General features: G+C 37.3%; 1 protein-coding gene across 1 annotated transcript; it reads left to right on the top strand.

The window, feature by feature from the left end:
- The first annotated feature begins 21102 nt into the window (after positions 1-21102).
- Positions 21103-69363, top strand: LOC131045797 (uncharacterized). Its single transcript, XM_057979447.2, has 4 exons — positions 21103-21505; positions 23805-23977; positions 25370-25433; positions 69001-69363. Exons 1-4 carry the CDS (start codon positions 21265-21267, stop codon positions 69207-69209), a joined length of 687 nt encoding a protein of 228 aa, XP_057835430.2. The 5' UTR covers positions 21103-21264; the 3' UTR covers positions 69210-69363.
- Positions 69364-72089: the final 2726 nt, after the last annotated feature.

Here is a 72089-nt window from a genome sequence, read left to right as displayed (position 1 = left end):
TCCAAGACGGTTATTTGACACCACATTTTAAGGAGCGAAAAAGACAGACATGTACAATGATTTGTGTCCTCTTTGTAACGTAAATTTTGTATGTTCAAATGAGGATAAAGGGCTTCACCAAGAACCAATACAACAAGTTTAAATATTTTTAAAACCATTCAAGTAATATAAATGCATCAATGGGACAAGGCAAGTAGAATTAAATAACTTATTTTAACAAAAGCATCACAATTGGAGGATTATACGCATAAGATTTAAAAAGAAAGTTTTATATATTTTTATTTAATGTTTATTATGTTATTTTATTTTTAATTTATATGAATTTTATATAATAATTATACATATTAATATATTAATAATTATTTTATTACACAATTAAATTATTTTTCAACAATGTTTGTAATGAGAAATTTAAAAAGAAAGCTTTTAATTTTTTTCATATATTTTTATTTAATATTTATTATGTTATTTTATTTTTAATTTCTATAGATTTTATATAATAATTATACTTATGAATATATTAATAGTTATTTGATTATACAATTAAATTATTTTTCAACAATGTTTGTAATGATGTATTTAAACTTGGTCATTTCAAGCCTAACGACCCTATTTAATCCCTTTTAAATATTGAATTATAATTATAATATTTTAAATTGAAAAAAATTACAATTACAATTACTTTCATTGTTTAAATAAAATATGTTTAATTATAATTACAACATTTTAATTTATAGTGTAAGAATAGCAATTAAAAAAATGACTTAAATTACTTTTATTATTTAAATTACATATATTTAATTATAATTTCAATATTTAAATTTATAATGTAAGAAAAGCAATAAAAAAAGGACTTTGTACTGGGTAGTTAAAATAACAATTTTTCAATTAGTAGGAAATGGTTTAGTAAGCCGTCACTTTAAATGAATTAAAAATAATAAAAAATAAGTAACTCTATTGATCAATTTAAGTTATATATAATATTTAATAAAATTTAAATTTATTTTTTAAAATAATATTATTAATTTTTTTTTAAAATAAGTATAAAAAGGTATAATTAGTATATAATATTATTTTTATAATACAAATTGAATTATATAAGATACTTATATTTATTATTGTGTAAAATATTTAATATAGTATAAATTATATCATTATTATTTTTTATATAATGTAAATTATTAAATTTATTTTTAAAATAATTTTGCAATCATAATAATTACTAAATGTATAGATTATAGGATATAGTAAACATACAATTAATCATTAGTAATATTTTATATTTAATGTAAAAACAAATTAATAGTACTATAATTATATTTAGTTTATTTATAATATTTTATGATATGGAGTGCAATAGTTATCATATTATATTTAGTTTGCATATTAATTTTATATTTATTAAATTATGATATTATTTTAAATTAATCTATTCAAATTTAGAAGAATTGATTAGAGAGAGATATTCATATGACAAATAATATAATTATAGTATGATTAATATATAAAATAGACACATAACTAAATATTTCACACACACACACACACACACACACACACACACACACACACATTAAATGTTCACCTTAATTCACTTTGTAGCACACTCATGCTTTATCTTGTCCATACGACATTATTAACTAATGATAGAAACTACAAGGACACATCGATGATTTGATTCAAAGAAAAAAATCTAAATAACTAATATGAGAAGATAAAATAGTTTCAGTTGCTTTCTATCTCTCCCCTCATCTCTATCTCCTTACCTAACCCTACATCTCTCTCTTACCCTTTCTATCTTTCCCACTATATCTCTATCTATCTCTCCCCTCATCTCTATCTCCTTACCTAACCCTACATCTCTCTCTTACCCTTTCTATCTTTCCCACTATATCTCTATCTATCTCTCCCTCTTTCTATCACTATCTCTTTCTATATCTCTCTACTTCTCCTTTGCCTTCTCTTTATTTCTCTTCGCCCCTTTTTATCTTTATCTCCATATCTCTCTCACTCTCACACACATTCCATGTTTCTCCCTCCATATCTCACTCACTCACTCACACTTTGTATTTTTGCCTTCCTATCTCTATCTCTATTTCTATCTTTATCTTTCACTCAAATGCACCCTCTCTCTCTCTCTCTCTCTCTCTCTCTCTCTCTCTCTCTCTCTCTCTCTCTCTCTCTCTCTCTCTCTCACACACACACACACACACACACACACACACACACCTTGCTTCTCCCTCCTTATCTCTATCTCTATGTCTTTCCCCCTCTCTCCCTCTCTATAATACTCTCTTGGCGACTTACCTATGTCACCTTTCCCTCTCACTCTTGCCTACTCTATCTCTACCTCCCTATCCCTATCCATGTCCCTCTCCATCTCCATATCTATCTCTATCTTCCTCTCTTTCTCTCTATCTCCTTACCCCTCTCTCTCCCACCCTGTAACTCTCCCTATTACAAACATAACATGATCCTATTTGTAAAGGAGCTCGATTATCTTCTTGATTCAAAGGTTTTATTTTAATTAAATATTTGGATCCCTTTAAGTGGATGCACAATTGATTTGAAGCTATCACTTGTGCATGGTGACCTTTGTTTCACATATTACATCATCTGCTAGATAGTCCACAATTTGACCTCATGCACTACCAGTATGCAAAAAATAGAACAATTTTTTTTTCAAATTGACCTTCCACACCTTTTCGGCGTATCCATTGCACACCAAGGTGCAATAGCTAGTACTAAGATCATTTGTACTTGTTGTCTTCCTAACAGTCGCAACAAGAAAATCATCTTACAAGGTCACTCCTAACAGGGTGCAATCAAATCCTAACAGTTCTGATCGTTAAATCCTCTAACCAGGTGACACATTAGCTTGTGTTTGCAAATCCCAGTTACTTAGGTAGCTCCTAATATGGCTGGTCCTCACAGACCTTTTTTTAATGTTCTTAACCGGGCTTTGAGACTTCTAACAGGGTGTGCCCTTAACCGTGTGGTAGACCTTAACCGGTCAGATCTGTATACAGTAGTTAGTGGATCTTGTGGGTACTAACTCCCACCGTGGTTTTTCCTATTTGGGTTTTCTACGTATAAATCTTGTGTCATGTGGTTTGTGCTTTATGTAGTGATTGCATACTTGGTGTTATTTCTTAAATGTCTATTGATTTTTAAGTTGGTGAAATTGATATTCAAATTTGTATTGTTTTTACTATCACTAATTCTACTCCCCCTTTGACAACAATGCCAAATAGAATAGTAAAATACATACATTACATCAAAATTGTCATAAAAAACAACCTAGGGCAAGCTTATTGTGAAATCTTGAGTTGAACCCTTGGATGATGTACTGTAAGTTAAATATGCAGTTTTTGACAATAATTTTGATGTAATGTATGTATTTTACTTTTCTATTTGGCATTGTTGTCAAAGGGGGAGTAGAATTAGTTTAAGAGTCAAAATTTTGTATGTACTATTAAGGGGGAGTAATGATTTCATTTTTGTAATGGCATGCAATTGCTAAGGGGGAGTGTATGTCATGAAGTCAATTTTTGTGTTGCACACTTAGTTGATAAATTTTTTCCTAAGTGTTTCCATCAATGCCAAAGGGGGAGATTGTTGGCATTTTATCATTTGGTCAATTGATAATGTAATGTAATGTTAGATGCAACTGATACTTGTTTGTAGATGAAAAGAGGTTAAATTGATGTATGATGACTATTATGTATGTTGTCATTGATGACAACTATATTTTCTTGTCATCTATACTATATAGTGCAATCGGTAAAGGTTAACCGATAAACAAAGGTAATTCCATCAGAACTGGTAAAATGATTGACAAAGTCTCACACCGACAACTGGTACATGAAATTCGTGAAGGATGAAGGAATCCAATTTTGCAACAACATTGAAGATTATCAGATGAGGATATGTTCTTGACTGCACGAGTAGATTTGATCAACAAGGCAGAGATCAAGAAACACAGTTAACCGGTAGTGATGAAAATCACTCAGATCGGTAATACAACACAAAATTGGATTTGTTATGTCGGTGGTCGACATAACTAAAGCGTACAATGCAAGATTGTCCAGATGCATTGAACCTAGGGAATTGTAATAAGGTTCAAGCCGACCTTATGATAATTTTAATTGTGTGATGAGGTATGAAAGGAGATATATACATGAGCTTGGTAGTGTGATAGATGATGAGTGAATTTTGTATTTTTGATAATGCGAAGATCAGAGGAGTTGAGAGATGAAGTCTCTGTGATGTTGTAATGTTTTGAAGTGGATCTTATCAGACACAAAAGGTGTTATACTGAGATCATTTTTACTTGTTGTCTTCCTAACAGTTGCAACAAGAAAATCCTCTTACAAGGTCACTCCTAATAGGGTGCAGTTAGATCCTAACAGTTCTGATCGTTAAATCCTTTAACCAGGTGACACATTAGCTTGTGTTTGCAAATCCCAGTTACTTGGGTAGCTCCTAACAGGGATGGTCCTCACAGTCCTTTTTGTAATGCTCTTAACTGGGCTTAGACACTTCTAACAGGGTGTGATCCTAACCAGGTGTTGTAGACCTTAATAGGTCAGATCTATATACTGCAGCTAGTGGATCTTGTGGGTACTGTAGACACCTAAAAATGTCATGTCTAATTAAATAAATATTTTATTTATTTAATTATCTAAGCTTAATTCTTCTATTAATTAAATAAATCATTATTTATTTAATTAATTCATTTATCCTCTTCTAGCCTTATTTCTCATTTAAATAAATACATTTATTTATTTAAATTATCCTTTTCCTAAATTAAATAAATATTTTATTTATTTAATTGATCCCATTTCTTCTATTAATTAAATAAATCATTATTTATTTAATTAATTCATTATCCTTTTCTACACATGACACATGTCATTCATCTCTTAATTCATACACTACCTACCTCTCTTATTATTTTATTATTTCTTCTACCTACCCTCTAATCATAGCCGACCTCCTTTTTCACCTCTCAATCTTATCCCTCCATTTCATATAGTGTCTTCTATATAAGGAGATGTTTCCTTCATTATCAAACCCTAATCATTCTATGCATTCTAATCAATCATCCTAATCAATCATTCTAATCAATCATTCTAATCATTCATGCTAATCATCTTTTATGCAATTGACTACACTACGATCCTACTTGCAACCACATTCCGTTCTTTGTTGAGCTCTTGTGCATATAAAATCTGAGGGCAAATATATCAAGCAAGATCAATGCAGATAGGAAGAATGGAGATCAAAACCCTGTTGGACATGTAATGGTATAATCTTTGTGATTTCATTTGATTTGCATTGTCTTAGGTAATCTTCACATGTTATGGTGGATCTTTGTTGATTGTTAGGCTAGGGTTTGGTGGTTGAATTCATTTAGCCTTTCAATATTGTTATTATTGTTATCCATTTTCACCATATACATTTTGGCACGCCCCGTGGGACATGGATTTTTCCTAGATCTATGTTTTTTGCAGATTTTTCTAACCCTATATTGCTATTTTGTAAAACAATTTGGAGAATAACTTTGTGCAGCTAGGGTTTTGGACACAAAATCAAGATCTTGGAGAGATTCGATCATATATCACAAACGGCTAGGAAATTTTGTACCAAATTTTTTTTGCAGGTTGAAGAAAGTATCAGGAGCTCTCAAGCCAAAATTCAGAATTTTTGGAGAACATTTTCATTTTCTATGAATTTTTTATGATTTTTCATAAAAAATTAATTTTGAGAGAAAATGAGAGAATTTTTTGGATTTTCTTACATTTTTGGAAATCTCTCATAGTTATACATAGGATCTGTTCTTTGTGATTTTAATTTTGATGCAAAATATTTCCCTAAAAATCGGATCTTTAAAAATTAGGGTTTTTCCTTATTTTGATCAGATCTCACAAACCGATTCGAATTTTGACATAAAATTTTTTTTGCAGGTCAGGAAAAGTATCAAAAAGATTCAATAAAAATTTCAGATTTTTTGGATCTATTTTACATTTTGTATGAATTTTTTATGATTTTTCATAAAAAATTAATTTTGAGAGAAAATTAGCGAATTTTTTAGATTTTCTTACATTTTTGGAAATCTCTCAGAATTATACACAGGATCTGTTCTTTGTGATTTTAAATTTGATGCAAAATCATTCCTCAAAAATCAGATCTTTGAAAATTAGGGTTTTGCATTATTTTACTCATATCTCACAAAATGCTTGGATTTGTTGCAGAAAATTTTTTGTGCAAGTTTGGAAGACCATCAAGACTCTCCAGTAAAAATTTCAGATTTTTTGGATCGATTTTGCATTTTATATGAATTTTTTATGATTTTTCATAAAAAATTAATTTTTGGAGCAAATTAGCAAATTTTTTGGATTTTCTTACATTTCTGGAAATCTCTTGAAATTTTATAGGTGGTCTTTTTTTATGATGAATCAGATCTTTGAATTGGTCAACAAAACTCATTATTGAAGGCCCCTATTTCACAAAGTCTTTTGGATCTAAAATTTACCTAACTTGTGTGCTTGCAGGAAGGGGTGATTATTTCAAACAATCCAAACTACTAATAAATCTTTGTTGCAGATCCTTGGCAAGGGTTTTTGGATTTTTATTGTGTGCCTTGTTTTCATAGACTAGCAAACACTTCAATTGGTGCACTAAAATTGAATCATTGTCTTTTGTGTCTTGAGCAATAGGCTCTTTTTGTTTAATCTTTATAGGGCCTGTCTTCCCGTGTGGTCATTAGGACTACTAGTGAGAAGAGAACAACCCAAGTGGTAGCGAGGAAAACCCACCTCATCCGAACCACTATAATCAAATGTATTCATGGTGAAAACTATGAATAACGTGTGCTGATTAGTTCATACCGACACTATGTCTCCCTATAAACCCGTTTGATCAAATTTATTTGATCATTTGTAGGGCGTAACCCCTACCGGTTGGGAGCCTTCTGTATTTACAAACCTGAAAGTGCCGCATGTATGGCCACACGAGCGGATGCCCTTACTAGTACCTTTTTGTTTTAGAAGCCCAAATCCTTCTAGTTGTTGGGGCAGGAGGTCGGACCTCTGGTAGCGGCCCACACACATACGGTTCTTAGTAGAGATACAAAGTTCACCACGGGGAGTTTTCGTGGGGACTGATGCTTGGCTGACCCGAGAAGTGAGTGCCAAGGGTGGAGCCAGTGAGGTCAAGCATCTAAGTATCCGCTCTGAATAGCGTAGCCTCAGGGGTAAAACCTCATGTGGGATCAACAACTATTGTCTTGGCCAGCCATAAGAATTGTGCTTGACTTATTCTAAACATTCAAAACATTCAAAACCAAACATCAAAACATTGTGTCTTTTGTGTTTTCAAGTGTATGCAAAACATTTTTACATCAAACAACACACTTTTCTTAGAGTCATTGTCAGTCTAAACACTTGCAAACATTGAGTCCTCATCAACATTGTGTCCTCTTGTCACGAAAAATAGTCAAACATTCAGATTTGGTCACAACTTCACAAATTGGAAAAATTTTACAGTCCAGCAAACAAGAGTAATCAGTTTCGGAATTCTTGAGCTTCCTAGGTTGTTTCTCCAGGTTTTCATCTAGCATTCAACTTGTCTTTGGGTCTCACAAAATCCATCATTGCTTCGCACCTTACATTACATTCACATTTGTCTAAACTTGAGTCAAAAGGTCACTTGCTTGTCCTCATCATACTTTGTCAACACACTACATACAACAACACTTTGCTAAGTGGTCCCTCATCAAGGTTTCTTACCTTTGGGTATCATTTGGTTTTACTTAGAGTCAAGGTCAACTTACCTCATCAAGAGAAACTATCCTCTCTTTGGAAGTCACACCTACTCTACTACATACATACTTGGTCTTACACTTTGGACATTGCAAGTATACTTCAGACTCATTTACATTCCATTCAACTCTTGGTCTTCCATACTCTTTCCATTTTTCATCTAGTCTCTCACATCTTGGTCAATACCTAGTTCATGGTTGAAACCCGTCTTCAAAAATCTAGGAGAGAAACTAAAGAGGCTCAAGAGTCCGCAAACATGAGTTCTTATGAGTATGACAATGAGATCTTTTTCAATTCTGATCATACTACATTACCTGACATGGATGCCTATAGAAACAATCCAAATGTTGAGAACATGGACACTATAAACAACAATGCTACACAAAATGACAATGTGGACAACTTTTCAGTACATTCAGCAGATGTGGAAGAATCCATTATGAATCCCCATTTCAATCGATTGGTTGAGGAAATAATGAGGAGAGATAGACAATACTTCTTACACATGATGGCACAAAGTGGAGCCAAGATACCTCATGATTTTGACATGTCTCGAATAATGGAACATAGACCTTTGCAACAACCTCACTCCAATATGGATCAAAGGAGACCTAATAGTGGAGGAAATAGAGGACCACGCATGGTACCTGAATCACCATCAGCTTTGCTTCAAAAACCAGAGGTCCCACATACACATGGTCAAACATATGATACTCACCTTCGCAGACCATTATGGAAGTCTTATGGAGAAAAATATGCTCAATCACATATCAAGGCTAAGGATCAACCACCAAAGCAATGGGATATTCCAAGGCATGCTCAAAATTTGGACACAAGGAAACCTCATGTTTAATTTGGGGGCAATACAATAGAACATGACATGCCCGTAGAGTATGGTATACATGCACAAAATAGATATGGTGTTCCTCAACATGAATCTATACCAAGTGGTCCATATATGCAACATCATTACAAACCTCCTCCATATGAACATGTGTATGATCAATATCATCCATATATGCAACATGCACCTCCTCCAGTTGGTGCCTCAAGCATGGGGTATGGTCCAAGAAGTCGATCTCCACCTAAGAGCAATTTGGAGCAACAAATCAAGGACTTACAAAAGAAAATGGAGGACATAAATACACCGAAGCCAACATACACAATGAGAGACATATGTCCTTATCCATTTGACAAGAGCATTCCAATGCCTCTTTTTCCTACACATTTTGTGACACCTAAATTTGACAAGTATAGAGGAAAAGGGGATCCTAAGGCACACATAAGACAATTTTTCACAGCTTGCATTGAGGTAGCAGCAAAAGAGACATATTTGATGAGATTATTCCCACAAAGCTTAGGTGATCAAGCTATGGAATGGTTCTCCCAACTTCCACCTGGTATTAAGTCATGGGGTGACCTAGCAGAAGCATTTATTCAACATTTCTCCTACAATATAGAGACAGACATATCAGTCACTACTTTGTGCAACACCAAGCAAAAAGAGGGAGAATCTTTTGCATCATTTTTACAAAGATGGAGAAATCTAGCCAGCAGATGCTCTTGTGAAATTCCACAAAAACAAATGGTAGAGATGTTCACCCAAAATGTTAACAAAGAGATTGGTTATGACTTAAGGAAAGCTTGTTTGTCTACCTTCAAGGACGTTATTGAAAAAGGCTTAGCAATAGAAAAGGTCCTAATTGAACAAGGAGTCATTAAGATATTTAAGGAAAACAAAGATGACTTTAAAGGAAAAGACAAGCCAAGATTTTGGAATAAAAACAAGAATACAGTCAATGATGGTGTTGTTGATGCCAACACAGTGCGACCCAAATTCATCTTTTCAAGATCAAGTTCTACAAACAATCAAGTAAATACTCAAACAACTTCCAGATCACGAAGGAAGTACACCCCATTGGGAGAACCACTTGAGTCAGTTTTCAAGAAGCTTGTGGCAAACAAGGTAATCACAGTTCCAGATTTTCCTCCATATGAACCAAAGGTCAAACCAAATTGGTGGAATGATGATGAGTATTGTGAATTTCATAAGAGCAAGGGTCATAAGACAGGAAATTGTCATCGACTGAAGAACATCATACAAGATCTCATTGATAGAGGTGACATTGAGATTGAGGGACATTCGTCTAATCAAGAACATGAGATGTTTAAGGAACCATTCCCAAAACATGACAAGGGAAAAGCTAAAGCCACAGAGGATCAAACCAACTATACTAGAGCACCTTACAACTATGATTCAACTATCAATAATATCTTGATGGACAATTACGTCTCTACTATTATCATCAAGGACAAAGCATCTGAGAATTCTACTCAGAGACCCTGGATTGTCCTAAAAGGTGTTGGATCGTCTTCCGAACCTACCTCTGAATGTCACGTTACAACCCATCGAGGTAAAATTACTTTGCAAGGTGCTCCAGCTAAAAACATCGCCTTTTCATCAACCAAACTTGAGTATGACCTTGTAGAACAGTTAGGGAAGACACCCGCGCTCATTTCAATCCTTGAACTATTACGCATATCTCCCGCACATAAAGCCATTCTTGATAAAATCTTGAGAGAAACTGTTGTTCCTATTGATCTGAACGTGGACCAGTTTCAAGCCATGGTGGGATACCTTTCCATTCCACACTCCCTTACATTCACAGAAGCCAATGATGCCTCCATAAGTCAGCCACATAATGCACCATTACACATTGAAGCCTTCATACACAAACATCGAATAAAACGAGTCCTGATAGATGGAGGAGCAGGTCTGAACATTTGTACATTGAGCACTATTAAACAATTGGGATATTCTGACAAAGCTATGAATTCTACAAACAAAATCACCATCAAGGCATATGACGATGAAGAGTGTTCATCCAAGGGCACAGTCACTTTACCTCTCAGAGTTGGGCCAGTTACAAAGGATGTGGTTTGTCAAGTACTTGATCTGGATCTCACATACAACATATTGCTAGGACGTCTTTGGATTCATGAAATGAGGGCGGTCCCGTCTACATATCACCAATGCATTAAGTTTCCTCACAATGGAGTTGAAATAACAGTTAATGCTGACCCAAATCCATTCATATATTGCAATAATCTGCAACCTCGGTCAGAAATAACAATCCCAGTCAATCAAGAAGCTATTCCTTCATCAACATATGTGGATCCAGAATCCTTGAAAGCTTTTACATCAAAACAAGCAGAGATCAAAGAAAATTTCAAGTTTAAAGACATGGGATGTGGTGAGTATATATTTCATGTTGAGCAACTCCCACTATCTCCTCACACATTCAGTCAACATGAACAATCTACAAACAATTTGCAATATCAAGGAATTGGGTGTGAACCACCTAGTGTTGTGGCTACTAGGTCTGAATGCAAATCTCCTCTAGTGGTGCAAGTAACTCTTGATATCAATAGTCCTAAGAGTGGTTCTAACAAAGAATCTATTGAGCGTATCGCCAGCCCTCTTGAAAACTCACATAGCTTTACCATATCATCCACTCATTCCATTTCCACTCCACTTCCAGACTTGGATCAACAAGAATTACAAAAGCCCTTATTCATTGGGGATCAAAAATCAAGCTTTGAAAAGAAAATTTTAAAAGTAAAAAATAAAGGAAAGTCCTTTAGTCCAAATCAAAATCAAAAGCTATTGGACTCTGCAAAAATCAAAGTCAAGGATAAAAATCCAATGAAAGAAAAAGAACAAGAGTTGATCTCCCCTAATATCAAAATAATTGGGGGCAAAAATTCTACAATTGCAAGTCAAAAAGATTACTTGTTGATCCTAAGTCTCCATCATGCTATCCTACTTTCACTTCTTTTCACAGTCATAAGCCTTCATAACTCATCCACTTGTTCCACACATTCATTCCCTTCTGGTGATACATCATGGACCTTTAATGGAGCTTCCTCGCAGGACTTTGTTATCAGGGATGCCCAAACTTCTTCAGGTGACACGCATATGGGCATGTGTAGTCCATACACTAGTAATCCTATCTTAGTTCCTTTATCAAGGAAGACATAGACTCAAGCTACACATCATTCAGTCAAGAAACAATGCAACTACAATCACAAAGTCAAGCCTCGTACATTTGAGGTAGGTGACTTGGTTCTCTGAGAAAACCCCAAGAATCAGCAAGACAGAGAGAAGAAGGGCAAGTTTGAACCAAACTGGCTTGGTCCTTACATTATTACAGTAGCATATGGCTCTGGGGCATATCAGCTCTCAACTACAGAAGGTGAACCTTTGGAGGATCCTATCAACAGCATGCACCTTCGCAGGTTTTACACATAGCTCTTCAGAGTTTCCTAATTCAAAAACACAAAAAAATCAAAAATTTCAAAAATACAAAAAAATTTATAAAACAAAAAAAAAATCGTTACTTGGTGAAAACCTGGCAAACAGGCGCCTTGTGACACAAAAAACATTGAAAAATAAAAAAAGTAAAGAGAAATAATTTTGTCCAACGGTGAAAACCACTTTGGTGGCGCCCTGGGCAAGTACCATGGTGAAAATTGGGTCACCAGCGCCATGCGTAGAGACATTGCTCCTCCCTCCTTCAGGATTCTCTTTCATCATTTCACTTTGCATACACTCACAACCTATTCGTTCATAATAAACTTACCCATTCCCATCATGGTTTGTTATTGATCTACCCAAGATTGGTTAGCCATTCATAATAAACATTCCTTTTCACCTCCCTTTCCATCCATAATAAATCAGATCCTATCTGTGGCTAAGGCAAAATCCTACGTCTAGTAATGGGTGTGGAACTGAGAACATCACATGTTTTGAGGAGTATAGTTTCTTCTAGCTTTCTTCAATTTATCTGCGCACAATCCACAATAAAGCAACATTTGCATCATAGATCCGCAATAAAGTTTCATCTTCTCCACAATAAAGTATCAGTTTCATGGATTTAGTCAGTTTTAGATGAGACACAGCAGCAACAATGGGCTTCAACAAATCAAATCTTTCAACAGACTCAGACAACATTATGGTTCAGTGCTATCTATCCTTTCTGTGAAAGTAAACATTGTGACCACAATCAAATAAGACTTATACAAGTGACAAGAGACACTAAACTTGAGGACTACAGTGGATGTTGGTGTCGAGTCTTGGTTTTCTTTTGATTTCATCTTTTTTGGTGACATGTCTTTTAGCTTTTCCAGGATGTCTTTGACTAGAGATTCTATCTCCAGGATGTCTTTGACTAGAAAGGCGAGGATGGGGTATCGTCACCTATTTGTATTTGCTGTCTGTGGATTGTCTCTTAGTAATGCTATGACTTGTCCAAGGATATGAGGACACTGTGAGTCTAGTGTGAACTGGGGCATTCCTTGTTTGTGACTGTCTTATCTCCATGCAAATAGGTACAATGACTTTCTGGGTCGAACATATGCCTTGATTGTCATAACCTACTTGCCATAATAAAGCTCAATGATGATAACGCACAAGAAGCTCTTTCACTTTCATATCTTCTGTCGTCCATCCCCCTTTCTTGATTGACTTCCATCGTCCTTCTCAAGTTTGTGTAGCCTGCTATCACATGACTGAGTATAATGACACACCAAAAACATTTGCATTTCATGTAGCTGCACCTACATTACCACATATAAGCATTTCATACATACATATAGATATCACAATTGCATCGCATCTTGCACACAACACATGTTAGCACATTTTACATTTTCATCACGTAAATAGTCATTTGCATTGTCATATTCATCTGCATTACTTACATTCACATTTGCATCATGCATACACATATAAAACATAAACGAACAAAAAATAAAATAAAAATATTGCATTGCATCATATACATATTTGCATCCATATCATAAGCATCACATAAGAACATCTCATCACATAGGTACACATGCATATAGCTGCCACAAAGATGAATCATCTCATATATATATATATATATATATATAAAGTGTCATGATACAATGATGTCAAAATCATATGGCTACAATCACCCGCAGGTGTCTACATCATTATACAAAATGGTACAAAACTGATACAGAGGAACTCACTGATCACTCCTGCCAACACTATTGGTAGTGCTAATCCTATCCATGTCATGGTATCCCATGCCACGTGTCCCACCCTCATCTCCAGTCTTGGATCCTAGAACACTCGTCTAAGGGCATCCCTGTCTCCGTCTCGATCGTACGGAATCAGCTCCCCATCAATCGATTTCCGCATAATCCTATATACATCCTCCAGGGTGACTGTCATCTCACCCATCGGCAGATGAAATGTGCACGTCTCAGAGTGCCATCTCTCAGCCAGCGCAGTCAGCAAACCCATGTTTGCCCAAAACTCAGGCATGTACAGCACATGTCTCAAACCCATCTCCTCGATGGCAGCTCTGTCCTCGAGCGACAACTCAGGTCGCAACCTCTGCCTCGACGGGAATCTCTCTTGTGACTCTAGCATCGGCAAATACTCCTGCAGTCAAACAACTCAATCATGTCAGTTATAGTGGCATTCACTGTTTATCACAAAATGCTACTCGCTATCTAAATGCATATGGCTATCTACCCTAGTGACACTCACTATTCATCACAAAGTGTTGCTATATATCCTAGTGGTACTCACTGTTCATCACAAAGTACTACGTGTGTGACACTCCCTGTTCATCACAAAGTGTTACTCACATTTGCACTCCCTGTTCATCACAAAGTGTTGCTCATATTTCAGTACTCCCTGTTCATCACAAAGTACTCTATCTTGGTACTCACTGTTTATCACAAAGTGCCTTGATCTATCCTAGTCTTCCTAGAGGACCTGCTTGAGTGTATCCTCTCAGCAGCTTATCCAATTGACAACATATGTTTATCACAGAACTGCTGATTTGACCTAGAAGACCAAACTTGCATTTTTCAACGCAAACGCGCTTACATGACATAAACGCGCTCAAAGACTGCATAGACGCGCCTGAAAAACACAGATGCGCCTTCTTGACATAGACGTGCCTATGCTCTGCACAGACGCGCCTGGACATTTTTTGACACTTTTTGGACCCTAGTCTAAGCGCATTTATTACCCTATTCGACATGCATTAATGACAATAAATGCATCAAAGTACAAGGAGGTTTGGTGGTACTCATCGGCTCTCCTGCCTCTGCTGGCCTCTGAAATCGGCGAACGCGGTCGAATCTGTGAGTGAAAGCCATCGCTGCTGACTGCTCCTGCTCTATTTTCGCTTTGCAATATGCTCTTGTGGATGCATGGATGACAATGAGGATGTATTTTCCCCCGTGGCCTATCTTATAGCCTACCCTAGCCTTCGCCTTCATTTCCTGAGTCAGTCTTCATTATCCCGTGACTTTGTCACTTTATCTGGTCAATCCCGTCTTTCTTATCGAGAGATTGTCTGCAATCTTTTCAGACATTTTCATCCAATCTCTCGAGGGGGCATATCATTCCCATCTTGGGGCAACTCTGTATCAGTTCATATTATCTTCTTTGAAACAACGCGACAAGCCGCATTGTCTCAAAGAGGGGCAAAATGTAGACACCTAAAAATGTCATGTCTAATTATCTAAGCTTAATTCTTCTATTAATTAAATAAATCATTATTTATTTAATTAATTCATTTATCCTCTTCTAGCCTTATTTCTCATTTAAATAAATACATTTATTTATTTAAATTATCCTTTTCCTAAATTAAATAAATATTTTATTTATGTAATTGATCCCATTTCTTCTATTAATTAAATAAATCATTATTTATTTAATTAATTCATTATCCTTTTCTACACATGACACATGTCATTCATCTCTTAATTCCTACACTACCTACCTCTCTTATTATTTTATTATTTCTTCTACCTACCCTCTAATCATAGCCGACCTCCTTTTTCACCTCTCAATCTTATCCCTCCATTTCATATAGTGTCTTCTATATAAGGAGATGCTTCCTTCATTATCAAACCCTAATCATTCTATGCATTCTAATCAATCATCCTAATCAATCATTCTAATCATTCATGCTAATCATCTTTTATGCAATTGACTACACTATGATCCTACTTGCAACCACATTCCGTTCTTTGTTGAGCTCTTGTGCATATAAAATCTGAGGGCAAAATATATCAAGCAAGATCAATGGAGATAGGAAGAATGGAGATCAAAACCCTATTGGACATGTAATGGTATAATCTTTGTGATTTCATTTGATTTGCATTGTCTTAGGTAATCTTCATATGTTATGGTGGATCTTTGTTGATTGTTAGGCTAGGGTTTGGTGGTTGAATTCATTTAGCCTTTCAATATTGTTATTATTGTTATCCATTTTCACCATATACAGGTACTAACTCCCACCGTGGTTTTTCCCATTTGGGTTTTCCATGTATAAACTCTTTTGTCATGTGGTTTGTGCTTTATGTGGTGATTGCATACTTGGTGTTGTTTCTTAAATGTCTATTGAGTTTTAAGTTGGTGAAATTGATATTTAGATTTGTATTATTTTTACTATCATTGATTCACCCCTCCTCTCAGTGCCTTATAAGTTCATCACAATCATTCCTTCCTTTTGTCCTAGGACTACAACAATAACACAATAAAAAATATCAATGTGAATATGAAATGGGAGGTTCCAATTTGATCTTCTAAGAATAGGTGCTTTGGTTGAAGAGTACTTTAGTGTTTGGAAGGCCTCGTGGCATGCAACAATGCATTCAAACTTTGCATCCTTTGTTAACAAAACAAACCGTGGGGTTGAAAATTTTCTAAAATCCTTAATGAATTGCCTGTAGCAACCTACATGTCCTAAGAATCTTCTAACCTATATTTTCTTAAACTGTACTAGTAGATTTTTTATTACTTCAATTTTGGTAGGATCTACCTAAATATCCTATTTAGAAACATAGTTCCCCAAAATTACTCCTTCTTCCATCATCATGTAGCTCTTATCATTACTAAGTGATAGATTTTGGTCTTGGCATGTTTGCAACACTTTCTCCAAATTTTCCAATTCTTCTTCATAGGTATTATCATATGTGGTGAAGTAATCCATATATACTTCCATACAATCATGGGTGAGATACGAGAAAATACTGAGCACTACTATATGGAATGTAGTAGGAGCATTGCATGGACTAAAAGGTAGGATTGCATAGGCATAGGTGCCCCAAGGACAAGTAAATGTTTTCTTGTTATGATATCCAAGTGTAATCTTCATTGTATCCATTGAACCCATCCAAAAAGGAGAACTAATTCTTGTCTACTAAAGAGTCCAACACTCAATCTATAAAAGGAAGAGGAAACTGATATTTCCTAGTTGCTTAATTTATCTCTATAGTCCACATAGACTCTCCACTTCCCTCCCTTCTTGGGAATAATATCTAGATGGGAGACTCATTGGCTATCAAATATTGGATAGATAAAACCAACATCAAGTAGCTTTTGTAGTTTAGTGTTGACTATTTCCCTAACAATAGGGTTCATTATCCTTTGAAGTTGTATCAATGGTTTGCAATTCTCCTTAATGTATATCCTATGTGTGTAGAGGTTATAATCTAGACCCTTTATGTTATTGTAATCCCATTGAAAATATGTCTTACAATTTTGGAGCATTAAAATCAACTTTATCTATTGCTTCTTATTCAACTAGTTGTTTATATTAAGATGTCTACTTGGTGTAATTTCAACTTGAGTAGTTAGAAGAGTCATAGTGGTAGTGTTAATGCATGGGTTATTAATATAACAAGTATGAGGTAGAATCCTATGAAAGAGGTGTGTAGTAGATAGATAATTTATAAATGATGCTATAAGAAGCATAACATGTAATTGACAAGAAGAGTAGGCTAAGAAAGATTCTTGTTCTTAGCCCTTGTCATAATCATTTTGAATGATATGGAAAAATATTGTGTACTCATCTTGAAATTGAACCATAGGGATTCTACAAATGGTCATTAGGGATTGCAAGGTGATTTTGTCATTATCTCGAAGATTTGGTGAAATTGACTATTCAACCTTGATGTGAGGCTAAGCAAGTTGGTATAGGACTAAATTCTTAGTGACATTTCCATTGGAAATTATCATATTACTATATCTGCATCTTATAAAGGCATCTACAGTACCCAGTCGAGGCTGACCTAAAATAAGTGGATACCCTCCTAAATTTTCCTTAGGTTGAAGAATCATGAAGTTTGCAAAATATTCCCATGAATCCAATGTAATGGCCAAGTATTCTATAATGCCTTTAGGTTTGATGGTAGATGTATCTACTCACTAGATGACATGATAGTAGGTCTTAAAATAGATAGTTGTAAATTTTACATAGTTTCCTCGGTCATTATAATAATGACTAGTAGTAAGTCAGTCAATGTATTGGGTATCAAGATGCTTTTGATGGTTACATCTACTATAGGATTGATATGATTAGTATACTTGGAAACAATGACTTTCCCTAACATTATATTTGCTAGCTAACCTACAACATAGATAGTTGAAGGACCCTTTCTCTTTCTCCCAAATTTATTCAAGCATAGATCTTGAATGTTTTAGCTATAGATAGGCATATCTTTGATGGCTTGGAACAAAGAAATCTTAACACTCAAATTATTTAATTGATACAAAAAATCAAATGTTGGTCGAAGCTCATATTTGTGGGTATTCAACCTCTCTAAAAAATGGAGGGGCTTGAGTAGCAATGTATGCTCTTTCTCAGGTTGATAAATGTGGGTAGTTAATGGAGGGTTCTTCTGAAGGAATCTCCATAATAAGTGGTGAAGTAGGAGTAGGCAAGGTTTTTCCTGAGAGGAGTTACACATTATTAATATCAATAGCATATGCCAGGTTCAATCAAGGTTCAATTAGGATTAGGGTTAGGTTTAAGGTTTAATTATGGTTAGGGTTAGAGTTTAATTAGGGTTAATGCTTAAGTAGGGTCAGGGTTAGAGTTCTTTTAGGGAAAGGGTTCAATTAGTGTTGTAATTTAATAAGGGTTAAGAGTTAGTGTTGTGGTTCAATCAGGCTTAGGGTTTAATCAGGGTTATGGTTGGGAATAGAGTTCAATTAGAATACATGTTTACTTAGTGTTATGTTTAAGTTTGTGGTACACATAGAACTAAGGTTAGGATTTGATAAGGGTTATGGTTACAATTCAATATGCATTATAACATTAACACTATTTCTAACCCTAAAATCTATCTCTAATCCTAACCCTAATTTAAAGCTAATACTAATTCTATTACTATCCCTAACCCTAATCATATTTCTATCCCTAACCCTATTGATCTATCCCTAATCCTAATTTTATTTCTATCCATAACCTCAAATCTAAAGTAAACCTATTTGTAACTCTAACCCTTACCCTAACCCCAACCCTAACTTGAATCCTAAAATTAACACTTATTTTAACTCTAATTCTAACCTTAACTCTAATTCTTAAACTTATACTAATTGTAATCCTAATCCTATTACTATTTATAACCCTAACCCTAACCCTAAATCTAAACCAAACTCTTACACTAAACACAACTCTAACGATAACCTTGACCCTAACCCCAAACTTCAAACTAACACTAATTTTACATCTAACCCCAACCTTCATTCTAACCACAACCTTAACCTTGGCACTAACATTATTTCTAACCCCAACCTTGACTCTTAATGTATCTCTAACCTTAACCCTAATACTAAAACTAAAACTAATTCTAACCTTAACTTGAAACCTAAAATAAACCTAAATTATAACTTTAACCCTAACTCTAACCCTTATTATAAAACTAACACTAAATATAACTCTAACACTAATCCTAACCCTAACTCTGATTCTATCTCTAACCCTAATCCTAACCCTAATTTTATCTCTTACATTAACCCTAACCCATGTTCTATCTCTAACCCTAATCCTAATCCATATTCTATCTCTAATCCTAACCCTAATCCTAACCCCAACCTTAAATCTTGTATTAATTCTAACTTTAACCCTAACCCTAACTTTGGTATTAACACTATTTCTAACCCTAACCCTAACCCTAACTCTAAATCTATCTCTAATCCTTACCCTATATGTATCATTAACCTTAATTGGTCACTTCTAGCCCTATTTCTATATCTAACCCCAACCCTATTCTTAATCCTAACCCTAACCCTAACCCTAACCACAATTTAACCTTGATCCTAATACTAACTATAAACCAAACCTTAACTCTAACCCAAACCCAAACCCTAACCTTAACAATAACCGTACTGGTAACCCTAATTATATATCTAACCTTAGCCCTAGCCCTAGCCCTAACCCAAGCCCTAACCCTAATCTTGATCCTTACCATAACCATGACCTTAACCCTATTCCCAACCCTAAACCTAAATTTAATTCATTTAATGTCTCACTTGTTGCATCGTGAGTCCTAAGTTACCAAATATGCATTTACCAATATATCAAAAACGCTAAGAGATATCCTACTTGAGGTGCCTTTAAAAAATATCAATTTCTCACATAAAAGTGCAATAAGTGCCTTGAGAAGGATATCTCTCAAAGTTTATATATAACAAAAATGCACTAGTAATTAGTGGCATTTAACTAGGCTTATGGTCCATAGGCACCATCTATATGACGGAGCATCCTCAATGTTGGATAAACGATGCCGAGAAAATGCCTAGAGCCTTACATTATAGGTTTGCCTGTACATTTATCTCCACTGTATTGTATATAATGTTGGTGTTTGCACTTTTGGGTATCACCATTGTTGTAGCATCTTTTAGGGATGAATTGATGCACCCTAAAATTATGACTTTTTTTTAATAAAATTAATTAACACATAAGTAGAAAGTGGCAACAACTTTAATGATAAAACTGTTACAAGTAGATTAAAACACTTCGTAACTATAAAGCACAAAATTAAATATCATAAAATCAACAAATTAAAGGAAATATCTACTCAAACCTAGTTGAATGAGTCCAACATTTTGTGTATACATAAAATCTCCCGATCCCTACAACACTAACAATAATTTTAGTACTTCATGCTTTCTTTTAACATTAAAATTAACTTTGAATCATATGAAATTTTAAGATTTAGTATGGTGGGAAAAAAATTTAAATAAATTTAATCATTACTTTTCGATATTAAATTAATTATCATTACTATATTATAAAATATCTCCAATCTATTAACATATTACTTTCCCATCTTTTAACATAAAAAAAACAAAACAAAAAAAAAACACATTTCTTATTAAACCAGAAATAAGAAGTAAAATAATTTTCATTACAATATATATGCTTCAGGCAGGTATAACAAATGAATCACTCTAAAATTGCACAATGTTAAAACCAAAAATGCCCCGAGGACACACACCATCTGCCCACAATAAATCAGAGCTATAAAATGTAGCTTCCCTTATCCATCATCTTCAACGCCTTTAGTTGTGTCGGCTCTCTTCTTCTAAATCATGGCTTCATCATTCTCCTTTGTGAAATCGTCACACTCTTCTCCACTCCATTTGCATTCTTCTACAAGACTATTCTCATGCCCTTTACACACAGCTCTCTCATCATCTTCTTCTTTCAAAACGTATCAGACTTCTCAACTGGTTTTCCAACCGCTGTCAACAACATGGTCTCGAAGACAAAAAATATTCAAAATCACAGCCATGGCTGCTCCTCTAAAACAACCTGGAAAGGCGAAAAAAGGTAATCTTGGAACGTCTTTTAATTTATTGGGTATCAAAAATCATTTTTAATTCATGTTTTGAGTCGTACTTGTGCGGGTTTATCCATAGAGTAGGAGTTCCAGTATCAAGGTAATCTTAGAATGGGTGTATGGTTTTTAATTTCTATTACCAATTTCAGTTCATGCTATCATTCATACTTGTTGTGGGTATGTCAATTGAGGACCGGTTTGATTGATTAGGCAATTCTATACCGCTCTTTGAGTTTTTTTAAATTGCATTTTTTATTTCATGTTTTCAGTTGCATGTGCTATGGCGTTGCCAATACAGTACTAAATTTTAGTTGTTTCTTTGTAATTGCATTTGATGTTCGTGGCAATGAAAACTTTCTTTAGTAATAATTTTGAAATGTGTGTTTTGAACATGTCAAATGATTATCAGTTTCTGTTTTTTATAAGATTAAAAGACAATGTATTTTGGTATTCGACGAGGCACCAGTTTCAGTGGTTTACATATGATTTTTTTGATTCTTTTACAACAATTGCACTATTTTAAATTGTGTGCTCAATTCAATATGTTTCAATATGTTGTGGGTATGCCAAAGGAGAATCAGTTTCTATTTCTTCTAGCAACAAAAACATCCGTTCGACAATAATTTTCAATGATATGTGTTGTGGGCATCTTAATAATACTAGTTTCACTGGGGCGGCTTGTAATTTTATTTTTACAATTAAAACATTTCTGGGTAACATTTGTCAATCATGCTTTCAAACAAATGTGCTGTGAATATTCAACAGTGTACTACAATCAGTGATTTTATTGTTTTTTACAATAAAAATGCCACTTGGATTGCACTTTTCGATTGTGTGTTATGCGTGTGCGTTGTGATGTTATTGATTTGTTCTTCTACTAGAAAAGCACTATTGGATAGTGTCCGTCAACCATATGTTCAATTCTATGCGTTATGGGTATGCTAATGGAGAAACTTTTTTCCTTATATACAATCAAACCATTCTTGGGTAACATTTTTCAATCATGTTCTCAATTATATGTGTTTTGGGTATGCCAATGGAGAACCAGTTTCTGATTAGCAACAATAAAAAATAGTCTTTGGATAATATTTATCAATCATTTACTTAATCATGTGTGGCACATATGTCAATGGGGCGTATCAGCTTCATTGTTTTTAATGGCGCATCAGCTTCATTGTTTTTTAACTTTTATCGTGATTTCACTGTTTTGTTTTGACAACAAAAATATTGTAATTTTTGGGTCATGTTTTCAGTTAAAATCAATGTGTTGTGCGTATGTTTATACTATATAGGTGACCATTTTCTATTTTTTAACAATAAATATTAAAAACACCTGTTAGATAACAATTTTCAATCTTCTGTCTTGGGTTTGTCACTGGAACACCAGTTTTCATGGTTTCCTTGTGATTTTTTTTTTCTCTTTTAACATTTAAAACACTGTTCAGGAATGTTTTATGTTCATTTTATCCTTTGTGTTATGGGCTACCAGTTTTGTGGTTTCTTAGTAATATTTTTCTTTGGCTCTTGCAATAAAAACACCCCTGGGTAGTCATATGTCTTGGAGGCATGCCATTAGAGCGTCATTTTTCCTGGTTTTCCTTGTGATTATTTGTTTTTCAAATTTAAAATACAGTCATTGGATAGTATTTTTTTAGTCATTTAATTTTAGATTTTGAGCTTGTGAGCCTCAGGGTTCAAATACGCTTTGTTTTTGTTAGCTGCCTGGGTTCGATCTTGGATGTTGGAGTTCTCCAACAAAGGTCACACACTGGTCACATTTGCAGACAAGCCAGGTGATCCTGTGAATTGCACTCAATTAGGGGAATCACCAAAGCCCTACGAAGGGTAAAATCCCAACAGGCTCACCTCTGTGTGGTAAACAAGGAGTTTGCTCTGTCCAGTCAATTGTGTCTTGTGGGTATTTCAATGGAGTACCAGTTTTCTTTGTTTCCTTTGTGATTTTTTTCAAAACAATGAAACAACTTTATAGTAACAATTTTGAATTACATTTCGAAATATATGTCTTTTGATTATGTCAATAGAGTACCAGTTTTCTTGGTTTCCCTGTAATTTTTTTTCTTTTTTCAGAAAAGAAATACCCTTGGCTGGTATTTTTCTATAATGATTTTAATCATAGTTTTTGGGGATATGCTTGTTTCACTTGCTCTTTTGAGTATTCTGGGTACCATTTTTCATCATTTTTCTCAGCTTATTAATAATAATATTTTTGGGTTTGCTGTTGGTAATCAGAATGCTTAAGCGATAAATTTGTGCCTTGATTGTAAACAGTGATTGGGGTGATAAAGTTGGCACTAGATGCTGGTAAGGCAACTCCAGCTCCCCCTGTCGGTCCAGCATTGGGATCCAAAGGTGTAAACATCATGGCCTTTTGCAAGGAGTACAATGCCAAGACCTCAGACAAGGCTGGATATGTCATTCCTGTTGAAATTACAATATTTGATGTGAGTATTGAACTTCATGGTTTTCTTTTCAAACTCATGTCATAAATTCTATCATAATTTGAATTCAGGTTTTTTATTTCTTTTGGGTTTCAGAGCTATAGTTTAATCCATTATGGCAAACGCTCCTTCTGGAAAAACAGAGGTGAAACTGTTGGGTTTTCATTATTTGCAAGGCTGGTTTATTTCATGTGCGATCAAGATTAATCCCTGGTCAGTGGGAACACCTGGCCTCCAGGGACCAATGTGTGTGTCCAGATGGAGAATTTTTTACAGCAGCCAAGCTATAAGCTCTAACATCCTAATATGCACGGGTTGGTGTTTGAAACCCAAGCCACACCGGCTCAATAAAACCAAATCAGAAGTTATCAGTTAGTAGTAGAAAAAGGAAAAATAAATAGCAGCACTGAATTAAAATGTCAGCTATCCAGCTTTGCTGATATTTGTATCAGTCAGCTGCTTCCTTCTCCATCCAGAATACCCTCCCTATTCTTGATTTTACTGATTATGGAAGAAACCATGAAAAATTGATTGGTGGTGCTATATGGACCCCTTGATACATCTCCAATGTTAAATTACATATTTTCCCAATCTTGGCTATTTTAACTAGGCAGCATGTATGTGCATATTTTCTTTGCTGCAGCTGAGAATCGCCAGATATTAAGATTTTTTCAGTTATCTTAGATTGTCTGCATTTAAAATTTGTTTCACTACACTCACTAAAAGTTATTCCTTATTTCAATTCATTTATCAATGGTGACTTTTGTATTTCATTTTGTTTTTCAAATGTAATCTAAATCAAAAGAAACACAAGACAATCAATTCTTGGGAAAAATATCTACTCACACGTATGTTCGTTTGTTTATAGTTTTACTAACTACTTTTTGGTGTTGGACCTTGGGGTCTCTCACTGAGTCTCTTACAATTAAGTTTCAGCTTTCAGACAAGATGTTCAATCATTTTTTTTAATCTCAAATATTATTGACAAGAAGAGTTTTCTATCCTGGGTGCATTTGTTTTCAATTAATTTTATTTTTTTATATTTTTTTTGATCAATAATTATATTTTTTATATTATATAAGCATTTTTCTTGTATATTTCGTAATTTGTCTTTTTGTTTTGCTCCCATATTTCCCGTGTTGCTCATACAAGGTAAAAATGGACACATTTTTGGAGCTTAAGTAGATTTTTGTCCAGAGTGGTAGCCTGCCATTGTCAGCTGTTGCCTTGAGTCTTTAACCCCCACGACTGATTGCACTTGCATGCAGAACTTAGGCTCTGGCACTATTGATGGATATATTGGGAGATATCAGGATTTCCTATTCATAGAAACTTGCTTATTTACTGTTGTTTTAAACATTTTGCAAATATAATGGTTGATCGTGCTTGACACAGGATAAGAGCTTCACCTTCATTCTGAAGACTCCTCCAGCCTCAGTTCTCCTAAAAAAAGCTGCAGGTAATCTCTTCTAGTTTTGGTTGAAATTTTTTCTTTTCATGCATTGATTAGGTGGTATTCCTTCAACCAAGGAATGCTTCAGATAAACAAATGGATGCAGCCATATCTTAGAAGTTGCAGTTATTATTTCTTCTTTGATTGGTTGTTGTTCTGATGTAACTTATGTTAAATCTATTTGACTAAACTGCGCCTGAATTTTTATTGTGTATGTTGGTATCAAGTATCCGATGAATTTCTACTGTAACTTAGTTATTGGATTTCATTTTATACAATATATCTTGATGCTAGAACCATTTTTAACTGTACACAATGGCTTGTATCATTGCGTCATTGCTTCATGCTTATGTATTAGACATGTTTCATCTCTCGGGAAATATTTAGAAGCTCGGTAAGGATTCATCCATTCAGCAAAAAACAGAAATACACCTAAATCCATGTGAATTCAGTATGAAATTAAGCTAGCTGCCTCTATTTAGGATTCATCCATTTAGCATAAACAAAAATACAGCAGAACGAAAACAACATTTCCTTCAAGGCTGCCTTAAAAGCCAAATGAGTGCCTCAACTTACTTAGGAAAAAACTTATATGCCTGCAAAGTTGGACGGAGACAATTGAAGAGATATTACCTACTGGAAAATCGTGAAGGCAGCTTGCTGAGATGGTTCAGTGAAACAGGTATGAGATGGATGGCAGAATTCAAGTCAATTCTATGGGACTCTCCCCTGCTAAAGCTCCTTTTTGAGGTGAAGATGACACACTCCACATACCCATAGCATGGAAGCAAAGGTATCAGATGGACATGGACTCAGTATGAACAGGAGCCAGAGTTACAAATGCTCAGATGCAACCTCCCACCGAACAAAAATGCATGCAAGCTCCTGCTATGTCCTAGAGGATATGCTGATCCTTGTCTTTCCATCTGTCTTGTAAATGAAAATACGACTCTTTGCAAAAAAATGATGCAACTGGCAATCTATGATGTTATCTTTTTGTAGTTCTTTATGATCTTGGTAACCATTGATCTAGGTAACTATCGTTATATGTTACCATTGCCAAAAACACAAAAGTATCAGGTGGAACGGACTCATTATGAACAGGAGCCAGAGTTACAAATGGTCAGATGTAACTTCCCACCAAACAACAATGTATGCAAGCTTCTGCTATGTCCTAGAAGATATGCCGATCCTTGTCTTTCCATCTGTCTTCTAAATGAAAGTATGTTGTTTTGCCAAGAAAAATGATGCAACTGGCAGTCTATGATGTTATCTTTTTGTAGTTCTTTATGCTCTTGGTAACCATTGAGCTAGGTAACTATTGTTATATGTTACCATTGCCAAACACAAAGGTATCAAATGGACATGGACTCAGCATGAACATGAGCCAGAGTTACAAATGTTCAGATATAACCTCCCACCGAACAACAATGTATGCAAGCTCCTGCTATGTCCTACAAGATATGCTGATCCATATCTTTCCATCTGTCTTCTAAATATGACTCGTTGCAAAAAAATGATGCAACTTGCAGTCTATGATGCCACCTTTTTGTAGTTCTTGATGCTCTTGGTGCCCATTGATCTAGATAACTATTGTTATATGTACCATTGCCATATACACAAAGGTATCAGATGGACATGGACTCAGCATGAACAGGAGCCAGAGTTGCAAATGCTCAGATGTAACCTCCCTCAACAACAATGTATACAAGCTTCTGCAATGTCCTAGAAGATTTGCTGATCCTTGTCTTTCCATCTGTCTTCTAAATGAAAATACAGCTCTTTGCACAAAATGATGCAACTGGTAGTCTATGATATCCTTTTGTAGTTCTTAATGCTCTTTATAACCATTGATCTAGGTAACTATTGTTATATGTTACCAATGCCATAAACACACTTTCTTTCATACTTCGCCCTGTGGCCTTGCCATGGCAATCCTTAAGGGATTTTTAATTTTTTTTATGATATCACAGCTATATAAATTTACTTATCTTGTATCAAAAAAATAATCCTAAATTGTGTCTGTTCTTTGTTATAAGCCTTTGTTACTGGTTTGCTTCCCTGCAACCTTGGATTTGGGTCTGATTCATTTCGGATTCAGGTTTGGGGTTTGATGTGCTGTGGTACAAACACTTGCAAATTAAGGAATAGATTCCACATATTAATGGGAGCACTTGTAAACCTAAACTGATTGCACTAGTAAATCCAACGTTTTAGCACACACACAAGTGAGCTTAAAGAGACCAACTTTCAATTATCCTAATGACAAAGGCATATAACGAATACACTAGAAAGCCTTCTATCCAATTCATGCTAGTGGAGAGAGTTGAACCCTAATAGAAATTGTGACTTAGCCACTAAGACTAAACCAAAATGTGGTCCAGATTCTCATGTTTCATTGCATGATTCATTGCAAATAATGACACCTCAATGCATTATTCAAGACAAGTTTGCCACACATTCTCATTTTATCAAAAGAGTATTGTCAGGCTTACTTTCCATATTCACAAAGTTAGAACTTTGGGTCTTAGTGTTAAGTCCATAGAGGTACTGATTAAATTTTTCTTGTTAGATGTTTGTTTTTTTCAGTCTCATTATGTGTTAAGGTTTTTGGTGTACGTGGACCAATTTTCTCCTCCAATCTATGGCATCTCTATTGATTCACTTTCTTTCCTTAAAGAAGATGATTGCGAAGTCTGTCAAGGGTAGTATGGTATATACCAACATACATGTAGGTTGCTTGAATTTCTTCTTAATTGGCCTTATACGCTATGCTTTTCTTTAGGATTGCAGATGGCATCATCATTCAGCCTGACTTGACATATTGGTCACATAGTGTGATGATTCCCTTTAGCCAGCTGAGAGTATGCTTTCATCATTTAGGAGTTGAGACTGACCACCATGTTTTGGGGACAAGAATTTGTTTTGCCTTTTCATTCTCAAGGAGGTGAAGACAAAGGACCATTTTATTTTTCAGGTGTCGTGTACTGTTTATGAGAGCTGAGGGAGATAGTACTGTCTATATAGAGGGCCAGGAAGTTAGTTATCTACCTTCCTTCAGTTCCTAATCAGAGGTCTTATAGGGGATACCTATAATTGACACACCAATTGGATCATTCTTTAAGCCCTCTTTAGGCATATAAGAGACAACAAGTGCCACTGGATGCCTCTGATTCACATTCATATGGGGACAAATCAGATGGTTGGACCTTTTTCTTTGAGAAGCTGCCATTTTCAGATGTGTAGGTTCTTGTAGGTGACCCTAGAGTTGTCACATGGATTAGTACCTTCTTTCAACTTGCTTAGGCATTGGAGACAGTAAGCACTGATTGGATATGTCTAACCCACACATGGATGGGAACAAAATAGTGAGACCACAGTCCTTTTTGTATATTGCTACTTAAAAAACATAGTCTAAGTCTAGGTGGAGTGGATCTGTTTGGCATTGAGGGCCTTCCCGTTGTCTACATAGGTCATGGTGCATTACTAGTTCATTATTTACCACCAAGGGTTAATTGACCATGGCTGCTAGAAGTTCTTGAGGGACTAGACTTTTTCCTAGGATTGTCCAGCATGGCCTCATCAGCCCTGGACATTTCCTTATCAGTATTATTAAATCTTATATTGGCCCTTTATGGCGATAAGTGATGGACTTAAGCCTTGATAAATGCATATGACATGCTTGTCTCATGTCATTATTTACGGCTTTTGTCTTCATCATCTTACAAGAATTTTTGTACTTCGTTTTCATGATTATAGTTTAACCATTTTAAATCTGCCCCATTTTTGTGTTTACACAGGATCAAAATGAAGATATATTTATTGGAATAGATGATTTTTTGTACTTAGCTTTTATGATTATAGTTTAGTGTAATGTCCCCATTTTGAAATAGGATTTAATAATAAATAATAATAATAAATTAAAACATAAAATAATAAAAATATAATATAATATAATTAAAATGTAATTAAGTTAATGAATGGTCAAAAGGCATGGAATGAAGAGTTGTGACTCTCAAAAATGAGATATAAGAGGGAGAACAGATCATTTAGAATGGGATAAAGATAAGGAAGTGACTCTTCCAAAGGGCAAGAATTATGAAGGGTTGTACTATTTCAAAGGGTGGAAATTATGATAGGTTATGTCTCTTGCCAAAGGGCATGCATGCTGAAGAGATATGACCTCTCCCTCACATGGGAAGAAGGTTCATTTGAGGAAGAGAGGAAAGGGAGATCAATTTGGAGAATAATATATTATTCTCAAAGGCAGCAATGAAAAGTGGTGACTCAGTTTTTATGAAAGGTGGTACCTCAATTCCTACAAAAGGTGGTGACTCTTCCCCCATTAAAGTATAAAGGAGAGATCATTCCGAGCATCCAAGGATCACTCACTAACCCATCAATCATCTAATCAACAATCACTTGGTCATCACCCACCAATACCTCAAATCATCCAATCAAAGGAATTCATTGAATCAATCAATCAATCATACAAATATCATTGAATTAGACAGATTAGATTGAATATTAATAATTAAATGTACAGCAGTTCAATTTAATACTATAGTTTGGTATGAGTTTTCTGTACATGACATAGTAAATAGTAATACTGTATACATATATTTATCTCTGCATACTATCGATTAACCATACATTGATGTTTATGACTGCTTATATAGCACAGTGAACATTATTTGTATCTGCTCACTACTGATAAATGATTTTCAGTTGCTTACATCTAATTATTTTATGTGAAACACATGCATAATACTGGAATTCTTTATATGTTCTGAAATTCTGAATGATTATTGAAGTCAGCCAAGGTAGAGGAAATGAGGGATTACAAGAGGGGTATGGCGATGGGGTACTCTTCTAGGTACACCACCTCATGGTGTTGACCAAATGGTGCCATGAGGCTAAGGGGGTACAAAGGGTATTGCCTTTGAGCGTTGAAGAGATGGGCTTCCAGGGCACCCTGTTGTGAATACATCTCATCCCTCTATCATGGTGAATTAAAACACCAAGGAGTTCAATCATAGGAAGTGGGAAATGGATGGCAAGACGAGGGGGAACGGGCATAGGACACCTCACTAGGTACACCACCTCATATGGATGGCATGGGCCACATGAGGCCAAGAGGGATAGTATATCCGCTCTTGGGCCTAGGGTAGAGGATCTCTAAGACACCCTATCAAGTCACCTTACCCTAGCTTCCCTACGGTTGAATCCCACCAATAAATTAGGTATATCATATGATTAAGTTATTGTTCCTCTATTCCTTTTCTTGTTTTACTTGGAAATTGTGATTTTAGGGCAAAAACTAGGGCATTTACAAAAGGGGACATTACATTTAGCCATTTTAAATCTGCCCCATTGTTGTTTTTACATCACTTTAGTGCTTGTAGTTTGCACATAGTTACGTTTTTGTTATCTTGTATACCTTTACCTGAGTAGGTCTCTATTATACTGAATGAACTCTTTGAGTTCCATTGACCTAGGTTTGGCCATTTGTGGACATTAATATAATTTATTTCTTTTTAAGCTATATCGGTTCCACTCAACTTTTATTGATCTCTTGGACTTGATTGGGTGATTCAATTGTTTTCAACCAAAACCAGCACAAATGAAATATCCAGCGTGTGACCATTGTGACTGCTTTTAATGGGCTGATATCTTGTTTCAAATTTCCACAAGCTGTGGCAATATTGGTATTTTCTTTTCTTCCCAACATATAAAACTCAATGTGGGAAATTTCAATTACATAACTAGCCTCCTGTTTGCTTCAATGTGATTTGTTCACTAGCAATAATGAAATTTAGGACTTTTGGGCTTCCAAGACAAACTATAGGATTTGGAGGGCAGTTGAATAGAATTTTGAAGTGTTGCTTCCAACTAATGCATAGCTTCTGAGACTAGCACTTCTCTAGTAGCCACAGAGATGTCCTTCCCTTGGGTTTCAAATTGTCTCTAACAGCAGCTGTGCATGGTATTGTTTGTTTGTGCTCAGAAAGTTTGTCCCTCTAGAATATACTACCCCATTTCATTCTGAAAATGGTCCGCATAAATACGCTCTAGACCCACCAGAGGGCTTTGAGATTGAATTCCACGTGGTTTTGGAGATTGAAAATTTGAAATGCAGTGTCTCTGCCTCATTGAAATAATAAAAGATCTATCGTAATTTGTACCAATGTACCCATACTGAATTTTTATGGTGTCAAAGTTTCAAGCTTTGTCTGTTGTTTTCCCAAGAGCTGGTCTTGTTGTTTCTGTCTTTGTTGCTCTTTTTGTACGTTTACAGGATCATGGAACAAGTTCTTCAAGTCACTTGTCAAAGCAGAGAAAGGAGGTTGTAGTTGAAGAAATTTGCAAAGGCAGGAGATTGGTGTACCTAATCATCAAGAATGAGTTTGGTTTGTAAAGTCTGAAATACAATGCAACGGTACACGCTACTGTGAAGAAAAGACAACATTTTCTTGCGAGGAGTGCACTCAAGAATGGGAAGGTGAGTTTCAGATGTATAACATTCTATTCCAGTTGTTAAATGTGTGTGGGAGTATGAAGTGCATGCTTCGGAGAAAGATTTTTCAAAAGTTCCAAACACATTTTGCGCTACTGTGAAGAAAAGACAACATTTCCTTGCGAGGAGTGCACTCAAGAATGGGAAGGTGAGTTTCAAATGTATAACATTCAATTCCAGTTGTTAAATGTGTGTGGGAGTATGAAGTGCATGCTTCGGAGAGAGATTTTTCAAAAGTTCCAAACACATTTTGCGCTACTGTGAAGAAAAGACAACATTTCCTTGCCAGGAGTGCACTCAAGAATGGGAAGATGAGTTTCAGATGTATGACATTCAATTCCAGTTGTTAAATGTGTGTGGGAGTATGAAGTGCATGCTTTGGAGAAAGATTTTTCAAAAGTTCCAAACACTTTTTGAGGTGAACACTTGAGAACAAAGACTCAACATTCAAAATTCATATCTAAAGGTGATTGCTTAAGCATGAAGCATACACCTCATCAAGGAGAAATTCAATCTCAAATCAATGAAGCTGGTGGAGAAGTGCACACCTAATCAAAGGTTTAAAAGTAGGGATGTCTTAATGAAAAAGACTGTTGTTAGGTGCACATCTGATGTATGGGTGCATGCTTCATGATGGAGGAATTATGAGTTTCAAATCAAATTTTACAATGCACATGAAAATGGGATTTGATTCCAAAATAAAAAAACTTAAGATCGTCTTCAAAGGTGGCACATGAGTCACAAGTGCATGCCTTATCAAAGAGGAATTCAAGTTTCAAACCAAAGTTCCAAGGCACGTTCAAAGGTGCATGCCTGAGTTTCAAGAACACACCTCATAAAGGAAGAAGTCAGTTTTAAAGTCAAGAAAGAATTCATGTTCATAGGTGTGCACCTAGAGCAGAGGCACAAACCTTACCAAAAGAAGTTTAAATTAGGCTTTGCAAATACTATATACAGATGCACATGGTGTGCAAAGTTGTGCACCTCACAAAACAGAAGAGCAAGTTTAAAATTATAATTTGAAAACACCATATGGAGATGTGCGTGGAAAGTAGAAGTAAGCCTCTTTTCTTCATTTTTTGACATCGTAGCAGGGAACATAGCACGGTTTTATCAGTAACACACAGTAGGGTTTTATCAGTATCAAGCTGATTCTTTGTGAGATTTTTAAGAGTCTTTTACAGCAGAGTCATAACCAAAAAGATATCAGTGATTGCAGCGTCCTGTTATCTTCAGAAATCTTTCTTTTTCTGTCAGTATTAAGCTTTCTTTGGAGAAAATCAGTAAAAAGAGCAGCAAACAACAGCTTTTTTCTTCCAAAAATCTCCTTTTGTAAGCTTTGCAAGCTATTTCGAGGTGAAATCAGACTTAAGCACATCGACAAAATGCTAGAGTTGAAGAAATTTCAGTTATAATTGCAATCAAATCAGACATGATAGTGTTCCATTCTTTTTTTCTTCTCTCAATAATCTTCAAAATCAAATTGAGATCAATCAAAAGAGGCTATTTGAAGATTTTCCAAGGATTCAAAGATGTGTATTTACTTTAGGGTTTCGAGAGCATTCAAGATGATGAGAGGCAAATCAACTAAGTATGTTTAAAGTCAAATAATCAAGTGGATTGTCAAAGATTCAAACTTTAGAGGATTCTGCCATGATCTAGAAAAGACTTAACCAAAATGATCCAAAGTCATATATTAAGAAGTCTATTTTTAGCCCAGACTAATAATGGTCAGCACTAATATTAGCTTTCTCTTTTTTTAAAGAGAAGAACATATGCAGAGATTTGCTATTTGTAGCCTGCACTATTTTTAGCCTAGAGTCAACTATTGTTAGATCCATCTTTAGATTCTTGTCATATGAAAGATGCAAGTTTCAAGTGTTAGTTTGTACTAATTTCAATTGATGATTGCATGGTCTTAGATTTAGTTTAGGAGAGTATTTTGTAATAAAGCTTGCATTGCATGCAGATAGTTAGTAGTTAGAGTAGAATTGTAGTTAATATATTTGATTTATTTTCATGTATTGCTTTTATAAATCTTATAAACTATGTGGTCTAAGGACATGTACCCTATGTTTTTAAGCCAATTTCGTACGGGGGTTGGTTTGGGGACATAGGGATGGGTTGGAAACATTCCCTTGCCATACTAGATTGTAAGAAAATTTCGGAAACATTTTTGAAATGTTCCCTAGGATGGCCAGGGGATGTTTGGGTTGTCTTAGGCATGGTTAGCTGTTCCTTGCAACCTAGTCAACATAAAACACAATTGGAAAAGCAAGAAGGACAACCAACAAGGAATGGCACACTCCTTTATACCAATCTGTTGACATGTCTAAAGTCACATTGCTGCAAACTCCATCCGGCCAACGCAGAATAGAATGTACTCACTGAGTATCCTATCCTCTCTTGAGATAAGGAAATCCCTAATGCTGTTTTATGTATTTGATCAAAGGGGACGACCTCAAGGTTTTGATTGTCAGGTCTTGACGGTGGGATTACTCAGTGGTTTGATGTGTTTTGCTGGAAAAACAAAGGGGACTTACAGTGATATGGATAATTGTTGGATGAGTTCCCTAAAATTCTAACAGTCTCGTTATCGATTGGTTTCAATTTGATGATACTATTTCAGCAGGACTGCGGATTCTTCTCGATAAAAAAGGGGGAAAAGGGGATAGGGAAAGAGAGGTACAGAAAGTCTAAATTATTTAACTAAGATAGCATATTAAGAAAACATACAGACATCTCCAAATAACTAGATTAAACACTATCAGCCGTTTGAGCACAATATTGTATGAATCTAGTGTGATCTTCAAGGGAATATTGAGTTTTCATGCTATTAAACACAACATCAGAACTTTAACATTCATTCAATGAGTATTCAATAACCGAAGTAAGCATGTGAAAGGGTTCAAATTAACCATGCAGAAGGAGTGACAATCAGTCAATCCTTAATGGTATGAAGTTCCATAGAAATGGGACTCGCCTAAACTCGGCGAGTCCAAGTCCGAGTCATGCTCGCTGAGTCTTTGGGACTCGGACTCGGACTCGGACTCGGACTCGGACTCATCCGAGTCTGGCACTCGCTAGACTCGCCGAGTTGGCGAGTTTGGCTCAAACTCGCCAAACTCGGCGAGTCCCGAGCTCCAAACTCGGCTACTGGTTGGGTTAATAAAATGACAAAAAATATACATTTTAAAAAGTTTTTTTTAAATGAATGGTATCGTCTTTGTTCACTACAACCTTCGCCTGAGAATGAGAAAAATTAGGGTTACAACATGTCAGCCAATAGAAAAATAACACTCGACACCTTTATTAAATAATAAGTTTTTTTGGCCTCGCAGGGCGCTGCCCCTTGACCCCACCTTGGGGGCGCTGCCCCCAAACCCCCGTCAAAAAATATGGGGGGAAACTACGTTGATAGAAGTAGGGAAAATTTAAGCTCCGAGTTTGACACTGTTTGGATCGACCAGGTAGATATAGAGGCTGAGACTGTAGCCATGGCAGAGGAGGAGCGGAGAGCACGAGCACAAACAGGAGATTCAGAGGTAGATAGTGACATGGATGTTCCTGATGTTGGTGAGCATGGCATGGTGTCATGGGGAGTGGCTATGGCTGTCGAATCATCCAGGACCTACCTTAGACACCTTCGCAGGGGGCCCGGGCCGGGGCCGGAGGGTGCAGGCTCCTCTGAGCATAGGCTTGTAGTTGTATTTACCTTTGGTATTTGTATGAAACATTTGATGATGATCATATGATGACATGGATTTTTTATTCCATGAGTTTTGTAATATTGTATACATTTGACAATATTTATATATCTATGTTTGTTATTTCCTTCAGCTACAATTTGCGTTTATGCTTATGTGATTGATGTATACTTGTGTATTTAATCAAATGAGCCGAGTTTGATGATGTTATTGTGTCTTTAAGATGTATTCAATAAAGGGTGCCTGAAACAGTTTTTAAATCTTTAAAAATCTCTAAATTTCTTGAGTTTTCACTTTCCCAAGTCCAGCCGAGTCTGGAGCCGAGTTTGACGCCGAGTCAGCCTTGTCGAGTCCAAGTCCCGTTTCTTTGGTATGAACAACGAGGATTCTATCAGATGTTTATCTAGAAAATGCTATAGAAATGAAAGAAACATAACTGAATAATTCAAATTAGTGAAGAAGGAGACCATGCACTCACAATGAAATTTGAAACAGTCCTAATTTTGCATTAAATCTTGTAAATTTCGCCAGAGCTTCAGCAACAATCCATGAACTACTTACAAAATGAGGGAAAACCAGTCCCTTTAAATAGGCTTCAAAAAATAGATGAATGGCCAAGATCTAATCTAAACAAGTGGCCCAGATTCATCCTTACAAAAGGTACCCATACCCATAAATGGAGGGTAAATATCAGCAACTACCCCAAAGGGAGCAATAACTACCTAAAAGGTAATTCAAACCTATCCAAGATAATTCAAAAAGTGCACACACAAAGTTTTAAAGTTTACAGTTGACTTGGAAGTCAAATATGACCCTTTGGCCAAAAAGTGCACTTTTCAAAATTTAAAAGGAAAAAAGCACTTTAGGAAAACACTTTTTCTTTTCCAGCTTCATATCCTTTTTCCAGGAATTCATCTTCACCATGCAAATATTCTTGCCAAAGGTCTCGACTTGCTGCACGTTCTTCGCGAACATACTCCTGGAACCTGATGCACAATTGGAATAGCAAACTGAAAGGAGGCATAGGAGGATGACGAATCTTATACTGCATGCCCTCGTGGTAACGGTCCACGTGTTTCAAACCATCTTTCCAGCTAGAACGATTACGCTCGAAGCACAACATATCTGAATGGAATTGACCGGCAAAACTCAGGTCCTTAGCGGAATAGGTGATCCTATCCGTCCCCAATCTTTCCTCCCAGTCTGGCTGTATCACATCATCAGATAGGTCATTTCGCCACCCCGAAACCATTGATTGGAGGATTGTCTTGCCAAGTTTCTGCATGCCTTTCAGAATTGCCTCACATGTATCGTGTTCTTTATCAATGATTTCCTTTGTGTCATTCTTCATAGTGATAGTCCAGTACCATTCTTTGAAAACGCTGATATCATGGGGGTCCAGGATGTCGGAGAGTGTAGGGATCTGTGCTTGGGTTCAAAAGAGATCTCTTACAAGGGGAAGAGTTGTGGCAGCTACCTCATGGATTTTGAGGGATTCCCTTTTTACCTCTAGTAGCTTGACCAAAGTGGTCTCTCGATGGTGGGCCATCTCTTTTACTTCTTCAAGGATTCGTTCTCCCCTTCCTTTGATGCCTTGTATCCATTCCTTGACGGTCCTTGCGGTGTCTCGTACCCCTTCAAATTCTGTCGTGGTTCTTTGTGCTAATGTTGTCGGGGGAATATGGGATTCAGGGGCATTATGCAATGGTCTCAGGAGCTGGTCAATGTACCCCTTGGTCTACTCAGCATGAACTCGATACATGTTATTTTCAGCTGTTATCTCTTCGAGTTGCCTGAGCATGTTCTATACTGAATCCTTGAATTCCTCCCTTTCCCGCGCCTTAGTGGCTCGTCCGATGGGGACAGTTGTGATGCTATAATCAGCCAGTGTTATCTGATCTGCTGGCTTGTCTACAGGTGGGGTGGCAATATGAAGGGTACTGTTTCTTTGCTCATCCTTGGTTATCCTGGAATATGCCTTGGGCTTTTTCTTCCCCTTGGCCTTGGCTTGGTCTATGCGCGAGAAGATGTCCTCCAAATCTATGGGTGGCTTGGTGGTGGCCTTGCGCTGAGCTTGAGCAATTAACCATTCTTGAGGTACAGTCTGGGCTGATGCTATGGTTAAATTGGCACTCTGTTCTTTGATGTTTTCAGCCGGCTCATCGCATATTTGCAGCTGTTCCGTTACAGGAGTAGAGGAAGTGTCAAGTTCCTTTCTCGCAGCCGAATTTTTTCCCACTTCACTGAACAACTGCCTAGTATTTTCATGTGATGGTTGTTCCTCAGTCTTTTCAGGCTCGCAGGTCTCATCTGTCCTTTGCTCTCCTTCAACAGTAGAGTCATCCTTGGTAGTATTATGGAGCAGCAATTCATGGTGGCTCTGCTGGGTGGGTTCATGCAATTCAATCCCCTAGGTGGATGGAATCTCTCCTTCCTCAACTTGGTTAACAGGTTTGGTTGATTCAATGGCCTTATCTCGGCATCCAGCACGTCGGGTGCAGGAGGATCATCAGCTCCAAATGCGTCAATATCACTCTGGGAAGGCAGAGCAGGTATATAATCTAGTTCAACTACATCATCAGATGAACTAGGGTCTTTTAGTGATGAAGTGACCTCTGGTCTCCTAATAGGGATCTTTTCCCTTGTTCTTTTGGATGTCCGAGTTCCTCTGCTGGCCTTAGCCTTCTTCCTTTTCTCGGGCTTTTCGATTTCTTCCTTAGGTGCACTAGAAGTTCCCTCATCTTCGGAGGACTGAGAATCAAGGTTACCCATCAAGTGGTAGGTGAACTGGACACCCTCATGAATTAGTCGCTCAATCTGCTGGTGCAACCACTGGTCAGTATATCTTTCTGGGGCTGCCATAACCGTCTCAAAATCAGTGATTGGATCTTGCAACCAATCGATGCCTGGCAAAAGATGTCTTACTGCCTCAAATTCCCGGACTTGTAGGCAATTTCTTGAATCTGTTAGTTGATCTGGGACCCAGCGGTATTCATAGAGTCGCATTTGCTGCACACTCAGCCTCGAATATTCACGCCTTCAGACCTCATAGTCATCAGAGCAGTTCTTTTAATAATCTTCAACTGATTCTTTTGCTCTGTATCGCCTACCATAGGCCCTCTTTGCCAGGTTGTCGTGATCAAAGCTTTTCCTTGGAAAATGCTCTTGTAAGCTGTAGGAGGCTAGTTCTGCAAAGGATTCCTCTGCCTGGGATGGGTTCTTTAGATGGACATCTTGGTTACCTATAATCATAGGGAATGCGAATCTAGACTGCTTCCTGTCTCTGAGTAAGCTGTTCACCGGATGTGACTGCCTTGCGACTTCCAAAAGAACTATCTTGTCGGTTGGGTACCACGGAAGTTGGAAAGGAGCACCCTCAAAGCCAACTATCCGGATGTAGGAGAACCTTGGGAATTGGATGAACCAGGCACCATACCTCTGTACTAGAATAGTAGCTTGCTTTGAGAGCCTTATGTGTAATCCTCCTTGCATCAGCCTGACCAAGCACATTGTGAAGGCGTCATTGACGCACTCATATTGACCAACTGCATAGGTAGAGCTGTTCTTTTCCCTTTGAGCTATGTCCTGATAGTGTAGCTGTGGATAACAATCGTATACCTTCCCCTGATCAGGCCCATTCCCAATTTCACCTTTCATGATTAAACCTGGCAGGGGCTGGTTTCTGGCGAACATGTAGACCAAATAGGATGCCATAGTGAAGTACTTCTTTGCCTCAAGCTTGATTAGTTGGGTGTGGATGTTGTCGCTTATGATCTGGGCCCAGTCAAACTTGGATTTCCCAACGAAGACCTGCCCTGTGAAGTAGAACATCCATTCCTCAAAGTAGTTGGATTGGGGAAGTCCCATAATCCTGCTAAGCAATGTGACCATGTCCCCATGCTCGTTGTGAAAGTCGCTTCTAGGGGTCTTTTTCCCGATCTTGACGCTTGGAGGTCTTCTCTCCTTGTACTACTCTTCATTTATCAGTGTTCTGCATCTGGCGGGGTTCATATCATACGCTCTCTGCGCTTCCTCTATAGTTGTTGCTATAGGGTTGTTCGGGAAGGGAATGTCAAATGCGTCTCCAATGGCTTCAGGATTGAAGTTAGCGAGGACCATGTTCTCGAGGAGCACCAATCTGGAGTTTGGTTGGTAGTGCCGGGCAACCTCTACTACTAGCTCATAGTTTTGCACTGCCGGGGGAAATCCTGTTGCCTGGGCAATGCTGCTTTCCATCATCCGCCTAGGCTTGCCATAGGCATTAGGGGAGAAAACTCGGTTTCTAAAATCTTGAATATCAATATGGCCCAGGTCAATATCACCGACATTCTCCTAGACACTTTGAACTTTCGATACCCTCAGTCCCCCTCTCTGATACTGATACTTCATCCTTTCGACTCTGCGAGGGATATCTGATTTGGACGCTTGTGATGTCTCGGCTACAATAGGTTTCTTTGATGATTCTACTGCCGATTTAGGCATTTATCCTGCATAGTCGGATGCAGATTACGAGGCAATACAAAGGAACTAAAGCGGGTTAGATAAAGGATATGCCAGCATACAAGGATCAACTTGAAAACCGAACTTAAAGGACAACACGACACCTTAGCTAAAAAGCTTAATTGATTTAAACATGAATAGTTATGAAGCTTTTGATTGCGAATTTATACTTAGGCATTTAGGATCAAATTTCAAAATGGACGATGCTTTAAAATCTTCCTAAGTCTGAAAATGCGTTTTCTAGCTGATTCCTAAGAACAAACTCTATTTTAATTGCCTTGTAACGTCTTATAAATGGAAATAGATGCGGTTTCAAATTTAATCGGTTTAATTCATTTTGCACATACATCTATCCGATTTTGCAAATATTTCAAACGATTTAGAGAGAGAGGCGAAGCACACTTACTTGGCCAAAATGAATGGCGTGAATCTGCACAACCTACCTTGCAAGAATGATTTCCTTTGGATTTGAAAAATGATGCCTCTTATGCCTTGCGTTTTGCGAAGACAAACTCACAATTTGTAAATTTGGAATGGGAAAATTCTTGCAATTTCAAATTTCAATGGCTAACTCCCATTCGTGATTTTCGCGCCTAGGGCTCGGAGGGAAAAATGCAGTCTTTAGAAACTTAGAATTTAGCAACTCGCCTTGGGTGGATTTTTCGGTGATTTACTTCAGAGTGATTTACCTTGTGCGTTTTTCGGAGAAAAAGGGGGGTTTTAGTGTTGCAAAGATTGAAAACCCGTGGTGCGACTTTACCTTAACTGCGATTTTGAACCTTGCGTGCTTTTGCAAGACTTTATACTTTATCGCGATTTACCCTAACTTCGGGTTTTCAGACGCTTTCGCAAGTGTTATATGCTTAAAACTGATCCCTTAGATCGCGATTTTCGGGGATTAAGATGATTTCACAAGGTTTGTGAAAATTGCGATTTTCTCTTATAATGCAAACTGCGATCTTTGGGTTTACCCTTCAAACTTTACGCCATTTCCCCTTCATGCGATTTTCGGTGATTTCACAGGTTTTTCAAACTTGGTTTTGACCTTCTCGCGTTTCATCTCCTAAATGCGAACTTCGGCAAAATGGGAGGGGATTTCAAGTTTTACTTTACAAACTTCGGCACTTTGGAGCATTTTGCTAAGTTTGGCAATTTGATGCACTTTTCCAACTTCACACTTTTAACTTATAATGCCATTTTCGGGGGTTTGACCCATTTTGAAAACTTCGGCACTTTTAGTGCACTTTTCAAACTTCGCAATTTCACAATTGCCCTACAAATTGCGATTTTCGGTGAACTGGAGAGTTTTGCAAGCTTTTACTTTCACGCACTTTTCCTTGTATGGTGAATTTCGGACTTTGGATGGGTTTTGCAAGTTTTATAAACTTAATACCTTTCTATCACTTCTCCAAATCGCGCCTTTCGGCGATTTTAAGTGTTTTGAAAACTCGCACTTAAACTTCTCGCATTTCTCCCTTTAAATGCGAACTTCGGTGATCTGATTGCGTTTGCAAGTTTTACTTTCACGCACTTTCTTTCTAAATCGCAAACTTCGGCATTTTAGTGGGTTTTCAAACTTCGGTGGTTGGGGCCATTTTGCCAATTTCAGGGATTTGGTGGCTTTTGCCAACTTTTTAACTTTAACGTTTTCACATAAAGTGCGATTTTCGGGGTTTAATGGCACTTTGCCAACTTCAACTTTTTTGCACTTGCACCTTAAAGTGCGATTTTTGGCGATTGGACCCATTTTGAAAACTTCGGCACTTTAGTGGCTTTTGCCAACTTTGCAATTTTAACTTTTCTACGTTTTCACTAAAAAGTGCGAATTTCGGCACTTTCATGCATTTTGCCAATTTTGGCACTTTAGAGGCACTTGCAAGGTTTTCGCCCTTTTACCCTCCAGCTGGCGAAAATCGCCATTTTCATCCATCTTGCAAACTTTCAAAACATCATGTAATTCTTCCTTGGTGCGAATTTCAGGATTCAGAGGAGGTTTTGAAAAATTTATACTTTTGCATCCTCTTATCTCTCCTATATCCTCTTATGAAAATCGGCGTCTTCGGTTCCTCATGCGACCTTCAGATGCTGTATCCTTTTACTTGGCGAACTTCGCCAGTTTCTATCATTCCAAGCCTATCTCAGGCGATTTTACAAGCTTAAACAATCTCTTGGAATTTTCACGCCTGAAGGCTCAACTGACCTCATGGATTCACAAGCTCCTCCGATCATAACATCATCATCTCATGGACTGATTACGGGCTCGCTCAAAAAGACGCGAGACACTCTGCGCGGAACTCAACAGGGAGAAGACGGAAAGGCCCAAAAAAGGAAAGGGTACCCTGTCAGCAACAAGGAGCGTGTGCAACGCACAACACAACCCTAAACCTAAAAAAGCCCCATTGACAACTAAAAACCAAAAACAAACTTATTTTGCCATTTTCCATATTGTGAAGAACAAGACAAAGAAGGAGAATAGTTGTGAGAAGAGAAAAGAACAATAGTGACGAGAAGGCAAGAGAATAAAAATTACATCTTTAAATTTAAAAACAATAAAATTATGAAAAATGGTATACACCTTGAAGTTTGTAGTGGTCTCAACTATTGCCCCTAGAACTTGTGATGGGCAATAGTGAGGGGCAATAGTTGAGACCTCATGGATTCACAAGCTCCTCCGATCATAACATCATCATCTCATGGACTGATTACGGGCTCGCTCAAAAGGACGCGAGACACTTTGCGCGGAACTCAACAAGGCGAAGACGGAAAGGCCCAAAAAAGGAAAGGGGACTCTATCAGCAACAAGGAGCGTGTGCAATGCACAACACAACCCTAAACCTAAAAAAGCCTCATTGACAACTAAAAACCAAAAACAAACTTATTTTGCCATTTTCCATATTGTGAAGAACAAGACAAAGAAGGAGAATAGTTGTGAGAAGAGAAAAGAACAATAGTGACGAGAAGGCAAGAGAACAGAAATTACATCATTAAATTTAAAAACAATAAAATTATGAAAAATGGTATACACCTTGAAGTTTGTAGTCGTCTCAACTATTGCCCCTAGAACTTGTGATGGGCAATGTCCCTTGACCATGTTGGGGGTGTTTCTCCCCAAGCACTGCCATTTGACGGTGACCCTACTTACAACTTCATATAGTCAATCAACAGGAATAGGCTTATCTTTTGATGATTGGAGAAGTTAGTGGTTGTGCTGCGACTTTAATATTGATAGAGTCTAAAGTATTGTCAGATTCCAACTACATGTTGGGATGTTGATCCAAAGATGCCACATAGGTTGATGAGGAGGAGACACAAGAAGGATTGGTTGGGGTTCCATTGAATGAAGCAGTTCCTCAATTGTGGCAATGACTTAAAGACTGAGAATCTGATTTTGATGAAATGTTAGTAGTTGTTGATTGGCAGAAGCAGCATATTCTCTATGTTTTTGTCATTTTGTAGTTGAAACTTGCAGCGCACTTTACTGCAAATTTTATACTATATATATATGGGTAGTGATAATGAAAGCAATTGGATTTTGTTAATTTGTTTGTCAACTCTCATTTGAAATCTTAATTCAACTCTAATGTTATGTATTAAGGTTCTATAATGTATATGATAAATGCCTTATCAATGTTATCATATGAATATTTGAAATTTTGTATATTTTCAAATTTTCCCTTTTTATAAATGCCTACCCCATGCCATCCCTGTCTTGGAAACTTGGGGTAACATGGCTTATAAATAAGTGCCATTTGCATAATATTATTCATTATAGTTTAGAATTGATTATTCATTCAATATAATTTAGTAATACCTAACTTGCTTTTAAATTGCTTCTGAGATGTTTAATATTATTTTTTATGTTTGCTGAGATATATTGAATTACTTTTAGTGAGTTTAAAAGCTTTGTATTGTAGGTTTGCTTGAAGTTGGATATTATAGCTTTAATTTTATTTATGCATTCTTGTGTATTGTTTAAACCTATTCAATCTTTATGTATATTGGTCTTTGTATTTAGTTGAACAACATAAGTGTGTAGTAATTGTAGTTCTTTGTTTTCAAGGAAAAAGAAAAACAATCTTTTATTTTTAGTTGAATTGCTGAATTGCCTTTTGCCCTTGGTGAATCCAAAAATATGCACCCTTAGTATTATTCAACATGGGCATGATCCACCCTAAAAAACTTACAAGTTGTAAATAGCAAGTACATAGTGTTCAGAATCCAGATTTGGTTAGTTATTGTTTACAAGGAGCTTCTGCATCTAATTTGAAAAATAATTTATTCAATACATGTTGTTCTGTTTTGTATCACGTTGAAAGGTGCAAACCTGAAAAATGATCTCACTGTACATGTTTTGTTTTATATTATGCTGAAAGGTGCAAACTCAACAAGATCTATAGTTCAGCTGGGTTGCTTTTGTTTTTGAATAGGCTATAAATGCAGGGATTGAAATTTGAGGTTCTTGACTTTAGTTATGGCTGGGAGGCTTTAATGAATTAAACTTATGCTTTTATATTTAGGTTGTCATTGTTTACAAGGAGATTCCCCATCTAAGTTGAAAAATAGTTTTACTATACATGCTGTTCTATTTTGTATCACATTGAAAGGTGCAAATTTGAAAAACGATTTTACTGTACATGTTTTATTTTATATCACTCTGAAAGCTGCAAACTCAAATGCTAACAAGATCTATTGATTCGTCTGAGTTGCTTTTGTTTTTGAATAGGCTAGAAACACGGATTGAAATTTGAGGTTCTTGACCTTAGTTATGGCTAGGAGGCTTTTAAGAATTAAACTTATGCGTTTATTTTTCCTACCCCTCGTGTGTGTTTGCTCATGCATGCATGTGGTTTAAAATAGAGTTAAACCATGGTAATTGTAGGTTGCAAAATATCTTATATAAATCAGTGCATCAAAACTGTTCATTTAACATTCAACAAAATTCTTCTTTTTATTGTTTACAGATATCTACAAGAGATTATAGGCAATGGTTTCAGGATTTAACACATTGAACTGTGTATAATTTAGGATGTTTGTTTCTAGTCTTCTAGGTAAATGGACCTCTCTAATGGGGATTTTTGATGAGTTAAACATATGCATTTTTTTTTCCTTCCCCTCGTGTGTTTGCTCATGCATGCATATCTTAAAATAGATATAAAGCATGTTAATTGTAGGTTGCAAAATGTCTTCTCTAAATCAGTGCATCGCAACAGTCCATTTATCATTCAACAAAGTTCTTTTTATTGTTTGTAGATATCTACAAGATATTTGTGCACAATGGCTGCAGGGTTTTAACACATTGATTGGTGTCTATTATAGGGTGTTTGTTTCTAGTGTTCTAGGTAAATGAACATTTCTAACTTTTGGAACTTGATTTATGTACATATTTGCTAAGTCCTATTGTCAATTTGATATGTAGTGATAAACTCGCTACTATTCCTCTCTTGCTGTGAATTTGATAATGTTTCATGATATTATGTTATCATTTGAATAATGATAACTATCTGCTTGTCATTAACCCTTTATTTTAATATCTCAAATATTTATGAAGTTAAACAACCATAACAAGTGCTTCCAGAAGAGATATTAGAGCCAATTCACCATTCAATGATTTAGCCTGACTGGTAGGTTCTTCTGTTTGCTCCCTGGTAGGCTACTAATAGTAGATTCATTCTTATTAAGACAAACTATCAGAGGATCTATACTGACTGGGAAAAAAATTGCTGCTTTGGAATGAAGCTATAAAGTGACACCTAATATCCTCAGTATTGTTAACTTGGAAAACACTGGATTCATAGAACTTGATATAAATTGAATTACATCAGCAAGAAATATAAACAGGGAGAGCCTTAAATCTTCTCAAAAAGCCATGTATGCATATCCACTGGTCGAAAGAGAAACTGTGGACCGTATTCCACCTGTTCGACTTAGTCTACACCTTCTTTGCTATAGTGGTAATTTGAGGTTTAAACCACATGATTGGCCATAGGCCCATAACTTTTGAACTTAATGGAATGTTCCTTGCAATAGTGGAAGATTGTCAAGGTAAATGGCAGCAGTCTCAAATTAGGTCTCGGTTTGCTTACGCAGAGCATCTACTTATTTGGAACATGTGAGTTGGTAACCTTCAATTTCTAGAGGCCAGGCTTCACTACGGGTTGCACGTTTTTTCTGGTTTGAGCCAGAATTTGGAATGCAACTACCTTATTTTCCAGAGGAGCAGCTTAGCTTCATTTGAGTTTTCTTTCTCTGTTATAGCCACATGGTGATTGCATCCATTACCCACTCATAATGACGAGTTTGTTTATATTCCATTTCATAGATTCCATTTATTTTTATTTTTCAAGATTAAGATCAGAGAGTTTAAATTGTTTATCCCCATCAACACACAAACAAGTCTTTATCACTGGACAATTCCTTTACTAAATGAAATTTTCATAATTGTTTCTTTCTCCATTCAATACCATAGAGGTCATACATTGGAGTGTTGATGAAAGGAAATTCGCAGCCATAATAAATTATTTTTACATAACACCACGAGAGAAAAATATGCAAACAAGTATTCAGAATCCACAATGCAAAATAATTGACAAACATACCAACAAGATGACACAATGTAATGTCCCCATTTTTTTCCAGTGATGGCTCAAGAATCTTAGATTTGCCTGTTAGCCGTCTCCGTAGGCAAATGATGGGGTTAGGAGATGTTTGGTTCACCAGGAGGAGCTATACTTAGCCAGTTTTGGAGCTTGGTGAAGACTTATTCAATAAAGTTTATAATAAAAGCTTATAAAAGCTTATAAGAGTTTATAAGTTAACTTTTTTCTATTATTAGAAAATTTTAATAAAAGTAACTTTATAATATTATATCTTCATTTTCCCCCTTAGCTCAATTCCCTAGGCAAGTGTTATAACTTAAAAAGTGGTCAATTAATCATGAGAGAGCAACCCTCAAGGTGGGCGAACTTTAATGAGGAGAAAAGATTCCAAGGAATCTTCTTTTGATGCCTTTAGGGGTCCAATTTGCTTAAGGAGGCATAGTACATACATTTTGGGGCATTCTTGATTATTGATTTTGCTTCCAATTTGGAGAATTACAGGTCTGCAACCAGCATGATTCAGCTTGGCAGCCATTGGAGGATGAGAACCCTCCTGAATTTGGGAAGTGTGGACGAAACCCCATACCTCTGGCTCTTGTACGACAGCATTGGGATTAGAAATTGGGTGTTAGAAGTGGCAATCAGCAGGAGAATTCACATTTGCAGCTTTGGCAGGGTTGAACCTACACATCAGAGCACATTTCAAACAATTTCAGCAGGTTGTGGCATCCAAAGTATAAAATTGCACCACCCAGGGCCAGCCGTACCATTCCTTCTTGCCTGGGGTTTTACAGATTATAAATTGGAGGGTTTTACACCTTGTTTTTTGTGCAAATTTCATTGTCAGCATTAGGAATGAAGAGAAAAATCATTCTTTCAGGGTTTTGAGGTCATTGGAGAGAGATATGAGCAAATCAGTGGGGAAAATTGACCAAATTTGGTGAAGTCTCCTGGGGACCTGAAGGAAATAGCAGCAGATTGGTCTATTTGTGTTAGATTTGTTTTTGGTAATTATTAGTTAGAGGAATAAAACTCTTTGGAGCAGTTAGGACACATTGGTAGCTCCTGTAGCAGCATCTGGACTCATTTAAGCTAATAAAGCAGCCCTCCAGGCAAGGCGTTGGACCCCTGGTAGGCCAATTTTGGCATATCATTGTTGAATTCTACTATTTATCGGCATTTGTTAATTGCTGTTAGAAAATCAGTTAAACTGAAATTTAATTTGAGTCATTAATTTATGTTTTATTATTGTTATTCAATTGCATTGTTTGAATTCCAAGGCATATACATTGCAAAAACACAAAAAAAGCATAAAACCACAAAAACAAACATTTTAAACCAAACTTCCCTACCACTGGCCAAAGAAATCAGAATCAGAAAACTAAATCAGTTTGCTATATTCAGTAGTTGGCATCTTTCACACAAGATGTATTATTTCATGAACAAAGGTTACAATATAGTATATACTTTAGTCTCCATGAATACTTTTGAAACATCAAGCTCTCTAACTACACTACAAGTGAACAAGCAAATGAGAATCATATAAACACACATGTTAATCAATGCTTCCTCTGCTCACATATGCAACTTACCAGAGATGTCCAATCCAATCTTAAGTAAATGTTAAATAATCTAATTTCCAGTTAGGTTAATACCATAATTTGACTCTTAACAACAGTCTTGGAGTTACTCCGATAACTATGAACTTTTACATGCCACTATTGGTGACCATTTTCAGATCTTTTTCTAGCTTAGGCTATGCTATTGATTTTCTTCTCTAGAACTAAAGAAAAAGAAATTCTAATATATGAATCCATAATCTCTGATAGTGATTAACTGTCCATCTTCTGCTGAGCCACCAGGTGCTTGATCAAGACTTAACTTTTTCAAACTTTTTGCAAGAGGTTTCTACTGGATTCCAGCCTTAGGGCCTTCTTACTAGTATATAGTCTATAATAGTAGTAGAAAACATCTTTAGTAAGTCATGATTTAGTTCTATTAATTGCCACTTGGCCTAGTTGGCAATCCAATCTGTATCCAATTGCCAATTTTTTCCTCTGATTCGTGGCACAATTCTGGAGCCAGCCAGTTATCTTCTTTGATTGCTGGCACAATTCCCGATGATGGCTTTAGCACAAATAAACTGTCATTTTTTTCATCTGTTTTTTCAATTTTCTTGTAAAATATTTGTTTTTTAAAATTTCCATCAAAACCTAATTTTTACATTGCAGATTTGGATTTTTTGGAAGTGACTAGACATTGGATTTACTAGGTTGCAACTTAAGGGTACTCATTCATCACCAAATATCGATTCCATTCTCATTTAGTTAAGGTCTAATAATTGCTTTATCACATCAACACTTGTGTTTTTTGAAGGGTTTAAAGCTTGGTTGAAATCAATAAAACTATGAAAAATGGCATGTGTCATGAATATCCAAGTAGCCTCTAAGGCCTTAATTTGGTCTTGGTGCCAAGGGTTCCACCTTTTGACCCCACCTTGTATGACAATAGGGAACATGCTTGGGGCACTAGCCACAAACTTTGTTAGGGCTGCTGGCCCTGGACCCTCACTACAGTTTTTAAAAGAACAAAGTAGTTTTTCTTCTTGGTCAATGTGAATGGAAAAGCAGCATTTTCCCTTTTATTTTCTTAATTTTTATGAATAATTTTTTGAGTCCCAAATAATTGAAAAATTCTTTATCTTTTGGTTTGTTGAGTCAATTATGAGAAAGAATTTTGCTACTACGATATGTACCCTATTGTGAATAGCAGCTATGTTACACTAAGTTTCAAGGATGGAGACAGCAGGAGATTGGGGTATGCTTTTTGAGGTCAAATTTTTTTGAAGGCCATTTTATAGGGGACAGTATAGGACAACTATTAAAAAATATAGGAAATTAAAAAAATTCATATGATAATATTGATAAGGCATTCATCATATACATTATATGTTGATGTTTGTAGCTAGGTCGGATCCCTTCTAGGGCCGACCTAGTACTCTTGGCAATTAAGTGGCCTGTCGGCCTTAGGCTTATTATTGATTCAATTTGACTTTGTGTAAGTCTGGCCCTAATTGGGTATCATATGTAACTTGTAATTGTGATTAGACAAGACCTATATGTAACTTGTAGGTCTGATCCTTCTTGGCGCCAAAATCAATAAGGCCGACCTAAGGCCTATTAAGTGGCATTGACTCATATATATACAAGTTGATTCGTAACCATTCAAATATACATTCAACTCATCCTCACTCAGCGAATTCAGCAGTGATCGACAAATTGCTTCCTAAGGTCAGCGAACTCGGCATTGATCAGCGAATTGCTTCCAAAGATAGTGAACCATCTTGCAATGACAGCGAACAGGTTTCTAGAGACAGCAAACTGTCCTCAAGGTCAGCGAACTTTATCTATTGGACAGCGAACCCCATTTCAGGGAAGCGAACCTGCAGCAAACATCTCCTGTCCTTGATCAGCATTCATATCTTGCAGATAAGTTCTGATATTGCTGTATATACCCTAACCTGAGTGCTTCAAGTGTTGAAGCGGTTTTGTAAAAGACTCATGCTGATTTGTCTAATAGAGATCTGAGATTAATTGCTGGGTTTTTTCACCTCCAAGAGGGAGGTTTTCCCAGGGTATCTTGATGTTCTTTGTGTTCCTATTTTTGTTTTTCCTGCTATTGCTCTTTGTCTGATCTAAAATTAACATCATAGAACCTTAATATTTAACATTAAAGTTGAATTGAGATTTCCCATGATAGTCGACCAACAAATTAACAAAATTTAACTGCTTTTATTGTCAATGTGCATATATATCATATAAAAAATACAACAAAATGTTCAAAGGCTTCAAGTTTTAACTAGGAAATGACAAAAACATAGAAAATATGTTGGTGCCCCTTATTAGCATCAGTTAACTCTACATCAAAATTATGTTTACTCCTCATCAACCTATGTGATATCGTCAAAATCAATATTGCAATGTGTGGCTAGAGTCTAACAATACTTAAGAGTCTTGATCTTGAAGTCACAAATCACTATGCATGGCCACCAACTTCTACAATCATTCATAGGTAAGCAAGCCTATTCCTCTTGATTGAATTTATGAAGTGGTAAGTGGGTTGAAGGGTAGCGGCCCCACCACTAAGCCTAAATTAAAGCCTTTGAGAATACACAAACCTTCAAGGCTTATGCCATTTCTTGTAATTTTGTTTCTTTTAGGTTAATGATGTAGTTTTGATGCTCTCTTGCCTTCTTATTTCTGTTCTCTTCTCTTCTCACAATTGTTCTCCATTGTTGTCTTCTTTGCAATATGGAAAATGGCAAAATGAGTTTGTTTTTTTACTTTTAGTTGAGAGTTTCTTTTCTATGTTTAAGGTTGGTGTAAAGGGTGGAGGGGTATGTGGACCTCCAATCCCTTTTTTTTGTTAGTTTTGTGTTTTTTTAAAAACAACTGCATTTTATTTTGATTGGGTTGTAGAGGATAGCTAGCTGTCCTGCGGATGGTTAGAGGGTGCTGTCTTGGGGACAGCTATCTGTTCCTTCCCATAACTTCAAAAAATGTAGGGTGTTTCGGAAACATTTCCAAATTTTTTTGATGATAGGGGATGGTAGGGGGACATATCTGATCTATTCACACATCCTTGAAATGCCCCCTATAGGAAACATACCTAAAAACATAATGGACATGTTCGCCTAGGGTACATAGGTTAGCAAGGATGGGGATGAAAGAGGTGTTAACTAATTCAATACCAAGGGTTTTCTATACAATTTTCAGTTGAATAGGTAGAGTTGACGTGTTTTTTATGACTGCGTCTAACACAGAATAAAGTCACCAATGGTCACCTTATCCTCTCTTGAACAAGATTAGCCCGTATGTTAGGATTACTTAAAGTTCAAACGGCTAAATCCCAAGGTTCATTCAGTGTGTGGATGTGACTCAGTTGTTTGATGGGTTTGCTGATAACCCAAGGGGCCTTACGTATGTTGAAGAAACTTATGCAAGCTCAAGGATTTTTGTACGGATGATTTGTAATGAAGGCTCTAGTTTTAGATCTTTTGGATTTTGAGTTATGCAGAAAGTAAATAGGAATAGGGCAGAGGAAAACTAGACTAAAAGTAATCTAATCCTATGAACAAGGAGATGGGATAACTTGCGCAAAATCCAACCACGCTTCGCTTTGCCAGCAATGCACAACTACACGAAGGTGGTGCAATCTTCAGAGGGTGTGTTAAAGATTTTCAAATCATCAAGAGAAACTATCAAATCGAACAATCTCTCCTGATAATCGAAGTTAAACATACACATATAACGGAGGCTCAGGCTAACTTTGCACGGTATGCAACAATCAGCTGCACACCAAAAGTATGAGCACGAATTTTGCAACAAGCGATCCTATCAAATCCAGTTCGTCTAATAGCATGAAAGCAAATCTAATCTATGAAGAGAATGAGACCATGCGAGCTCCGAAACAACACAAGAACACACCAACAATTGAACAATGTATTAAGTGTTTGCTTCAAAAACTCTTAGCAACAATCTCTGACGATAGTCTCTCCTGATTACAAATGAGGGGGGTCACCCCCTTATATAGGCCTCAAGCCATGATTACATGCAAAAACCCGAATTAGGGTTTGCCCTAAAGATTCCCCACTCATGGTGCAACAAGGTGGGAATCGGCAATTAATAACCCATTACGCCCATTTACAATAAATTTAAAAGAGCCTAAAATAGCTCCCATTAGCACATTAAATGTGCCCCATGATGATGATTATGCCCAGAATATAATTGACGCCATCATAAATGCCCATCACTCTCCAAGTGACAACGACATGCACGAAGAATCTGTCATAAAACCATAATGAGGAGGCGACATGCAAGAAGATTCCCTATCCGGTGGTAGCATGCGTTGATTGGTCCCACGCCTAGTCAATATTCCTTCAGCAATAAGTTCGCCATCACTATTCAGTCAAAAGACTTTCGTCCAAAAATGGACGATCATTATCTCGTTCATTTATGGCGTATGCAATGAATCTACCGACGACAGCCTCCAGTTCTCCGATGGAGACACTTGGCACATTCTCAATGTTGAATTCCATCAAGGCAATTTCCTCTTCGCTTCTGGAAAAGAAGCTTTCCCACTCTGCCATGACTTCCTGCGTTTTCTTCATCATATCGAAGAATGAAGAAACATTTGCAAAATGTTCCTTAGGGAATGAACCGACGAAGAAGAAATTGTGCAACTGGGATTTCAAGGAGTTAACCGTTATTCCTCCGTCACTGAGTTTCCTTGAAAATAAAGCTTCCATGGCACCAAGGATTTCTTCCTGTATCCCTCTGATAGACTCCTTCAAGGTGATGGAATCAATGCTGAATTTGTCAAGGGTGTTCTTTCCTGAACAGATGGCGTAGAACCATTGGGGAAAGTCATAGGCTTCATTCTCTTGGATCACTTTCCCGTCCACCAGAGTTTGCCTTGGAGTTTTCGTCAGAGCCCTGAGCCGGGAAATGGTTAAGTCTTGGTAAACATCTACATCCTCCCATAGTCCTTCTGCTGTCTCTAATTTGCTTAGGAGGGCCACGAACCTCGAATGAAGTTGAGCTAGATCCTCAACGAATTTTCCTACCTCAGCATAGACATCCTCTACCCATTCTCGGGAATTTTGTGCCATTGCTCTAATAAGTTCTGCATCATCAACTACTTCCTTGGGAAGGAAGGGAGGAGGAGTGGATGATGGACCTGCTTCCCTGAGGGGTCTTTTGAAACTCCTGACGTATTCGCATAGAAATCTATTTTCCTCCCTCAGCTGCTTACATTTTGCCTTTGATTTCACCAACTTCTCCTTCATGGCTAAGGAGGAATCTTCAAAATCCCCCACAACCTGACCGGTGGAAGCATGGCCAAGATCAACCTATCTGATGATGTAATCCTCTTGTCTAATCTCACCCCTATCCTTATCCACCGCAGGTTCAGCAATGTGCAAAGTCCGGGATCCAGATTCTTCCCTGACCACCTTGGAAAACTTCCGGGGGGCCTTTCTTTCCGGTGGTCGATCCATCCTCTTCAATAATTCTTCTAATTCCTGAGCAGGATTGGTTCCTCCTTCTGCTTCATTCCCCAATCTACCTATCAACCAGTCTAGCGCAGGGATGGAATGGCTATGATCGTCTGCATGCTCCTGTTCCTGAGATTCCTCTTCCATTTCACCAAGGATAGTCTCCACAAAGCTATCCTGGTGAACCTCTTCCTGGTGCGGGGGACTTTCTTGCCTCCGACTTCTTGGTTGATGATGGCCTTGCGAAGCATCGATGCTAAGTATATCAGGTGCTGGAACGTTCCCTGGAAGTGGGCCTGTGGGATGTGGAAACATCTCCACTTCCCGTACGCTCGAGGAGCTAACTGGTGAATGCTCCCTTCCTATCCTTGCTCTCTTTTTTGGAGGTTCCTCTTGCTAGGCTTCCTGTTGAATCTCGTGTGGGATTTCCTACTGGATATCCTTCATCTTTGTTGCCCTTGGCCTCTTTGGGGCATTTTTTCCTTTGTCCATCCGGGCTTCCCTTCCTGCCTGAACGTGTGAAGAGCTTTCAGTTGCCTCACTGTGGGAATCCAGATTTCCCATTAGCTGGTATGTCAGATGGACATTGTCTTCCACGAACTTTCTTGTCTACCTGTCAATCCAGTGCTTAGTGAATTTTATCACTGGTCTAGCTAAGATGTTCAGATCCTCTACCTCGGGCTCTGACCAATCTGGTAACTGGATGGGTTGATCCTTTACTTTCTTGAATTCGGGTTGCGTCAAATCTGAATCTTCCTTCACTTGATCCGGTACCTGATGAATTTCACTTATTCTGATGGTGTCGAGGGGCAGTCTGGAATGCATTCTTCTCTGGACCTCAAGGTCATCCTCGACACTTGCCCAGTAATTCTCCAAGTGAAATCTGTGTATGAATTTGACACCGGCAACCTTCCTAATCTGGCTGTAAGGATCATATTGGGCCCTGGATGTGTAAAATGGTAGGCGATAGAATGCCAATTCCCCTATTGCACTTTCAGCGGCCTCCAAACCTGGGCATATCTCCATGAAATCCCCCAAGACAATTGGAAATTCAATAGATTGCTTCTTCTTCTTCTTCTTCTGCAGCTGATCATAGGCAGTTAACTACCTCATAAGCTCGAGCAATACAAGCTTGTCTGACGGATATCTGGGCAATTTGTAAGACTGGAAGGAGAACCCTTGTGTCCTGATGTAGGTGAATTTGGGGAATTGCAGGAACGCAACGCCTTACCTCTGGACCAAGGCACCTGCTTGTGGAGACAACCTCATGTGTAACTTATTTTGCATAAGTCGTGTCAGGTACATGGTGAAGGTGTCATTCGCTAACCTGTAAGAGCTAACATTGGAGAGATGTAGCTGAGGATAACACATGCACTTTTAGCTGAGCTGGTCTGCAGCCCATGATTCCTCTTGCTGGCAGCCCATCGAATCCTCCCCTTCGTGCAAGCATATAGAACAGGTAGGAGCTCATGAAAAAGGACTGAGACCTTTTCTCTTTTAGGTTCTTCAATTGTTCATGCAAGTAGTGACTGATCAATCTAGCCCAGTCAATCAGTGTATTTGAATTCATGATCTTGCCTATGTAGAAGAACATCCAGGGCTCGAAGTTCACCGAATGTGAGCATCCCATTACTCTGCTCAGCATCTTTATCAGGTCCACATACTCCTGCTTGAACTCGAAGATTGTGAGAGTTTTGGGCATCTTGGAAGCGTGCACTCTAGGCTTCAGCAACCACTGCTTGTTGATCAAATCAACACGCCTGGCGGGGCCTGCTTCATATACTGCCTGAGCTCCGCTGCTGGTCCTGTACATCATGGAATAATGTGAAGGGATTCCGAAAGCTTCACCAATTGATTCTGGAGTCAATGTTGCCAGTAACTTGCCATCTGGCATTGAGATTGTTTTCCGCTCCAGATTGTAATGTGCTGCACATTCCGAGACCAGATCTGGGCATTGAATAGCGGGAGGAAAGCCAGCTGCTGCAACTATTCCACTTCACAATTTTGACAGCTGTCGAGGATGGATTATGCCTTGCTGTTTCGAACATTCGGATCTTGAATGCAGCCAAGTTGAACGTGCCAAGGTTAGTATCGCTGGTTTCTTCCCATCTTGAATTCAATCGAGAATGAGGAAGAAAACCCCTCATCTCTGCTTTGATCAATGCTTGCATGGAGATAGTAGCTGCCTTGCTTGGTTCTGCCATCTTGGAAGCACTTCGAAATGATGAAAATAGAGGCTAAGTATGAATATTCTTCACTTCTCCACTTCTTCTTTCCTGAATCTTGCACGTGAGAAATAAAATGCCTTTCCAAACTTATATAGAATTCTCAAGAGGCATTAATTAGTAATTGCATTCATGGCGCGTCATACTTTCCTTAATTACTATGCCATGCAAAGGTAGTTTCCCATACAAATGAGTTCAAATTTAGAATTTTCCTTAAATGCTCCAAGTCATGCGTCATACTTGGAAGATTCTTTTGCCAACTCGCTGATTTTCATTCTTTCCAATTTTTGAGGGAGATCGAAGGATTTTCTCAAGATTTGCTCGATTTCATTCTAACTTGTCATCTCTTGCTTTCGAAGGAATTTTCAAGCCTCTTCTCCACATCCCTATTTTTTAGGGATCTTCCTAAAATTTAGGAGTCAGGTTCATTGGATGGGCAATTTCATCCTGATTCCGAATCTATAAAATTTTCCACATTTGGTCGGGATTTGGTGTCTAAAAATAGCATATTTGAAAATTCGCCTGAGGGGAATTTTGCTTTTTATTCCTCCTTGATTCGTTGGATTCCATGCCTTAGGCAAAATTTCAATTTTTTAGCTTGGGTGAAATTTTCACCATGCCAAGGATTCATGGATTTTCCTTCTCTCCTTGGGAATCCCATTTTAGCGCCCGAGTCCAGACTTGGGTGCATTTTGGCTCTGTCTGTGGACTCATGGATTTTTCCACCTGTGAATGCCTTCTTCATTCTGGCACCCCAGTCCAACCTTGGGCGCATTTTGGCCCTGTCCATGGATTGATGGATTTTTCCACCTGTGAATGCCTTCTTCATTCTGGCACCCCAGTCCAACCTTGGGTGCATTTTGGCCCTGTCCATGGACTGATGGATTTTTCCACCTGTGAATGCCTTCTTCATTTTGGCGCCCCAGTCCAGCCTTGGGCGCATTTTGGCCTTGTCCATGGATTGATGGATTTTTCCACCTGTGAATGGCTTCCTCATTTTGGCGCCCCAGTCCAGCCTTGGGCCCATTTTGGCCTTGTCCATGGACTGATGGATTTTTCCACTTGTGAATGGCTTCCAGACTTAGAATATTTTGACCTCCTGTGCTTTTGAAGTGTTTTCCTAAGCTTTCCATTTTAGGCATGGATTTCCAGCACTTGACCCATTTCTGGCTATCTCTGTCTGTTGTCTGACTTTCCGGAATTAGAATTGTCTGTGAACGCTTGATCCTTGTCGCCTTGGCTGACTGACCCTGCCAGTAATGACTTTCCAAAAATAAAAACTTTCCAGGTGTCAGTGTTAGATCCCTAGACAGGGTGCATAAATGACTTACTATAAATAGAAACTTACTAAAAATAGAAATTACTAAAAATAGTAAGTTTGATTTTTGGCAAAATGGCGACATTCCGAGACCCGAAAAAATTCCTAAAAAGTAGGGATTTTCTAAAAATAGGAAGTTGCTCCGTTTGGGCTCAAATTTCACTGGGAGGTCCCTTGAAGGGTCTTGATTCCAGTCGTATGCTTAGTTTTCCCGAAACCCTAACAGGAGCCCCTAAAATCTAGGACAAAAGGTAAAACCCTAGAAAAAGGACAAAACATGCCCTAGACTTCATAGAATTTGCTTGACAAAGAAGCAGATTAACCCTAACTGACCCTCGAACATCCGCAACGCGGAGAGATTGAAGAGATTGCTACCAACACACACAAAAACCAAGGCCAAACGACCAAAAGGGCCTAAAAGCTAGGGGGGTCCCTATCTGGGATGGGGTGATGTGTGATTAGGTCACAATAGGTAGTAGTGAGTTTTTTGATTCTAGCAGATTAGTTTTGAATTTTTGAACTTTAGTCCTAACATAAACCTAAAATCTTCATATGCATATTCTATTCATCCCTAGATGGAGGATTCTCATGTACATCTTAAAGGGTTGCAACACAAGTTACCGGTTTAGGTTCAGGATCGGGTTCGAGGACGTGAACCCGGTTCGTGGGTTGGGTTCATCCGCGTGTATACATAAATGCAAAACTTTAAAGAATATACAAAATTACAAATCTTTTTGTTGTGGATTTCATTGGTTAGGTCCCACAATATGCAAAGTCATTTTATACAACACCATATATAGGTTGCACAATTTTTTTCGGTAAGGTTCAATTTTTATTTGAAATAGTTTGAGGGAAATCTCAAAGATGGCTTAGGATCAGGGTTATCGGATACACCACTCTCCACCCTTGGTACGCATATTGTCATTTGTGTCGTATCTGGGTGAAAATTATAGCCTACCATAGGCTAGGAACTTGTCCATTGTTTGGAAAATGATTCTATGTCTTTAGGCCTTGCTCAAGTCATGAATGATTTTGCACAGTTTATTTGTTTTATCATTGCATTGTTCAATTCCCCTGTGCAAATGTGGACTGGGTTTGTGCCTGGGTTCGCTTGGGTGCGACCAGGGTTCACCCCAGGGGCCTTGGGTTCATTGTGAACACGAACCCATAGTGAACCCAAGCCCCTTGGGGTGAACCTTGGTTGCATTTGTTGCGAACTCACGAACCCATAGTGAACCCAGGGCCCTTGGGGTGAACCCTAGTTGCACTTGTTGTGAACCTAGTGCAAACCAGGACCCATGCGAGCCCGGTCCGAGCTAGAGCCTTCAGACAAGCGAGCCTGGTATCATAGGTTGCAACATTCCATCATACTATGGCAATTTTGATATCTTCCAGTGCATTTACTATCTACCCTTTCTACCCATTTTGTCTTTCATCTCCATTTGAACCAAGGTGATTTGACTTACAAAATCTTATAAAGATTGTTTCGTTATGATTTTTCACACGAGGTTTTGGACAATGATTTGGTGTTCATGTTGGCAAATTAAAAATATCCAAAGTTCTTTTTGCTCACTCAAGTTTATTAACATTATTACCTACATGTTTAAAGTTTTAGTTGGTTCCTTTCCTTCAAATCTGTTGGGGATTAACATGCTACTTAATGATTTCCTATGAATTAGATCCTTTTGACAAAATACCTGATAAGTTATAAACTTCTTGAGAAATTAAGCCCACCAATTATTTGAAAATCTTTAACGACTTATTTTTCCTAGACTACGGTTATTGTCTACTACCTACTGACTGGCATTGATTGCAATGCAATGCAACTTTAAGTGACAATAAGCTTTACAATAATCCGACTTGACACCCTCTATTGAAAGGTAGGTAGTGTTGACATGTTTTTTATGACATCGTCTAACATAGAATAAAGTTCCCAACGGTCACTTCACTCCCTCTTGATCAAAGTTTAATTGTATGCTAAGATCGCGACAAGTTCAAACGGCTAACTCCAAGGTTCCTTCGTGCAACGGACGTGACTCAGTTGGCAGATGTGATATACTGGTAATCCAAGGGGCCTTACGTACTCTCAAAGAAGATTAGGCAATTTTGCAATTTCAAGGGATTGTTTAGCTTTGAATGGCTTGTTTTTAGGATTTTTTGATTTAAAATATGCAGAAAGTAAAGATGAAGGGTTGAGAGAGCTATGCTAAATCTAATCTAACCCTATGAACAAAGAGACAAGGATCACTTGCGCGAAATCAAACTTCACTTCGCTTCGCCAACGTAGTACAACTACATGAAGGTTGTGCAATCTTCCGAGGTTGGGCAATAATTTTTCAAATCACCAATGAAAGCCATCAATTTGAACAACATTCATCAGATGATTGAAGTTAAGTTAACACATATAAAAGGCTCAAACTAACCTTGCAAAGTTGGCAACAATCAGTTGCAAACAAAAGGTATGAGCACGGATTTCACAACAAGCAACCTCATCAAATCCCGTTCATCTAAATCCTTGAAAGCAAATCTAATCTAAATGAAGAGAGTGAGACCATGCAAGTCATAAAACAACACAAGAATACACCAACAAATTGAACAATGTATTAAGTTATTTGCTTCAAAACTTATAGCAACAATCTCGAAATCAATCTCTCCTTTACAAATGAGGGGGTCACCCCTTTATATAGGCCTCAAACCACGAGGACATGCAAACCCTAATTAGGGTTCTCCCCCAAAAGATTCCCCACACATGATGCAACAAGGTGGGAATCAACAATTAATACCTATGAACCCATATACAATTAATTCAAACATGCCCAAAATAGCATCCATTTGTGCATTAAATGCACCACTTACATCAAGTTTGCCCTACATGCAATGAATATCCCATGCAAAAATCGTTCATGCTGCCATAAATGCCCATCATTCCTTCATGCAACGACAACATGTGAGAGGAATTCGTCGTAAAATCATAAATGTGGCGGCTACATGTAAAAGATTCTTCGTAAATTCAACATGCATTGACCAGGCCACTGGTTAGTCAAAACATTCCAACAATAAGTGTGCCACCACTACTCAGTCAAAAGATTCTTGTCTAGGAATGGATGATCGTTATCTCATTCATTAATGGCATAAGTGATAAATTTGGCGATGACGGCCTCCAGTTCTCCTACGAAGACAGTTGGCACACTCTCAATCTTGAACTCCATCAAGGTGATTTCCTCTTTGCTCTTGGAGAAGAAGTTCTCCCATTCCACCATCATTTCCTGCGTCTTCTTCATTGTGCCGGAAAATGACCCTACAAAGAAGAATTCATGCAACTGGGACCTCAGGAAGTTCAACGTCACTCCGCCCTCATTCAACTTTCTTGCGAATAATGCCTCAATCATGTTAATAATTTCTTCCTGTACCCTTCGAATTGAGTCTTTTAAAGTTAAAGACTCCATGCTGAACCTTTCAAAGATATCCTTTCCGGAGCAAACGACATAGAACCATTGTGGAAAATCATGAATCTCATTCTCCTGAATTACTTTGCCATCAATTAACGCTTGCTTTGGAACTTTCATTAGGGCTCTGAGTTGCGGAATAGTCAAGTCCTGGTAAATGTGAACATCCTCCCATAGACCATTCGCCACCTCTAGTTTGTTTAGAAGGGTAACAAATCTAGAGTGAAGACAAGCCAAGTCTTCAATGAATTTTCCAGCTGCAACAAAGACGTCTTCCACCCATTTCTTGGAATGCTAGGCTATTTCCCTGATCATTTCAGCGTGATCAACAACCTCTTTAGGAAGAGAGGGAGGAGGAACAAAAGACGGATTTGCCTCCCTAAGCGGATGTTTGAAACTTTTGATATACTCACACAAGGCCCTGTTTTCTCTTTTCAGCCTCCTACATTTTTTTTTCACTTTCTGCATCTTCTCTTTCATAGCCAAGGAAGATCCTTCAAAATCTTCCATAACCTGTGTCGTGGAAGCGCGCCCCAAATCAATTTTCCCTGATCACATAATTACCTAGCACAATTTCATTTCTGTCCTCATCTGCCATGGGCTCGGCTAAATGTAGAGTCCTGGATCTAGACTCATCTTTCGTGATCTTGGAAAACTTTTGGGCAGCCTTCTTTGCTGGTTGATCCATTTTCTTCAAAAGTTCTTCCAATTCCCGTGCTGGATCAATTTCCTTTTCTTGTTCCTTCCTCAGTCTATCTCTCAGCCAATGAGGAGCGGAAACTGATTGATCCTGAATCTCCTTCCGCACATGTTCTTGTGAAGTATCCTCCATTTTTTCAAGGATCATCTCTACAAAAATATCCTGTCGTGGCTCCTCTGGATGAGAGGAAAGTTCTTGCCTTTGCACCCTTGGCTGATCTTGCCTGTGTGAAGCGTTGATACTGAGAACATCCTATGTTGGAGCGCTGTCAGGAAGATTGCCTTGTGTTGGATTTGTTGGATTTTCTTGGGCAAACATTTCCACCTCCCGCACAGTGGAAGAGATGGCCAGCGATTGAATGTCTTCCACTTTGGCCCTTTTCTATGGTGGTTCTTCCTGTTGGGCTTCCTGTTGAATTTTCGGCTGGATTTCTTGCTGAATTTCTTTCTTCTTTGTTGTTCTTGGCCTTTTTGGAGCGCTCTTTCCTTTACTAGGCTCAACTTCTTTCTGTTGAACTTCTCCTTCCTCAACCTGAGCTTGTGAAGATCCTTCAGTGGCTTCACTATGGGAATCTAGACTTCCCATCAATTGGTAGCTTAGGCGGACATTTCCTTCTTTCAACCTTCTGAGATGCCGATCAACCCAATGTTTGGTGAATTTCAGTATAGGTCTGGCCAAAATGTCTAGATCATCAATTTCAGGCTCTGACCAATCTAGAAGTTGAATGGGTTGATCCTTCACCTTTTCGAATTTTGGTTGCACTAAGTCCAAGTCCTCTTTGACCTGATTTGTCACTTGCATTATTTCACCTATCCTAATTTTGTCAAGTGGTAGCCTGGAAAACATTTTCTTCTTAACCTCAAGGTCATTCTTGGCACCTGCCGAGTAATCTTCTAGGTGAAACTTGTGCACAAATTTTAATCCAACAACCTTCCTGATTTTACGATATGGATCATAATGAGATCTGGATGTGTAAAATGCCAAGCAGTAGGATGCCAATTCCTCTGCTACTTTCTCAGTTGCTGCTAGGTTTGGGCATACTTCTACATAATCACCGAGAACAACTGGGAATTCAATAGATAACTTTCTTTTCTTCTTTTGAATTTGGTCGTAGGCCGTCAATTGTCTCATAAGCTCTAGTAGCACCAGTTTATTGGATGGATACCTTGGTTATTTATATGGCTGGTATGAGAATCCCTGCGTTTTGATATAAGTGAACTTTGGAAACTGCTGGAATGTAGCCCCAAATTTTTGTACCAAAGCCCTGGCTTCAAGCGACACTCTTTTGTGAAGTTTGTTTAGCATAAATCTAGTCAGGTACATAGTAAAAGTGTCATTTGCTAGTTTGAAAGAATTAGTGTTGTAGAGGTGCAGCTGAGGATAACATTCATGAACTTTCAGCTGTGCTGGTCCGCAGCCTATGACTCCTTTTCCTAACAAACTATCGAAGCCACCCATCCTTGCAAGTGAATAAATTACTTAAGAGCTCATATAGAAGGATTGGGTCTTCTCCTTCAAATCTTTGAGCTGTTCATGCACATAATGATTGATTAACGGGGCCCAGTCCACTATTCCATTGGCATTCATGACTTCGCCAATGTAGAAAAACATCCATGATTCAAAATTTATGGCATGTGGACACCTCATTATCCTACTTAACAGCATCATCAAATCCACATGCTCCTGCTTGAATTAAAAAATGGTGAGCGTCTTAGGCATTTTAGAGATGTGAGGCCTAGGCTTCTGTAACCAACTCTTGTTGATGATCTCTGCACATCTGTTAGGACCTACATCGTATGCTACTTTAGCTCCTTTCATAGTCTTGTAGGTCATGGAGTGATGAGAGGGAATTTTGAAGGTTTCACCAATAGCCTCTGGAGTCAAGTTGGCCAATAGCTTGCCACTTGTTAAAATAGCCCTTCTCTTCGGATTGTAGTGTTATGCACCTTCCAAGATCAACTTTGAACATTGAATAGATAGAGGAAAACCTGCTGCTGCAACAATTATGCTTTTGACAGTCCTAGCAGCGGTAGGTGATGGATTATGTCCGGCTGTCCCAAACATCCTGATCCTGAAAGTAGTCAAGTTGAATGTTCCCAGATTTGTGTCGCTGATTTCCTTCCACCTGGACACCATCCTGGACTCCGGAAGGAAGCCCTTCATCTCAGCTTTTATCTGTGCCTGCTTGGTAATGGTTGCTGCCTTGCTTGCCTCTGCCATTCTAGGAAAGTAATACCCCTTGCGAACAAAGCTTCTTGGAAGGAATGAAAATTATCTAAGTTTGACTTTTGGTACTTTCTCTCCAACTCTTCTTTCTCCAAATTCGCACATGAAGAATGAATTGTACTTGTGCGTTTATATAGAATTCCTCCAACATGCTGCTAAGTTGGTAAAGGTCAATTTAGGCAGTTGTTTAATGATGCATCATAGTTTCCTTTCCAACACGCCATGCAATCGGGCCCCACCACCGCAGTCCAAAATGAAATTTTCCTTTAATGCCTTGAGCTGTGCATCATGATTTGGAATATTCTTTTGCCAACTTGCCAACCTTCCATTTTTTGAATTTTGGAGGGATTTTGGAAGATTCACTTTATCCATCCACTTGGCGGGAAAACCCTAGGAGAGAGAAAACTTCAGGAAAGAGAATCTTTGACTTAGGAAGGATTTTCTTGAAGCCTTTTGAACTTTCCTTGCTCTGGGGAAGATTTTCAATGATTTTCCAACATCTCCTATTTTTTAGGAACTTTGCAAAAATAGAATTCCAGGGTTCAGGAGAGAGAATTCTCTCACGAATTCAAATCTGAAAAAAAATTGAAATTTGGATGAGATTTGGTGCCTAAAAATAGATTTTTAAAAAAAATTCTTGAGGGGAATTTTTTGTGTTCAATCCATCCTTGGCCCTCTATTTCCTCTTCGCCTTGGAAAATTTCTTCTTTTGACCTGGGCGTGGAAATTTCATCTTGATGGAGGAAAATAGAGTTTTTTTAAATTTTTCCAAGGCATTGAGGTTTTAGCGCCCTTGACCTTCTTTGGGCACTATTTTCACTTGATGGTGGAATTTTATCATTTTCAAGTTTTCCATGCTTTAACCTTTTTAGCGCTTTCTTCTTGACCTGGGCGCTAAATTGACATTGAGGAGGAATTTTTGGTTTTATGCATCTTTCATGACCACCTCTATTCAGCGCCTGACTCCCACCTTGGGCGCCATTTTGTTGGTGTGAAGGAATTCTATCATTTCTTCATTTTCCATGCCTTCCTTCATTTGGTGCCTTGCCTCCTCCTTGGGCACAATTTTGCTTTGGAGAAGGATTTTCATCGTTTTTAAACATTTTCCATGCCAACATGTATTTGGCACCTTTCTCCTGACTAGGGCACTGTTTCTCCCTAGGCAAGGAATCTTCTACTTTTCCTATCTTCCTTGCCACCCTTGTTTTGGCGCCCTCCTACTCCACTTGGGCGCTAAATTGCTTTGAGCATGGAATTCTATTTTCCACTTTTTCCACGAGGACCCTATTTTGGCTCCCAACCCTTGACTTGGGTGCCAAAACACACATGCCAAGGAATTTCATCCTCAGTTCACTTTCCATGCTCACCTTAATTTGGTGCCCAACACCTAACTTGGGCGCCAAAACACTGTCATGAAGGAATTTTGATTTGCTTTGGATTTCCCCGACCATCTCCATTTGGCGCCCATACTTGGACTTGGGTGTGGAAATCACCACATGGTAGAATTTTGACATTTTAAGTGCTTTTCCAGACTTAGCCATCATTGCACATTTTCCAGATCGAGGTACCATCTTGGGGAATTGGAGTTCTTTTCCTGCTAGACTTAGAAGATATTCAATGTTTTCCACTTCTGGAATAGATGCTCACACTTAGCCATTTTTGATCCATTTCACCTGCTTTTGACTTTCCAGATTTAGATGAATCTTCAGGAATGTTCAGTCTTCAATGCCTCTCTGTGAAGAACGTGCCACAAATAGACTTTCCAAAAATAGAAAGTGCTTCAAAATGTCAGAGTTAGAGCAAAATAGGACGCAGAGACACTTACTATAAATATAAACTTACTAAAAATAGTAAGTTTGATTTTTGGTGAAATGAAGACAAGCCGGGGAGGCAGTGAAATACCTAAAAAATAGTAACTTCCTAAAAAATAGGAAGTTGCTCAGAATTTGCTCAAATTTCACGTGCAGGTTCCTGATTCCAATGCAACGTTCAGTTTCTCCAAAATGCTAAAGGAAAACCCTAAAATCTAGGACTGAAGGAAAAACCCTAAAATTGACAAAACAAGCCCTAGACTTGGCCAAAATTGCCCAAACGAAAAACAAACTTGATCAAATTGACGCGCAAACACTTGCAAACGGAGAAGACCGAAGAGACTGCCACAAAAAGACCCCAAAAAACCAAAACCGAAAGACCGAGAGGGCCTAAAAAGTAGGGGGCCCCCATTTGGAATGGGGTGATGTGTTATTAGGTCACAACAGGTAGTAGGTACCTTGTAATATCCTTACTGAATTTTTGACCGTTAAAATCAGATCTGAAAATGATAAAACAACTTTACACCATTTACAACAAATCAACAAATCTCCACACAATAATTGTAGTCTTCAATAGATTAACACCAAAATGCACTGGAAACCCTCCAAATGTGATTTTATTGAAATAATCAAATTTATGCATCAGAAGAGATCTGATCCAGCTGCTCAACACCAGTAGCAACAACAAAATATAAACTGGAACATAAACTGCAAACTCTACATAAAATCAATACAGACTAGCAAACTAGTCAACACTGAAATTGTACCAAATGAAATTGAAATGCTTGCAAACTTTATATAATGATATTTTTTGAGTTTTGCAACAAATGTGACTGTTACGATAGTCGGTACAACATCTGGAACAATTCATACAAAGCTGAAAACAACGGCAACCAAACTACTACCAGAATTGCTGTCAATCTCACTGGAATTTCATCCAAGTCATTGCCAAACTGCACCCACTTGAAATGTGAATGGTACAACTTGAAGGAATGGTCTTGAACTCTTGAGCACTGATATACCTGTGAGATACATGCCACACAACAACAAAAACACCTATAGTAAATCTGAAAACCAAATTGCAAAGCCACACCTACACACAAGCATCACACACTAAAACTAGCTGATTTGCAATAACTTGTGAAGCTCCATTGCACTTGCTGGATGAGAATGCCCCCTTGAATTAAAGGGTTTTTGTCCTCAGAATCTTGTAACTCACGTGTTTCTGTCGACAAGCCACATTCCTCTATCGGTTTTTGTCGACAAGCCACAATCAACAATCTCCACAGAAAGTTATTGTAGGACATGGAGTTCATACAATGAAAAGTTGTGTAGAAGAAATGACAAAAGATGCTGAAATATGAATTTTCCTGCAAATAAATAGAGAACCAAATCGAAATGCCCGTCTATTGAAAAAATAAATAAAGTAATTTTATTTTTTGTATTTTCCCTACAAAGAAGTTCACCATTTTGACTGTTACTAGATTCCTTGACCAAAATTAGACAATAATGCCTCATATGTAAGTTGTCATAAAAAATGCTACCGATAATTAATTGCCACCTGAACCTGGAGGTTACCAACCTCTTCATAAGAAATACCATGCCCCATTTTGGGTTTCTATAAAATAATAAAATATATTTAATATTTAATCTGGTTCCATTCATATTTTTTGAAAGTATAAATCTACCGTGGGCCCAAAAAGTAAATATTAAATACATTATTATATTATGTCCTGCCTTAGTCCATGGAAAATATTGGAATGAGCATTTTGTCCATGAAATTAAATTGATTAAAGATAGGACATGACATACCTTGTCAAAGTTGTTGACTTGTGAATGCATCTACTTGTGAGTCAAGTAGTGTACTCTTGAAGGTAATGTAACATCGTCTTGACTAGCCCTAGAATGTGGAGTTTTGTTTCATTCATCTGGGTTTGCTTTTAAGATGCTATTAAATTATTAAATAACTTCATTCTTTTTCAACGATAGCTGTCAATTTAGGCAGTGCTTAGTAAAGATTTTGATTCACAGGATTGTTGAACAATTTGCTCAGACATGGTTCATGTCCCAGATTTGTTTATTTAAAAATTTAAAATGGGGTTTTGAAAACCAAAGAAATCCTGTTTATGGTAGTAATGTCAATAGGGTTCACAGGGTTGGCAAACTTTCAAGTTGGAATTAAGCAAAAATGCCTTGTTCTTTATGCGGTTGGTGAAATAGAAGTCCTTAGTAAACAGGGTTACTGAGCTTTCTTATTGACAGTGATTCTTGATCCTAGTCGTCAGCATAAATGCACTGCCCTTTTAAATTGCTTTTATCCTTGGTACATGGTGGAGTTAACTGCTGTATGTCCATTCATATCCTATTCCAGAGTTAGTACCAGGTAAGATGGATTTTAACCTAAAATATGTAAATCTGGCAAGTTTTATAATAAAACCCTGAAAATTATTTGAAATCGTCAAAAAAAAGTTTGTCCATAAATGGAACCATTAAACTAGCACATGGAGTTGTCATAGATGATGCTGCACCACTGGGGGAAGACATACAGCAGGTGGGGAAACACATCCTACAGCAAGGTGAAAGGCTGTCTGAGAAGGGGGACCAACTGTGGCAGATCATATTTGCCTCTAGCTTCAAGTGCAAGTCTGCAACAAGGCCCTGCAAGTTGTGTCGGCTAAGTCTCATACCTGGTTAAGCTCCCTGCCCAGTGACTTATGTCAGAAAATAACAACTGCTTGTTTCTATGTCATTGTTTTTCTCGCTTTACTTAATAGATATTTATTACTCCTGTATGGTAAAAGGCATGCAGCACCTGCATGTCGCTTAACTTATTAGATATTTATTACTCCTGTATGGTAAAAGGCATGCAGCACCTGCATGTCTGTCTATACTTTATAGCCCCCACATATATGTTGTGCAAGTTTAAACTTCAAACAGCATCCCTTGATTCCGTTAAATTCCACTCTTTGGCTTTTTCTTCAGTGAAATACATGCAATTCTGTAATGTAATAAAAATTGTTGAATGGGTGAACTTAAATTATTATAATATTTTATATTAAATAATATTCAGTTATGTGCAATGAAAGTGATCACAACTTGTATTACAAAGATTTGTCTCTTGAATGTGATGGATATGATTTCTAATTTTCATGTTACATATTGTGAGTATTATCAGCTATTTAACTTTGATGTTGGAGCTAAATAACAAATATTGCACTAGAAGGTGTTGCCCTTGTTGAAAAGCTAGATGTTTAAATTCAAACTATCCTATTTTTTATTCCATATGTTTCTATTTTACATGCTATATTCTAACATAGATAGTTAAATACTGCTAAGATAACATGCAAATTCTTCTTTTACATAGTTCATCTGGCTCACAAGGGCTTAAGTTCCACAAGACAATTTAGATGGCTGAATGTAGAGGCTTTTTAGAGTTGTTGCAATTGACATTTTTTTGTTGAGATTCCTTACAGGAGTTGAAAAGGGTTCCAGTGATCCTGTGAACGAGAAAGTAGGGAAGATAACTATTGAACAACTACGTGCTATTGCAGTTGAGAAGCTGCCAGACTTGAATTGTTCCACAGTTGAAACAGCTATGAGAGTAATTGCAGGGACGGCTGGAAATATGGGTATTGACATTGATCCTCCTATTCTTCAACGCAAAAAGAAGGAAATAGAGTAGTGAGAGGAGAGATGATTTTTTGCATTGTAATGTATACTAATTTGCTGGTTACATGATGGCATCTGCTGTAACTTTCTCCTGATTACATTGAGTACCATGAGTAAAATCTTGTGTTCTTTACACAAGTAATTTACCAAGAACGTCATTTTCTTTTGGTACAATTTTTTTTGAATTTTTCATGTTTTTGCACCAAGTATCTTTGCGAGGAATAGGGATTAGATGAACCACTAGCTTTTATATTTAGCCACAAAAATGGCAGTTAACCTTTAACAGTAGAATTTCAACCTGCTTAAATTGCTAGAATTTTAAAAGTTACTCTTGACAGTTAAATTGTTGACATTGTGCTCATGATCAATCCTAGACCATACCGATATCATAATCTAATAGTAGTTTATCTGTTGATATTTTTTAGTTTGTTTAAGATATATGCCCTCCTTCCCCAGGCCAAGCTGCATTACCTAGAGTTCACTCAGTGTTCAACTCTTGATAATGTGTTCAACTCTTGATAATGTATTGTAGAGGGAGGATAGATTCCATTTCGCATATAAATTAATGGCTTCACAAACCCATTTTTGAAACTAACTTATTCCACAAAGTTAAGCTAGGCTGCAAAAGTCACTTTAATGCCCTTGATTATTTTCCTCTCAAATTGGCAGGTGTATAGATTTGTTATGAAGATGGATTGATATTTTTTTCAACATTTTTCTCCCTAAACTGCTACAAACTAATCAACAAGGCCTTTCTGCATGCCTGCTAATCTAAACGGGGATTTTCCTTGTAACTTCGAAGATTACTGAAGAGTCTTAAATGAAGGTTTAGGAATCTGCAGGAAAGACAAGAGTTTACTCCAGATTTCTGTAGAAAATTGACCTGTGATAAAAGGTCGTTGTCTTGTTTCTTCATGATAATTATTAAAATAGAACTAGGTTAGGGCTTATAAATTCCCTTTTTAAGATTGTCTTATGTGAACATGCTGTAGTGGGAATGCCAGATAAATATGTCAGTCTATTTCAACATAGAATTCAGTTCTCTTTCCCCCGTCTTAATGCCTCATCTGTTGAAAGCCTCTGGAATAATTGGATCAACATAGGATGTGTATTCCACGCATCATCTCAAAATGCTGGTTGTCTTGTTGCTAATTATCCAAACCTAACTTCTCTTAATAGGAGAAGCTCCTGTCTTAAGATGTTGCTATATAGCAGATTCATTCCTTCCTACTCTTCTATAGAGATATCTTTTTTCTGCTATAATCGCAAGTATTTATGGATCTGGATCTCTGCACATTAACTCTGTATTTTGGAGCACTACCTCCAATACCATTTTGTGATCATACACACATTATTATGTGGGTGTACCTAAGTCCATTAAGTGGGTGTACCTATGTCCACCGTTTCTTGCAAAAAAATGGTTTAATTTGGCTAAATGTCATAATCTTTAGCCAATTTTAGGTATTTCGTTGTTTCTCAAAGAATTTGAGAGTAGCAATAATTGTAAATGAAGACGGCCTGCAAAACTGATTTCATAAGCATAATTGTAAATGACAAAGAGAACCACCTCTTTTTGTGTCTAATTTACTATATGTTTAATTACTCCAGAAACTCGCATGATTTATAATTATTAATAACTTAAAATCATTAATAACTTAAAGGCTTGAGAGGAGTATCGTAAAAGGTATTTTGCATGTTGACATCCCCTACAAGGTTGTGGTGGTCACATCCTAGAGGTAGATGTGGTTTGGAGTACCATGCTGAAAAATGATTACCTTACAATGAAAGAATTTACCTATGGTAACAAGTTATTTTGGTGGTATGCATCTATGATCCACCAATCTCTCTAACATTCCGTCTCAAACACCCTATAGATAGACAAGGATCAACTTAATAAGTCTCAATGTTGATGATTGAGTTTGACCCTAGATCCAAGAGTCATTACAACCTTCAAGGTGAAACTCATATGACCTTTAATTTAATTCATGTGATCCACGCATACAACAACTGTATTTTCCTAATGATGCAATATTGTTGGAAAATATTGGTCTACCCAATGTCTTGTGTCCCAATACTTCATAAACTATAGGTGTATATCATATTTCCAAACATAGACCAAAAAAAATCAATATGTTCAAGGGAAAACATATTCATAGTCAACACATCATTTAAATTTCTCTCCGTTTCTAAACTTTAAAAAGTAGTTGCAACATTCAAAATGACGCATCAGTGTGCTCTAGTGGCACATGAAAAGTAGTGTTCTTTGTCAAATAGGTGACACTTCATCACAATAGATCGTAAAATCTTGCTATGAAATAGTTATGACACAAGTTCAAAAATAAAATATTTTCCCATAAATATCCATTCCCACATCTAGGGAATCAACATGGTCAATAATAATGTTGGTAACTACTCCAAATTGTTCTTAGCATTGACATCTTCACAATTCTAAACCCATTCTCATGAAAAAATAAAGCACAACTAGAATGCATCTTAAAAAGAGGTGGGCTTACACCTATCAAACCATTATCTATTGGGTATGTTGAACTTGTATCCAATTGTAGGTCTATGCTCCATAGCCTTTTTGACAAAATTTTCATTGAGAAACTCAACCATTGCAACACTCCATCGTCAAACACTCTTAAGATATTTAGCCTCAACTAAATGTGTCTAAAAAATCTAGGAACACAATTGGTCATTTCATGAAAAACAAACTTCAATTGCAACTCCACAATATTTAAGTGCCTCTCAAAGTGTAAAATGATTATTGTATTAATCTAGAGATTATCCCCAAAATATACCCAATCACTTCCATGCTAGGCACTTAATCCTACAGTGTGCATAGGCTTATGAGTAGTTGTCTAGCTGCTACTGTAATCTTTAATTTCACTAT

This window comes from Cryptomeria japonica, chromosome 5 (genome assembly GCF_030272615.1).
Source record: "Cryptomeria japonica chromosome 5, Sugi_1.0, whole genome shotgun sequence".
NCBI lineage: Eukaryota > Viridiplantae > Streptophyta > Pinopsida > Cupressales > Cupressaceae > Cryptomeria > Cryptomeria japonica.
The sequence above is the reverse complement of the archived record's forward strand: the minus strand, read 5'-3'. Positions and strand labels throughout refer to the sequence as shown.

Bases quoted from the DNA above. Each gene is read 5' to 3' on its own strand.
- LOC131045797 (XM_057979447.2), top strand. From the start codon at position 21,265: ATGGCTTCATCATTCTCCTTTGTGAAATCGTCACACTCTTCTCCACTC. The intron at 23,978-25,369 runs GTGAGTATTGAA...TGCTTGACACAG, and splicing joins TTGAAATTACAATATTTGAT to GATAAGAGCTTCACCTTCAT. The intron at 25,434-69,000 runs GTAATCTCTTCT...GATTCCTTACAG, and splicing joins TCTCCTAAAAAAAGCTGCAG to GAGTTGAAAAGGGTTCCAGT.